At 35.1% G+C, this 72,089-nt stretch overlaps 2 long non-coding RNA genes across 2 annotated transcripts in view; both read right to left on the bottom strand.

Annotated features, from left to right (window-relative positions):
- Nucleotides 1-27,664: 27,664 nt before the first annotated feature.
- On the bottom strand, nt 27,665-57,195 carry LOC115421302 (uncharacterized). Its single transcript, XR_003935664.1, has 4 exons — nt 57,106-57,195; nt 47,208-47,214; nt 34,723-34,732; nt 27,665-27,688 (listed from the first exon to the last, which is right to left on the bottom strand). It is a non-coding gene; the product is annotated as an uncharacterized LOC115421302 (long non-coding RNA).
- An 11,435-nt stretch (nt 57,196-68,630) lies between these two features.
- The window catches only part of LOC115420570 (uncharacterized), an 11,178-nt gene continuing 7,719 nt past the window's right edge, over nt 68,631-72,089 (bottom strand). Inside the window, exon 3 of the long non-coding RNA XR_003935558.1 lies at nt 68,631-68,641. This is a non-coding gene — a long non-coding RNA (uncharacterized LOC115420570). The remainder of the gene's footprint in view (nt 68,642-72,089) is intronic.

Below are 72,089 nucleotides of genomic sequence, written 5' to 3'. Positions count from 1 at the left end.
ACTTCTCCTTTGTCCTTTGCTGAGATAATCCATCCACCTCACAGGTGTGGCATATCAAGATGCTGATTAGACAGCAGGATTATTGCACAGGTGTGACTTAGGCTGGCCACAATAAAAGGCCACTCTAAAATGTGCACATTTACTGTATTGGGTGGTCCAGGGGGGTCAGAAAACCAGTCAGTATTTGGTGTGACCACCATTTTCCTCGAACAGTCTTCTTCATGAATTCTCTGAAACAGCTTTGGAGATGGCTTATGGTAGAGAAATGAACATTCAGTTCACAGGCAAAAGCTCTGGTGGAGATTCCTGAAGTCAGCATGACCATTGCATATTCCCTCAAAACTTGTGACATCTGTGGTATTGTGCTGTGTGATAAAACTGCACATTTTAGAGAGGCTTTTTTATTGTGGCCAGCCTAAGTCACACCTGTGCAAAAATCATGCTGTCTAATCAGCATCTTGATATGCCACACCTGTGAGGTGGATGGATTATCTCAGCAAAGGAGAAGTGTTCACTAACACAAATTTAGACAGATTTGTGAACAATATTTGAGAAATAAACCTTGTGTGTACACAGAAAAAGTTTTAGATCTTTGAGTTCAGCTCATGAAAAATGGGAGCAAAAACAAAAGTCGTGCGTTTATATTTTTGTTCAGTATATAAATAGAGCTCCTTTGAATATAATTGTGAAGTTTGACTGTCACCAGCTGAATACACCCCACCTCACCCTCCCCTATGGTCACCACTGAAAACTCAAAGCTACTTGTTCAAGCTGACATTTGTTTTTTCTATTGCTTTTTGGTAAAGGGGGGATGGTGCTAATTGTGAAGAACTTGGAACACAGATTTTGAAGAAGGCATTTTCAAAGAGTTTAACAATAGACAGACATGAAAAACAAGAATTGTGTGTGGAACCAAATCTCAAACTTGAAGGATATGAAAACCCCTAATTTAAGGAAGACTGTACTATGTGGAAGTGAAACCCCTGAGCTTATGACTAAGATGACTCAGATGAGTGAGTCAGGTCCGTAAGTATTTGGATAGTGACACAAATGTAATTTTGCCTCTGCACAGCAACAAACTGGATTTAACATGAAAGTTGAAGTAGTTAAAGTGTGGGCTTTTATGGAGATGATTTTGTGTCTTTATTATGTAAGAAAAGGAAAAAAAGGCAAACAAAATATATAGTTTTGAAATGAAAAATCAAGATTTGAAAACAAAAATGAAGGTTTAAACATTTTTTTTGTGTTCTTGTTTTCTTTCATTTCAAATCTGAAACTTCAGCTTGCAGGCCAAAATGTTTTATCATTTTAAAAGTTTTGTTTGCAAGTCCAAAGGTTTTGCACCTCTAAATTTTTTGCAAATCAAAAAGTTTTGGTTTCAACTTCAAGTGGTACTTACTAAGTGGGTGGGAGGACCAGGCACCAGGTACACTGTCAATCCAAACCTAGCTACCAATAGAAATCCACCGCTTCTGCTTGTGTAGATCCCACCCATTACACTCAGTTGAACTTTCGAGCAAAAATTTTTGCTTCGTAAAAGATTTTGACACGCAAAACTTTTCCACAAAATGATTTCGACCCGGAAGTAAATACCACTTGAATTTGCAAGCAAAACTTTTTGATTTGCAAAAGATTTAGAGGTGCAGAACCTTTGTATTAGCAAACAAAACTTTTAAAATGACAAAATATTTTGGCCTGCAAGCAGAAGTTTCAGATTTGAAATGAAAGAAAAGGAGAACACAATCGATTTTGTTAAGCTTAAAAATTTTAAAACCTTCATTTTTGTTGTCAAATCTTGATTTTTTTGTTTACCTTTTATTCCATTTGCTTGCACAATAAAGACACAAAATTGTCTTCACAGACTTAAGCTTTCATTTAAATAGGAATTACAACCATTTAAATGTAGTTCCTTCATTTTCAGAGGCTCAAATCACATCTGGACATCAACTTCATGTCCAGATGTGTCCTGTTCCCTGGTTATTCTACAACAAATCAATCAGATAGAAGGTCTAGAGTTGATTCCAAATGTTGAATTTGCATTTGCTGTCTGCTGTAGCTGTTCACTGGGATTCTCAATATGAGGTACAAACAGGTGTCAATGAAAAAAAAAAAAAAAAAAAAAAGTTCATGAAAACATTAGGAGTAGCAAAAGCAACAATTTGGCTCATTAAAAAAATTAAATCCACTGGTGAGCTCAGCAACAGCAGAGGGCCCACAAGACCATGAAAGACAGAAAAACCCCTTTACAACATCTAGCCAAGTCCAGAACACACTTTAGGCCACAGGTATCAAACTCATTTTAGTTCAGGGGCCACATTCAGCTAAATTTGATCTGAAATGGGCTGAACCAGTAAAATAATAACATAATAAAATATTAATAATGTCAACTCCAAACTTTTCTCTATGTTTTAGGGCAAAAAAACAGTAAATTTACATTATGAACAGGTTTACATCTACAAACTATCCTGTCAAAAGATGTGAGAACTAGAAGCACTCGGAGAGCGCAGACCTCCGCCAAGGCTGATCAGTGGCCCCCCCCGTGGGCCCCCCTACCCCCGATCACCACCAAAATTTAATCATTTCTTCCTTATCCCATTTCCAACAAACCCTGAAAATTTCATCCAAATCTGTCCATAACTTTTTGAATTATGTTGCACACTAACGGACAGACAAACAGACAGACAGACAAACAAACCCAGGCAAAAACATAACCTCCTTGGCGGAGGTAAACATGAACAAATTGAAAAAATAAGTGTAATTTTAACAATATTCTGCCTCAGTTTGTCATTTACACATCACAGTGATCACAGTGGATCTACAAACACACAAACTAGAAGCACTCGGAGAGCGCAGAGCTCCGCCAAGGCTGATCAGTGGCCCCCCCTTGTGGGCCCCCCCACCCCCGATCACCACCAAAATTTAATCATTTCTTCCTTATCCCATTTCCAACAAACCCTGAAAATTTCATCCAAATCTGTCCATAACTTTTTGAGTTATGTTGCACACTAACTGACAGACAAACAAACAAACAAACAAACCCTGGCAAAAACATAACCTCCTTGGCGGAGGTAAATATTGCGTAACAGGCAGAATATTGTTAAAATTGTATTTGCTTGTCTTAAATCATTTCAGGTTATTTGCTTTTTTTTTTTTTTTTTTTTTTTTTTTTTTTTTGCAAAATTATGCTTTGTTTTAGCGTAAATACACTAAAATATTTACATTTACAAAGCGAAACATTTGGAGTTCTCATTATTTATATGTTATTATGATAGTATTTTACTGGTCCTGCCCATTTGAGATAGAATTGGTTTGAATGTGGAACCTGAACTAAAAGGATTGTTAATATCTTAGTGTCATTTTTGCATTTCACAAATTCATCCCAAGGGCCGGACTGGACCCTTTGGCGGGCCGGATTTGGCCCCCGGGCCGCATGTTTGACACCTGTGCTTTAGGAGGTAGGTGTGTCATTGTCAAAGTCCACAATCAAACAATGCCTTCATGAATGTAAAACAGAGGCAAAATTACAAGATCTGTGTGACTGTCCACATACTTATGGACCTGACTGTATAGACTCTGGTCCACACACACACACAGATATAATCATAGACTATTGCTGGATTCCAAAATGTGGGGTAAAAAAGAACAATTCTGAGCCACACACAGTAAATTTTAACAGCTCTTCCTGAGGTAAATGAAAACATGTGATGTGATTAGTGATGATATAATAATTAAAACATAATCATGAAAACCACTTAATTTCTGCAATTACGTTTCTGTAAATATCGAGCGTTCACTTGAGTCTGCTTAAATCCACGCTTTTTGCTTTCACCATATGATAACAGCTCTGCATAGCAACAAGCAAAACACAACCAATTGCGATTGCACCTGTATTTCAATATGCAGCAGTATTAGTCAACCCTACCTAAGTGCCGTGTTGGAGAAGAATTAGAAATGAAACTGGAGGAGGAGGGTCTGCCCACATGTTAGGGTAATTTGATTTATCTTTTATTATTTTTCCATCGTCCGGTGTTATCTCGCTTTCTTTTCTGAAATGGGAAATGTGATAAATATTGATGTCTTACACAGGAAATGCGGGCAGGCGTGTGTGTGAGATGCAGGCCTTGGCCGATCTATCATATGTTTTTTTTGTTTTTTTTTTTTCATTTTCAGAGCATGGTTTTGTGTGTAAACTGACCCCTTTCCAAAACCTTGGCTCTCAGATGAGGTTTGCCTGCCTAAAAGCTCTTTCTGAGGATTGTTAGCAAACACTCTCTCCTTCCCAGTCCCTCTTCGTCCTGTCGTCTCTGGCTCTGTCTTTCATTCCTATGTTCTTTTTTTTTTTTCCCCCCTTTGTAACGTACCTCCTATTCTCTCTCTCTCTCTCTCTCTCTCTCTCTCTTTCTCTATCTCTGTCTTTCTTCAGCATTCCAACATCTCATACTCTCTTTTCTAACAATCTCCCTTTTACTCTTCTCCCTGAAGGGTTCATCGAGACAAGAGAGAGAAATGAACAAGGAATTAATAACAACACACCAGTAAAAAGATAAAAGGAGAGAAGCTCATCTAGCATGCAGAGAGGACCAAAATAGCAATGTCAACTTTGCTTCAAGATAAACCTTTAGACTTTAACGTGAGTGAAAAAACGCTTTATAAATACACCTGACATTTTCATCAATTTGTGATTTGTAATATATAATAAATAATCTGAAATCGAAATTTTAAAAATCAAAATCAGCCATTTCTAATTCATGTCTGATCTGATTTGATGTTGGAATAAAACCAGTTATAAAGACACAAAATGACATGATTATGATACATAATTTTACATGTCTATATGTGTGCAGACAACCATTTAAAGATCACACATTGACACATTCCATAAGTCCCCCTCCCCTCATGTAAACACACTCATGCATTTTACATTAAGTCATCCCCAATAACTTTCAGAATTTGGCTTCTTATTATAACAAAGTACTGTACACACACACACACACATATATATATATATATATATATATATATATATATATATAAATCCCATGTCAGTTTTCACAAATAGCCACAACCAATGCTATCACTGTCAGGTAGACCATGCAAAGTTGTCTCTAAGGGATAGGAGCTGAAAATAACAGCAGATCAATAGCAAGTACCAAGTGGAGCATTTTTCCCTCCAGACTCTGACAGCATGAGCAACACTGCTGGTGTCGGCACACATTTCTGTTCCTCTACCTCTTCCTTCTACAGAACGCTCACACTCTTTCCCAGCCAGCCCATCCTCATTTTCTCCCTCTCTCCATGTCCTAAATAGCTTGCTCTGCTTCATTTAACTACTCCCCCTGTCCTATAATGTATCGGCTTGGACCTGTCAATATGTTATGAGAGGTAAATCTGGTAGGAAGTGCCAGAAAAGAAGACAGATATACAGAGAGGGAGAGAGAGAGAGAGAGAGAGAGGGAAAGAGCGAGAGAGAGAGAGATATGCTTACCAGAGCTGTAACGAAGAGAGTCAAGAAATTGCTTGCTTCCTTCCACGGTGGCTGCTCATTAAATCCAAGATACTGGGGAAAGGACTGAAGATTCCATCGAGATGCTGACCCGAGAGGAGGGAAAATGAGATTCTTTAATAGGAGGATTTTTTTTTTTGGAGTATTGTTAAAAAAAAATGTGGTAAATATGCATAAGGAGAAGGATGTGATATCCAGGTCCAGAGCACTTCATGAGTCCTTCCCGAGCTGCGTGCCACATGTGTACACACACTGGCACATGCAGCTCATACGGCAAACCACACACATATACCAGACACACACACATACATATACACACACATACACAGAGGGAGGGTGGATCCTCTCCTAGTCTCAGCCAGGCTGAAAGACTGAGAGGAAAAACGAAAGGAGGGATGGTGACGGAGAGAAACAGAGACACGCTGATGTGGAGGGAGGCAAGGTGGAGGGAGGAGCTGCAGTATGTGATGGGAGACAGGGTGGAAGGGAGGGAGGGAGGGAGGGAGGGGGTAGGTGCTCCGTCCCTTCTTATTTCTTCCACAATCTGAACTGCAGAAATGTAATAGTGGGACTTAATGAAATTATTTTTACCGTATCTCCGTCTGAAAAGACTGCAGGTGATGTTTGAGGAGCGAAACGCCCGGGATGAAAGCAAAAAAAAAAAAAAAAGCAACGGAAGCTCTCTTCAGATCAGATCGTCTTGTTTGTGTATCCGAACGGCTGAGTAATGTCCCCCTGCTCTTGCACAAAGACAAACAGATAAACAAGCTGGAAAGATGGCTGAGAAAGATGAGAAAGGGAGGAGGTTGAAGTAACGGGCAGATAGCCAGCGTCGGAACACACCCTGCGTACGATCCTATATCAGCTGGGTACATATCAACTAACTTTGCAAACAGCTATCACATCACCTTATCTGACTGTGGGATCCACTGACTCTCACTAGTGTCTCCCTTTTATCACTTTCACACAGCTGTACAAACTTATTAGACAACCACACACCACAACAGTCACATTTAGGAAAAACACAGATAGTATTTTATATCAGTGTTTTAACACATTTAGTGCTGCAATAATTAATTATTCACTTCTCCATTCGTAAATGAACCAGTTATTATATTACATATTATATTTCCTTATTTTCCAATATGCTCTAAATGCATTCATTTCATTCATTCATTCTAGGGATGCACCAATACCGATACAGATACCAGAATTAGGTATCGGGTCCGATACTCAGCGTGTGTACTTGTACTTGTACTCGTAAAAGTACTCTGATACATGGACGTGTCCTAAGATCGGACCTGTCTGGGATGATATATTTGTCACTGTGAACAGAGTTTTCAACCAAACATTTTCTAAAGATTTAAAGTTTGCTATGAATGTATGTTTGTATGTATATATTATTGTTTTTTTTTTTTTGTTTTGTTTTTTTGGCATTCACGTTTCATTTGTGATTAATTGTAATCAGTATCTACTGTAGATATAGATTTGTTGTTGTTGTTTTCTTTTCTTTTTTCTTTTTTTTCAGGTATGCCATATGGGATGTGTGATTATACTGTATATGTCAATGTATGTAAAGTGTCTTATATATTTGGATGAGCAAAACCAAATACAAATTAAGTTAAAAAAAAAAAAAAAAAAAAAAAGTACTCTGATACGACTGCACCGATACCACTTACGGCAGTGTGACATTGACAGTTAAGTGCAGCAGGTACGCGACGGAGGAGTAATGTCAGCAGTGTGGAGATTTTTTAAAATAAATGACGGATACCGATACCACTATCAGGTATCGGGTATGATACTCAGCGTGTGTACTTGTACTTGTATTCATAAAAGTACTCTGATACCTGGACGTGTCCTAAGATCGGACCTTTCTGGGATGATATATTTGTGGCTGTGAACACAGTTTTCAACCAAACATTTTCTAAAGATTTAAAGTTTGCTATTTTAGGTGTAATCCCAGAAAGTTTAGAGGGAAATAACCAAAAATACCTCTTGCGAATTTTACTAACAGCAGCTATTAAATGCATCACTATCAAGTGGTTGAAACCTGAACCTCCAACATATAACATTTGGATTGAGAAAGTGAGGGAAATCTATCAGATGGAGCAAATTACATACGTACTTAGAATTCAGGGAGAACTGTTTACAAAGAGATGGAGGCCCATGATTAAGCTTTTAATGCAATGAGCATTCAGAAGTGGTTGTATACATGTATGTTATTGATATGTATGTATGTATTATTATTATTTTATTTTATTTTTTTTAATTTATTTTATTTTTTGGTGTTCACGTTTCATTTGTGATTAATTGTAATCAATATCTACTATAGATATAGATTTGTTGTTGTTGTTTTGGTTTTTTTTTTTTCTTTCTTTTTTTTCAGGTATGCCATATGGGACAGCAGGTACGCGGTGGAGGAGTAATGTCGGCAGTGTGGAGATTTTTCAAAATAAATGACGGATACCAATACCAGTATCAGGTATCAGGTCCGATACTCAGCATGTGTACTTGTATTCGTACTCGTAAAAGTAATCCGATACAACCGCACCAATACCACTTACAGCAGCGTGACATTCGCAGTTGTGTGTGGGAAGTGTGAAGAGTGTGGAGATTTTTTCAAAATACATGACGGTGATAAAAGTAACGCTGACTGACACTAACAGACAGATACAGACGCAGCGTTCTAGCCGTCCTCTGCGTACATTCCATCTGTTTTCCAGGTGCTGGCGGATGCGTACCCAGACGGAGAATACCACCTAGAACCGTGGAGGTAGAGGATCTGTTCAAAGAGCGACTGTGTGAGTTAGAGAAAAACTACTGACATTTATGACAAATACCCAGGGCTGGACCGGTTTCCATCCTACTTATAACACTATGGGGGTAAGGAGCGGTGTGGACCTCCACCAGCAGAAGTGAAAGCGAAACTTATTGCTCATTTATGTTTTTCCTACCTGCTGAAGCTTCACTTTTAACCCTTTCATGCATGAATTATTAGAACCTTTGTCAAAATCTTTTCTTGAGTGGTTTTATTCCTCATTAGGCATGAAAAAAACAATTGCAAACAAATGCAATTGAGTTTTTTTTTTCCACGGATTTACAAAAATGTCCACTTGGCTACACCATGCATTTTATTCTTGAAGCACAGAAACATGTATTTAAAACCCAACATCAGAAAGTGATAAGAAAACAGTGACATAAAAACATTTTTAATGCTGCTAATCTGATGTTTTCTCACATTTTAACATACTCTAATACTAGCTATGATTCACTTGATTGATTTGATTGACTGATGTATTTATTTCGAATATGAATATCAAAACAGAAGAAAATAAATAAACAAAACACTTAAACATAAGACATATAATACATATTCGAAAAGGAGTGAGAAGAAGCATAACTTATAAAATCCCATCCCTTCTCCTTAAATAATTAATAACAGTAATAATCTTCCTAGTTCATGGAGATAATATGCAAAAGAAAAAAAAAACAAAAAACTTTTTGTTTAAAAACAAAACAAAAAAAAAAAAAAAAACCCGTTAATTACTGTCTAACAAATAACAATTGATTTACACTTAAACATATTAGTGCAGATCAGGTTTATCAAGAACAGTAAAGTTACAGTAATGGTATGAATGTCAGTGTATGGGATGGTGCATAAGTGTCCACTGTGTCGGCTGATTATGCAACTAAAACAACAAAACCTGTGAATATACAAGAGAACATCTGTAGAATAACTGTCCACTGGAGTGAACACATGTTATGTTCTGACGCACCTTTATTTTTGCCCCCTTTGTCTTTTGTGGGTTTTTTGTTATAATTCTTACTTCACACTTTTGGGTGATTATTGCTCTCTCTGTTATGTTTTTTTTTTTTTTTTTTTTTACATTTTTGTGATCATATTACGTATTTAGTGTGTTTTTTTAATAGGTGGCCAATTGGTTTTCCCACCGGCACAACAGAATAGAATAGAATAGAATAGAATAGAATAGAATAGAATAGAATAGAATAGAATAGAATAGAATAGAATGCTCTTTATTGTCATTATACATTGTACAATGAAATTGGGGGAGCTTCTTCATATCAGTGCAGCAATATTAAAAGAGACAAAGTAGAAATAGTGCAATTGAAAAAAGTACAATAAGATTAAAGTGCAAAATGCTCTATATACAAATGTGCAATAAGGCGTCTGAGGTAGAGGTATTAAGAAATTTAAAGAATGTAAGGGTATGAATATGAGGAGTGAGGAGTTAGGAGTGAGGAGTCACAAAGCCTATAAATTGGACCGGCGCTGGGCTCTCGCTCTCTCTGCCTCACCTCCTGCTCCACCTGCGACGCCATACGATGCCACTCCAGAATGCACACAGCCGGACGTGCGCACCCAGTGGTTTGAACCGTGTTCTGAAGCGGCATGTGGTCTGCGCCGTAGCTTTTTTTGTTAGCAGTTGTTTTTTGTTTAACCAGGTGAGTCCGGACATCCTGTTTTCGTTTTTTTTCTTTTTGACAGGCTTTAGTTGCGGGGTTGTGTTTATTAGGGTAGGGGTAGCGGTACGTGGCCAGGTCCGACAATCCTGTACAGGGTTAGTCTGAGCCACATACCGTCCTTTTGTTTAGCCTCCGGTATCCGGGTGCGCCTTTTAGGCACACTTTGCACTTCATGTTAAAAAACCTCATATTATTTTTCACAGTTTAAATAAGGTTAGAATTCAAAAGTTGTTCATTTTTACATGATCTTTAAAATTCTGGCCACCGACTAAAATTTACACATTGTAAACAAAAGAAAATTACAAGACTAGCCTCTGTCTCCCAAGTGTGCCTAAAACGCACTATTTCTTCCATTTGATATGTATGATTAGGGCTGACCTTAATTTACAAAAATAAAATCAAAATCAAGCAGAAAAATAAATCAACATATAATACTTAATAGTTTGATTTATAGGTGTGCATTTTATGCACACTTGGTGGCAGATGTTAGTATTTTTGAACATTTGACCTAGCGCCAAAAATAATAATGCAAATTAACCAGTGTTGGAGTTAATCATTGACAAATGCCATAAATCAAATAATATGTGATCCACTTTTTATGTAGCATATTGAAAAAAAAAAATTTTTTCTGTGTTTTCTACATCCAAAAAAATGGTTTGTTTACATTACAAACACGGCATTTAAAAGCCTAAAAAAGTGTGACAATTATTGAGTATTTGGTATTTTTATTTACGGCTCAAGTTGATTCAATAGAAAGAAGTGTAAAAGAATTAAAAACAAACTGGATGAAAAAAATTTTTTGACATTATTCCACAAGTGTGCCAAAAAGGCACACTTGGTGCTTAGTAAGGGCCATGCTGGACAGGATACTAGAGGGTTAAGTTTGCCAGCTCACCTTGGTCCTTAATTTCCTTTTGAAAATTTGTTGGTTTTTTTGTTTTTTTTTTGTTTAGGGCATGGAAGGGGTTAACTAGGATAAACCTATATTTACTGTTCAGTAAAAATAAAAAACTTTGTAAGTTGAATCCTTTCACCTCCTGTGTCCTGTGTTTAACCCTCCGGTATCCTGTCCAGCGAGGCCCTTACTAAGCACCAAGTGTGCCTTTTTGGCACACTTATGAAATAATGTAAAAAAAAAAAAAATGTCATACAGTTTGTTTTTAATTGTTTTTACGCTTTTTTCTATTTCATCAACTTGAGCCGTAAATAAAAATACCAAATACTCAATAATTGTCACATTTTTTAACCCTTTAAATGCCGTGTTTGTAATGTAAACAAGCTATTTTTTTGGATGAAAAAAACACACAAAAATATTTTTTTTCAATATACTACATAAAAAGTGGATCACATATTATTAGATTTTTGCAGCCTGGCATATGTCAATGATTAACTCCAACACTGGTTAATTTGCATTATTATTTTTGGTGCTAGGTCAAATGTTCAAAAATACTAGCATCTGTCACCAAGTGTGCGTAAAATGCACACCTATAAATCAAACTATTAAATATTATATATTGATTTATTTTTCTGCTCTAATTTGATTTTATTTTTGTAAATCCAGGTCAGCCCTAATCATACATATCAAATGGAAGAAATAGTGCGTTTTAGGCACACTTGGGAGACAGATGCTAGTCTGGTAATTTTCTTTTGTTTATAATGTGCACATTTTAGTTGGTGGACAGAATTTTAAAGATCGTGCAAAAATGAAGAACTTTTGAATTCTAACCTTATTTAAATTGTAAAAAATAAAATGAAGTTATTTAAAATGAAGTGCAAAGTGTGCTTAAAAGGCGCACCCGGATACCGGAGGGTTAATATGTTTAAACCTTCGGGTCATAACAACACTATGCATGAAAGGGTTAAACCTTACCTGCGAAAATGCAGCAACATTAACATCCCCATTACTGTTACCTCTGTCATCTCCATATTTGTTATTACTGACTTTCTTCTTCTTCTCAAAAAACATAACTTTTCTCTGTGGTATCTGTCCAGTATTGTTAATTCAGAGCAGCGCCCCCTGGTGGATTGATTGAAAAAGGCTTATTCCAATGCATTAAATGTCAGTAGCAGCACTAATGACGATGACAATAAAGCACATTTATAAAAGGAACTAAGAACTGGAATGGGATTATTAAGTACTCGTATCAGTACTCGGTATCGGCAAGTACTCAAATGTAAGTACTTGTACTTGTACTCGGTCTGGAAAAAAGTGGTATCGGTGCATCCCTAATTCATTCATTTATTTGTTTTGAGCAGAAGAAAAAAAATTAACTTTTTTTTGTGTGAGGAACTAATATCAGAGCAAATACATTAATAAATAAAGGTGATCAAGACAATATAGCAATTACCATCTACACTAGTAATAACAAAATAAATTCAATATGTACTGCTCAAAAAGGAGTGGGAAGAAGAAAAGTTATTAAATCCCACCTCCATCTCACATTTACACAGCGTAACACAACACTTTTGCTTCCTTAATGATAATCTGTTCAGAGTCCTAAGAATGTAAATAACTGATAGAAAACAGATTATGAAAACTGATGTATATTATGTTGATTAGCAAATAATTAATAAAATCACTGAGATGTTAATGAACAATAACAGTAACAGCCCTAAACAGATTAATTTCTCACAAAAATTGTATTTGTATGTAATTTTAGTAGTTTTTATGGTTATGTTTAGGCACTGAAGTCAGTACGGGTTAAGAAATGTTGAGTTTACTAAAGAAAAAAACGGCAACACTTTATAATAAGTACACACTATGAAGCATTAGTTAAGCATTAATAAATACTGAATTATTCATTTATAAAGCATATTTCTGACATGAATACTCATTAATATATGGTTTATAAGCACAGTTACAATGGTTTTACTCATCATTAATAAGCTCATCCACATTGTGCTTCATCATTGTATTTTCATACTTTACAAATTATGGATTCAGCATTTAAACATTTAGTTTTGCATCACTTACAAACCAGTTATGACGTGCATTTATGCTCGCACACACACTATTCAGACATGTACTAATGGTTAGTGAATATTTTAGTCGGTATTTTAAACTCACTCACACATTCATTTTCCAATACATGTCCTATAAACAGTTATTAATACAGGAATTCATTATTTCAGGTAGTTATAAAGCACTTACTACTCATTAATTAAGTCTATGGTGTGAGCTCATCTAAAGTGTGCACTATCTATGACATCTAAAGCATTTACAAATGAGATTTAAAGGTTGGAAATGCCTAAAAACTCATAAAAGTGTCAGTTATTCTAACAAAGGAAAGACACAGCACATGAGATTATCAAACAAACTGCATGATTGAATGATGAATGATTATTAATGATGAGTAAAACATTTATAACTGTGCTTGTAAACCATATACTAATGAGTATTCATGTCAGAAATATGCTTTATAAATGATGAATTCAGTATTTGTTAATGCTTAACTAATGCTTCATAATGTGTACTTATTATAAAGTGTTACCGAAAAAACCTAAGAACTGTAATGGGATTATTAAGTACTCGTATCAGTACTCAAATGTAAGTACTTGTACTTGTACTCGGACTATAAAAAAATGGTATCGGTTCATCCCTACCAGCCCCCATTACCTTTTTTATCATTGATCCTACTATGCAAACCAACCATCAACTGCCCAGTTTCAAGTATGTAAAAAAAAGTGACATTTTAAATCATCATTCTGACATTGTACATACAATATACAACTGCAGGATTTTTTTTTTCCCTTGTAGCTGCTTCAAGTGGCTTTGAACAGAACATGTTGACAGATTTCACTGCTTTTTATAACAGCACACTTTACTCACGGAAACTATATCCTCTATTTTTGGTGGTGACAGTGTAACAAAGGCTTACAAGACAGCTAACACAAAGCTAAATTGGACCCGATGTATTTATCCCTGTGTCTTTGCCCTTACAACAGCCTATCCTGCTGTATTGTCCATCTGAGCACATACATTGCGAAATACGTCCACCAACACACTCTTAGAAAAGAGCAGCAGGCAACCCCTGGCTGACATGACTCAGTCTATATAATCCTACACTGATGATTCATGCTCTAAATCAGCGTACACTTTGAGGCAGGGGTTAAGAGTATGGGTGGCAAAAGAAGTCAGGACACCCCACTGAGCCCAGCTTACAGACAGGATTAAGAGTCGGCGGTGGATGGATGGGAGGCTAGTGGGTAGAGCTCTCAGGATATTTCTTTCCTCAGTGGAGGCATGGTTATCAACAGAAACCCTTGTATTGGTCGTGACTCCTGGTTGGTCTTTGACAATAAAGACAGCTGCTGTCCTTTCGGCAGGTGGTCACCTCAAATGTGAAAGCTGCCAGGAGAGGAAGTCTGATATGAACTTTATTTTTATCTTATATTAGACAGGTATGGTCTTATTATCTGACTTTTCCCAATAGAAAATATATACGGCTCCAGATAATATGTCATACACCGTTTTCATGCATGACTACAGCTCTTTACTTCCCAGTTAAATCTAACTAAAAAAAAAAAAAAAAAGCAAAAAAAAAAAAGTATTATTCTGGTGCCAAAATAATACTGTTAAATAATGGAAAATTACCATCTCAAAAAAATATGGTAATATTCCATAATTAAAACAGTGTTTTGCCCTAACTTTACATGAGATTTTGCTTCTTTTTTTTTTTAAACCTTTTAAAGTTTAATAAAGAATATTTGGATGTATTAAAACAATCAAATTCCCTACATATATATGTATATATATATATATATATATATATATATATGTACAGGGTGGGGAAGCAAAATTTACAATATTTTGAGGCAGGGATTGAAAGACAGTGTATGAACAATTAGTTTATCGAAAGTCATGAGGATTTATTTGCCACAAGAAAATGTACATAATAGAAAATGTTTTTATTCTATGTGTCCTCCTTCTTTCTCAGTAACTGCCTTCACATGCTTCCTGAAACTTGCGCAAGTGTTCCTCAAATATTCGGGTGACAACTTCTCCCATTCTTCTTTAATAGTGTCTTCTAGACTTTCTCGTAATAGTTTTGCTCATAGTCATTCTCTTCTTTACATTATAAACAGTCTTTATGGACACTCCAACTGTTTTTGAAATCTCCTTTGGTGTGACGAGTGCATTCCGCAAATCACACACTCTTTGACATTTGCTTTCCTGATTACTCATATGGGCAAAAGTTTCTGAAAAGGTATGGATAATAGTGTTAGGCATGATTATGACATCAATATATGTTTGGTTTCAAAACAATTGACGTAGTGCCTGCTGAGAAAAAACAACTAAATGTTCATTGTAAATTTTGCTTCCCCACCCTATATAAATATATATATATACATATATATATATATATATATATATATATATATATATATATATATATATATATATATATATATGTATATATATATATATATATATATATAATTTTCAATAAGACTAAGTTGTACAATCCACTGATAAAAACTGTATTTGGACAGTTTATCAGTGCTTATACATGTTATACATTCACAAAAATACATTTATTCAACATTTTTGTTGTGAAACCTCCCGTAATTACACAAGATATTTGTCAATTAACAAACAAGTCTTGTTAAAACTTACAGAACAAATAATTCTTTTACAGTTAATTGTCAGTTATTTTATCTGGTTTTATTTATTTATTTATTTATTTTTTCACCATGTTAAACTTTAAATTAACAGTTTAATCTCATAAATAGAAAACAAATATTTCTGAAATTACAATACATTTGTAAATGTATTTTAACTGTATTTTTCTGTGAAAAAAGACAAAAAAAATTATTTTAGCAAATGGAAATTTTATGGTTATTCACAGTTACAGTTTTTTCATATTATTTTACATTTGACATGTAAAATCACAGTCTGTTTTTGTCATACATTGATATTTTCCTGTATCTGAAAAATACAGGAAAATTCTGTTAAATTACAGATTTTTTTACAGTGTAGAAGAGCTTTCAACTAAAATTGACCAGTGGCTGTTTTGCGTTCTAATAACATACAGTTATACCTTGATTTACGAGGTTAATTCGTTCCATGGTTGCGCTCGTAATTCACTTTGCTTGTAATTCTCACCCCAGACATATCAAAACCAATTTAGCTCAACCAAGATTCCTAATAAACAGTGTTGTTTACATTCACTGCAGAGATGATATAAGTAAATTACACAGGGTTACAAAAAAATGTTTTTTGCAAGTTGTCTAGGTTTTTTCAACTGAATTAGGACCATTTTGCACCGCTAAACCCAAAAATGACATCAGGTCAGGTTTTTTTGCAAATTTGATTTTGAAAAATTTGATCTTCTCATAAAATATAATAATTAATACCAAAATAAGATTGGTAAGCACACTTTGTGAAACTTGTGACTTGATTCCTGTTAGGTACAATGGTGTATTCACCGCAGATGTAGCAGAATACGTCAGGCTTATTTTTGAAAGATCTTCTAGTCGAAGCCATTTCATTCACCTGTAATATTAAAAATAACATTAATCATAAATTGGCAAAAGTAAAATCTTCAGAACTCGTTTATTGCAAGAAATATGAAAGAATTTTGTATCATATGATGTGAAAATGCCCATAAATGTAAGCAAAAATGTTAAAAAGCCAATATGTAGCATAGTTCAGAAAGTTGACCTGATTGAGCAAAATTAATGTGATTTTTGGATTCAGCACACCAAAATTATCCTAAATCAGCTCAAAAAACTTAACCAATAAATTTGTTGTTGACCAGTGTTATACATCGGCTAAAATTTACTTAGGGGGTCAAATGAGTGGCCATTTTTGTCAAAAAAAAAAAAAAAAAAAGTTGTAAGAAATGCATAGAACTGTGTTGAAATAATGCTAATCCATTTGTGCACAGACTACTGATATTATTTGACAGTGGAAGCTCTATTTTCAGAAATATTGGATTTTGAATAGCACGTGTATGTGAAAACTTTTGCTGGTGGATGGATGTGACATTACCCATGATGCTCTGGTCAGTACCAGTACTTTATTAGTAATAAACTTCTATACTTACTATTGCTAATTCTCCTCTTATTCATAAATGTTAGTATTGTGGATCTAAAACAATAACAGCTGACACATAAACACAAAATGTGGCAGTGGACGGATGTGACATGGTTGTTACAGATCCCATCATACTGATGCTCGGCAGCCATGTCACCGTTTACACTAATGATCCCTGTGCAAAAACTAGGATCAGAATTATTTATTGTATAGTTTATCATCATACTAAAGAGTAAAGAACAATATAGAATTGTTATTTCTTTATAAAAATGCTTATTATTAGAAAACTGTTGATTTAAAAAGTGACGTGTGACATTCTTAATGTATGTATTGGCGTAACATAAGCAGGATGGATCAGCACCATACTCCATATAGCAGGGGTGTCAAACTCCGTTTAGTTCAGGGGCCACATTCAATATGATCTCAAGTGGGCCGAACCAGTAAAAAAATAACAGTGAAAAAATAAAATTACATTATGATAATGTTTACATCTACAACATTTCCTTAAAAATCTGAATAACGTGAACAACTTGAAATGTCTTAAGAAAAACAAGTGCAGTTTTAACAATATTCTGCCTCAGATTATCAGTTTATCATTTACATATGTGCATTACAACTTACATAACAATTACAAATACACAAAACATTTAGTAACAGGTATAATATTGATAAAATTGCTTTTACTTTTCTCAAGACATTTCACGTTGTTCATATTTGTTCAGGTTATTCACATTTTTTTTTATCAAAGGATAGTTTGGTAATGTAAACATTTTCATGTAATTTTACTTTTTTACAGTAAAACAAAGTTAAAATCTACAGTTGTTATTATTTCTAGGTTATAATGATAGTATTTTCTGGTCTGACCCAATTGAGATCTAATTGGTTTATATGTGTATGTATGGAACCTGAATTAAAATGATTTTGACACCATTGATTGTTAATATCTTCAGTGTAATTTTTGCATTTCACAAATTCATCCTGCGGGCTGGACTGGAACCTTTATGTTTGACACCTGTGCCATATTGAAACCTGTAAAAATAAAACAGAATATGTAGTATATGATCTTGTAAGAAAAACTGGGGAATCTAAAAGAATAGAATATTTGTTTTTCAGGTAAATTCAGTTCAAATATAACTTGGCCATTTGTGACATGAAAATATAGCATAAATTGTGATGAAATTGGACATTTTTGAGCTGAAAACATAGTTCATATGACCATCAACATGTTGCAACAGAACTGAAATCTTGTAATTTACATAACTCCATTTACCAACACAAAGTTCCTTTGGGGATTCACTTATATTGATTTCTTATGCACAAAGACAGAAATAAGACCTCTAAGCAAATTTTAGCCGATATAAATGGATCAAAATAGTCACAGACACCAGTCTGTTTGGATTTCATGGGTTAAATCTATTGCTCCTTAGCAGCATAGGTATATTGGAATTCTTGTGTGTTTCCCTGAGTTACGGAATCCACAGAAAAAAAAGACTTGAACAAAAACAGAAACCAAACATAAACACAGCTAAAACATATAAACACAGTTCTTGAATAGACAAACACAAATACATACTTGTAAAATAGAGTACTATATCAGAAGAAATAAATACATAAATAAAAGTACTGGAAGGTAAAAACAAGTTATTGCACATTTGAGTCAAAAGCACAGTATGAGTTAAGTGTGTGTAAGAGTGTAATTTGTGTATCATTTGTTCATTCATTTTTCCATTTAAAACCAAAAAACAAAAAAACGACTCATTTTTTTTTGTTTTTCATTTTCAAAACCTGAATGAAAAATGGATAACAGTTCGTTTTTCCATTTCCCGATTTTGTGCTCAAATGAAAAATGGAAAAAACAGATAACGACCGTTTTATCCGATTTTGTATGTATGGAACATGAATTAAAATGATTTTGACACCATTGATTGTTAATATCTTCAGTGTAATTTTTGCATTTCATAAATTCATCTCACGGGTCGGACTGGAACCTTTGGCGGGCTGGATTTGACACCTGTGCCATATTGCAACCTGTAAAAATAAAACATGTGATATGTAGTATATAATCTTGCAAGAAAAATTGGGGAATCTAAAAGAATAGAATATTTGTTTTTCAGGTAAATTCAGTTCAAATATAACTTGGCCATTTGTGACATGAAAATATAGCATTAATTGTGATGAAATTGACCATCAACATGTTGAACAGAACTGAAATCCTGTAAATTTGCAGAACTTGCATTTACCAACACAAAGTTCCTTTGGGGATTCACTTATATTGATTTCTTATGCACAAAGACATAAATAAGACCTCTAAGCAAATTTTAGCCGATATAAATGCATCAAAATAGTCACAGACACCAGTCTGTTTGGATTTCATGGGTTAAATCTATTGCTCCTTAGCAGCATAGGTATATTGGAATTCTTGTGTGTTTCCCTGAGTTACAGAATCCAAAGAAAAAAAAAGATGTGACCAAAAACAGAAACAAAACATAAACACAGGTAAAACATATAAACACAGTTCTTGCACAGACAAACACAAATACACAATTGTAAAATAGAGTACTATATCAGAAGAAATAAATACATAAATAAAAGTACTGGAAGGTAAAAACAAGTTATTGCACATTTGAGTCAAAAGCACAGTATTAGTTAAGTGTGTGTAAGAGTGTAATTTGTGTATCATTTGTTCATTCATTTTTCCATTTAAAACCAAAAATCAAAAAACAAAAAAACGACTCATTTTTTTTTTGCTTTTCATTTTCAAAACCCGAATGAAAAACAGATAACGGTTCGTTTTTCCATTTCCTGATTTTGTGCTCAAATGAAAAATGGAAAAAACAGATAACGACCGTTTCATCCAATTTTGTATGTATGTGTCACAGTAGAGATTGAAATCCAGTAGGACTCATAATCCTACTAGGACAGACTGAAATTTTAGTTTGTCCTAGGACAAACTGAAATCCTACGAGAAATTAGGATCTGAAGATTAACCCTAACCCTAACCCCTAACCCTAACCCTAGGACAGATAGGAATTGTAGTTTGTCCTAGGACGAACTACAATTCCTATCTGTCCTAGTAGGATTACGAATCCTACTGGATTTCAATCTCTACTGTGATATATGGAACATGAATTAAAATGATTTTGACACCATTGATTGTTAATATCTTCAGTGTAATTTTTGTATTTCATAAATTCATCTCGCAGGCCGGACTGGAACCTTTGGCAGGCCACGTGTTTGACACCTGTGCCATATTGCAACCTGTAAAAATAAAACATGTGATATGTAGTATATAAGAAAAATTGGGAAATCTAAAAGAATAGAATATTTGTTTTTCAGGTAAATTCAGTTCAAATATAACTTGGCCATTTGTGACATGAAACTATAGCATTAATTGTGATGAAATTGGACATTTTGGACCTGAAAACATAGTTCATATGACCATCAACATGTTGCAACAGAACTGAAATCCTGTACATTTGCAGAACTTGCATTTACCAACACAAAGTTCCTTATGCACAAAGACAGAAATAAGACCTCTAAGCAAATTTTAGCCGATATAAATGCATCAAAATAGTCACAGACACCAGTCTGTTTGGATTTCATGGGTTAAATCTATTGCTCCTTAAAGAACCCTGTTATGTACAGAAGAGGCAATAAGCATCATTTCATTGTTTAGTTGCCAAACTGTGCTTGTGGCATTTATCTGAGTGTTTTTTTTTCTCCCCGACTGTGTGTTACTTGAGACATTTCATCCTGTATGCCCTTCATTTCTCAGTGGAAGCCTGGGGTTATTCAGATGCTGCTTACCTGCTGTTACATAGCGACACTTTAACCTTTTGTTCTGCCCACGCTGTCCAAAACTAACACAATATATTTTTCTAGTACAATATTTATAATCTTTACCTTTCAGAGGTGCAAATGTAAACATGTTGTAACAGAATGTTGAAGAGCAGACCTGACATAGTATCCATCTGACTGTCTTTGAAAAAATAAATAAAGATTCAAAGGCTTTTATTTGGTCAGTAGATGCACAGGACATACAGAGAACTGAGATATTGTTCGTCTCTAACCTTGTAAATAAAAAAAGCCATGCAAATGTTTTTTTAAAGTGGTAAAAATAGATTAAGAATAAATAGGCGGTATAAAGAATACACTATAATAGAATATGAAGTGTTTATGTAAGTCTTTTTACAATAGCAGCGGCAGTGGAAAAAAGCAACGGTTATGAAATAAAAATTCAGTTCAGTTTTATTTGTAGAGTTCAATATCACAACAAGGTCGCCTCACAGGGCTTCAGAGAATCTGGTGAATGGATAAAAAAAAAAAACACAATGAAAATGAGCAAACAGTCAAATAATAAGGTAAGTAGGTAAGGTAACGTAAGGTAGGGTAAGGTGAGGAGGGGTAAGGTAAGTAGATAAGGTAAGCTAAGGTAAGGTAAGGTAAGGCAAAGTAAGGAGGGGTAAGGTAAGGTCAGTAGGTAAGGTAAGGAGGGGTAAGGTAAGGTAAGGTAGGGTGAGGTAAGGTAAGGAGGGGTAAGGTAGGGTGAGGTAAGGTAAGGTATGCTAAGGTAAGATAAGGTAAGGTAAGGAGGGGAAAGGTAGGGTGAGGTAAGGTATGGTAAGATAAGGTAAGGTAGGGTACGGTAAGATAGGGTAAGGTAAGGTAAGGAGGGGTAAGGTAGGGTGAGGTAAGGTGAGGGGTAAGGTAGGGTGAGGTAAGGTAAGGTATGCTAAGGTAAGGTAAGGAGGGGTAAGGAAGGGTGAGGTAAGGTAAGGTATGGTAAGGTAAGGTAAGGTAGGGTAAGGTAAGGGGGGTAAGGTATGGTGAGGTAAGGTAAGGTAGGGTGAGGTTAAGGTAGGGTAAGGTAAGATAAGGTAGCAAACAGTCAAATAATAAGGTAAGAAGGTAAGGTAAGGGGGTCTAAGGTAGGGTGAGCTAAGGAGAGGTAAGGTAAGATAAGGTAAGGTGGGGTAAGGTAAGATAGGGTAGGGTAAGGTAAGGAGGGGTAAGGTAGGGTTAGGTAAGGTATGGTAAGGTAAGGTAGGGTGAGGTAAATTAAGGTAGGGTAAGGTGAGGTAGGATGAGGTAAGGTAGGGAAAGGTAGGGTGAGGTGAGGTAAGGCAAGGTAGGGGAAGGTAAGGTAGGGTGAGGTAAAGTAGGGTAAGGTAGGGTGAGGTTAGGCAACATAGGATAAGGTATGGTGTGGTAAGGTAAGGTAGGGTGAGGTAAGGCAAGGTAGGGTAGGGTAAGGTAGGGTGAGGTAAGGTAAGGTAGGGTGAGATAAGGCAAGGTAAGGTAGGGTAGGGTGAGGTAAGGTAAGGTAGGGTAAGGTAAGGTAGGGTGAGGTAAGGTAAAGTAGGGTAAGGTAACGTAGGGTGAGATAAGTTTTGGTAAGGTAGGGTGAGGTAATGTAAGGTGAGGAGCGGTAAGGTAAGGTAACATAAGGTAAGGTAGGGTGAGCTAAAGAAAGGTAAGGTAAGGTAGGGTAAGGTAGGGAGGGGTAAGGTAGGGTAAGGCAAGGTAAGGTAGGGTGAGGTAAGGTAGGGTGAGGTAAGGTAAGGTAGTGTAAGTTAAGGTAAGGTAAAATAAAAAGGTTATTATTATTCATTCCTGTTAATTCCACTAAAACCTTTTGTCCATATCAGTGTATTAAGCAGACCTGCAGTGTAGAACTGGACCTGAGACTTTTACACTTGCTTTTGTTAACCCATAAAGACCCAGCGCTACTTTTATAGCAGTTCCCAAATGGCTTTTTTTCTCCCTATTGAACCTTTCTGAAGTGATTTATCACCATTTATTATTATATTATCCTCTGAATTTTGCATTTTTTCGGTGAAAATCGTGTATTGTCCTCACACAACAGCCATGTTGTATTCACATGGATTCAGATCACACACACGTTTTGGAAATGTATAAATATTCAACCCTTCTGGGAGAAGGTTCACTCAGTTTTCTGTGATGCATTGGGATATGCAACCCCAAATTCTTGCCTTGTTCTGCACCTCGAACATTTGGAAGAAACGGTGCTTAAAAGGAGACGATATCTTGTCAAGATCGTCCTGGTGGGCAGAAAGAAGATCATAACAAAGAACTGGTTTAAGTCTGATGCTCCCACTTACAAACAATGGCTTTCAATCATAGATGATAGACTTGTCATGGAACATCTTACATATAAACTGAAGTTAAATAAAAATCTCTTCATAAGATACTGGGGAAAATGGCTGACATTCAGGGAAAAATGTGTCTATGAAGGGACTTAAACACATTCTGATACAAACACAGGCTCTTCTTTTCATTCGTTTGTTTTCTGTTCTTGTGTTTCTTTTCTTGCTCCTCAACCTGAGGAGATCTGGTTGTATTACACTGATAAAAATGAGAAATGAATAAAAATCGTAAAATAAAAGATTTTAAAAAATCACGTATTTTCCCACATATTTAATTCACTAATCATGTAGATGTTCATAAAATTCAGATTAAAGTTGAGGGTTATTATATCAGAAACAGAGAAAACTGAAGAAAAAGTGACTTTTTCATCAAATACATCATTAATTAAACATAAAATAAGCGCCTCCATCCACTGTCATTGATCCAACTCCATTGGTTTTACTGGTGAATTAATGTTGTAGAGGATGACAGTGTTTCCACGGTAACTACGGAGCCTCTGAACGTCCAAATGGGTCATATTTGATGACCATGAAAAGATGACAAACTATATTTTTCACCAATTATTTACATGGATTGATAGGGTTAGTGGATCAACAGGTATTGCACTGCAAAAATCTAAATCATACCAAGTGTATTTTTTTCATTTCTAGTCAAACTATCTCATCACACTTAAAATAAGACATAATCACCTAAAGAGTAACTTTACAGTGAGATATAAGAACTTATTTTTAGACAATAGCTCTGGAAAATCTTATTTCAAAAAATCTTACCAAGATAATTTTCACTTGTTCCATTAGCAGATTTTCTTTTTTGCTTCAATCAAGATTTTTTTTTTTTTGCTTAAATCAAGATTTTATTTATTTATTTATTTATTCATTCATTCATTCATTCATTCATTCATTTATTTATTTATTTTTTTTATTTATTTATTTTTTGCTTAATTCCAGCAAAGAAAATTTGTCAATAGAACAAGTGAAAATTGTCTTGGTAAGATTTCTTGAAATAACATTTTCCAGATCTATTGTTTGAAAATAAGGTAATAATTTTCACTTGTTCCATTGACAAATTTTCTTTGCTTAAATTAAGAAGAAAAAAAAAAAAATCTTGAATTAAGCAAAAAAAAAAAAAAAAAAATCTGCTAATGGAACAACTGAAAATTATCTTGGTACGGTTTCTTGAAAAAAAGACTTTCCAGGTCTATAGGGTGGGGAAGCAAAATTTACAATGAACATTTAGTTGTTTTTTCTCAGCAGGCACTACGTCAATTGTTTTGAAACCAAACATATATTGATGTCATAATCATACCTAACACTATTATCCATACCTTTTCAGAAACTTTTGCCCATATGAGTAATCAGGAAAGCAAATGTCAAAGAGTGTGTGATTTGCTGAATGCACTCGTCACACCAAAGGAGATTTCAAAAATAGTTGGAGTGTCCATAAAGACTGTTTATAATGGAAAGAAGAGAATGACTATGAGCAAAACTATTACCAGAAAGTCTGGAAGATACTATTAAAGAAGAATGGGAGAAGTTGTCACCCACTGTCGTAGCCTCCGCTCTCCCTCCCCCCAGCACTTTTTCCTCCTTAGAGGTTAATGATGCCACTGAGTCTCTGTGCTCTACACTTAGCTCCTGTCTGGATAATCTGTGCCCTCTATCTACTAGACCCGCTCGATCCTCCCAGTCCCACCCATGGCTCAATGATAACCTCCGGTCGCTGCGTACCAACCTCAGAGCCGCAGAGAGAAAATGGCACAAAACAAAAAGCTCTTCTGACCTGATCACATTCCAGTCACTATTGGTATCCTTCTCATCCAGTGTCACTGCTGCGAAGAAGGCTTACTATAATAACAAAATTCATTCTGCCACCGACACCAAGAAACTATTCTCAACCTTTAAAACACTACTCAACCCTCCACCTCCACTGCCCACTACTAATCTGACAGCAGACAATTTTGCTTCATTTTTCACAAATAAAGTGTCTACTATCAGCAGTCAGTTCACTGATCCACCCATAGACTGCACGCCTCCTTCTTCAACATCATCATCATCACACACTGCTTCTTCTCCCCTGACTATGGCTACTACTAACTCAACTGATAAAAGCCCAACTGCGTCATTCCCCTCATTTACTCCCCTCACAGAGAACGAGGTGTCTAAACTCCTTTCCTCTAGCCGTCCTACAACATGCCTGTTGGACCCTATTCCATCCAACCTCTTACAGTCTGTTGCCCCTACTATCACAGCACCAATCACACATGTGATTAATGCTTCACTGACTTCAGGAACATTTCCTACAGTATTTAAACAAGCGCAGGTAACACCACTACTCAAAAAACCTTCCCTCACCCCCACTCAAGTGGAGAATTATCGACCAGTCTCACTCCTCCCATACCTTTCTAAGATCATCGAAAGGGCTGTTTTCAAACAGGTCACAGAATTTCTCTCCCAAAATAACCTCCTTGACATCAACCAATCTGGCTTCAAAATCGGCCACTCCACTGAAACGGCTCTGTTGTCTGTGACAGAAGCCTTGAAAGAGGCTAGAGCAGCAGCCAAGTCTTCAGTACTTATTCTACTGGACTTATCAGCAGCATTTGACACTGTCAATCATGATATCCTGTTATCCATACTCTGGAACATGGGCATCACAGGCCACGCACACTCCTGGTTTCAATCTTACCTTACTGGTCGGTCCTTCAGTGTGTCCTGGCTAGGGCACACATCAGCAGTTCACCGCCTCACCACGGGGGTCCCCCAAGGCTCTGTGTTGGGCCCCCTCCTTTTTGCCATATACACCACCTCACTCGGTCAGATCATCCACTCACACGGCTTCTCATATCATTGCTATGCTGATGATACCCAGCTCTATCTGTCATTCCCACCTGATGACTCCACAGTCTCAGTGCGGATCTCAGATTGTCTCTCTGACATATCTGCATGGATGAAAGCCCATCACCTTCAGCTGAACCTGTCCAAAACTGAACTGCTGGTCTTCCCAGCTAAGCCAACCATACAGCAGGACATCTCCATCACTATTGACTCCATACCTCTGGCTCCTACCAGTGTAGTACGTAACTTGGGAGTCATGATTGATAATCAGTTGACCTTCACGGATCACGTTGCCTCTGTCACCCGATCATGCCGTTTCACTCTGTTCAACCTAAGAAAGATCAGGCCATACCTAACCGAACAGGCCACCCAGCTCCTGGTGCAGACTATGGTTATCTCCCGTCTTGACTACTGCAATGCTCTTCTAACGGGCCTCCCAGCTTGTGTTGTCAAACCACTACAGATGGTCCAGAATGCAGCAGCACGTCTGGTCTTCAATCAGCCTAAAAGGGCACATGTCACCCCCTTACTCATTGAGTTACACTGGCTACCCATAGCTGCCCGCATCAAATTCAAATCTTTAATCCTAGCCTACAAAATTCTCCGTGGGTCTGCTCCTGTCTACTTAGGTGCACTAATAAAAGCTTATGTCGCCCCACGACCACTCCGCTCGTCTGGGGAACGTAGTCTGGTGGTCCCCAGACCTTGTACAAGACAATCCAGGCTCTTTTCATGGGTCGTTCCACGTTGGTGGAACGCTCTACCAAGTGCTACAAGAACAGAGTCATCCCTGCCTATCTTCAAGAAGCTCCTGAAGACCCAGCTCTTCCGAGAGCACCTCCTGTCCTAGCACTTTCAAACATTCCATTTTAAATATTCTAATAAGGTTTTTCCCAGGACAACCACAGATTCTTTCACGATTATCTCTGGACCTGCTGCGGTGGTCCGGCCTCTTCCCTGCCCTCATCATCACCACTCACTTATCCTCAACCGCCTCCATGTGTCTCCCCCTACTCCCCCCTTCTCCCCCTCTCCCCCAGTCCCTATCTCTATCGCTCTCTCTTTTTCCCCTTCTCTACTCTCTCTCTTTAACCCCAACTGGTCAAGGCAGACGGCCATCCTCCAGGAGTCTGGGTCTGCTCGAGGTTTCTGCTGTTAAAGGGAAGTTTTTCCTCGCCACTGTCACCAGTCACAAGTGTTTGCTCCAGGAGGATTCTGTTGGGTTTCTGTAGAATTGACTTAGAGTCTGGTTTTGACCAACTCTATATATAAAATGTCAAGAGATAACTTTTTTTGTGATCTGGCGCTATATAAATAAAATTTGATTGATTGAGTGATTTAATTGGTTTTCCCCTGTAAGTCGCTTTGGAAAAAAGCGTCTGCCAAATGCGTAAACATAAACATAAACATAAATATTTGAGGAACACTTGCGCAAGTTTCAGGAAGCGTGTGAAGGCAGTTATTGAGAAAGAAGGAGGACACATAGAATAAAAACATTTTCTATTATGTACATTTTCTTGTGGCAAATAAATTCTCATGACTTTCAATAAACTAATTGGTCATACACTGTCTTTCAATCCCTGCCTCAAAATATTGTAAATTTTGCTTCCCCACCCTGTATTGTCGAAAAATAAGTTCTTATATCTCACTGAAAAGTTACTCTTTAGGTGATTGTCTTATTTTAAGTGTGATGAGATATTTGGACTAGAAATGAGAAAAATACACTTGGTAAGATTTAGATTTTTGCAGTGTATACAGTTTAGATCAGTAGATGCTTTTGTTCGATGGTGGATGTTTGGGTCTTTATGGGTTAAACATCTTTAAGACTCTCCCTGTACTTTGCAGATTTACCTCAGAACAAAATTACAGTCAGAGACAGTGTTTTGTGTGAACGGTAATGGCTAATAAACAGCAGGACAAACAGTGATTGCCTATCTGTGTGTGGAGTCAATATTTATTTATAGGCCTAAGCCTGGGTGGTGGATTGATGGCTAACTGCTGTTTCATGGTCTGCATATATACTGCCACCCAGAGACCTGCAATGCACAGTGACTCTTTTTTTTCTGACTCTTTTCCTGTCCTCTTTTCTTTCCAGAACTTAAAGTAAATAACCACAAATGTACACCTATGGTTTCTCTCTGTGAGGCAAACAGATGCTCCTGCACGGCTGCAGAAAAAGTTCATGCTTGCAGCCAATCATACACAACCATGAATTATAAAACGATACCTCCAGCAAACCTGGACTTTTTGTCCACCCAGACAGAAGACAGTCCTAGCTTTCATTGCAGTCCAGGCATTTGCTCTTGTCCTTGTTTAGCATTTGCAGTGCAGTCCCTAGGGTTGAAAAAAAAAAAAAAAAAGCACAAAATCGCACTCCAATGCGTGACAGTATTTCTCCCTTCTCAAGAAGTGTGACCCCAAGATGTGTTCAGCCCCTGTATTTCTGCATTTCCCTATGGATCACCCATACACAGCCTGTGTTTTATATGCATGTGTGCATAAAGGAACACTGTGGAACTGATGGGAATGTGTGCACGCCAATTACTTCAACACCACCGCTAACTTACTACAGTGAATTCCTTTAGATCCATTAAGGTACAGTACATTAAGTACAGTATTTTAAATTACCTTATACATTTGCATTTTCAAATTCATTTTTGCTTACATGGCAGATCACAAAAGAAATATAATTAACCAGCAAATGACTGACCTCATTATCTGAAATGTTCATTTTATAACCACTACCACACCAGCAACACCACTGTCTCAGGATCACAATGAATGAATGCATTAATACATGAATAAATAAATAAACTAGAAGAACTCGGAGAGCGCAGACCTCTGCCAAAGCGGATCAGTGCCCCGGATTTGGATGAAAATTTCAGGAAATGTTGATACTGGCACAAGGAAAAAATGATTAAATTTTGGTGGTGATTGGGGGTGGGGGTGGGGGGGCACTGATCTGCTTTGGTGGAGGTCTGCACTGTCTTTTCTAGAAAAGCACTCATACAGCGCAGACCTCCGCCAAGGTTATTTGGTTATTGGATGAGCCGTTCTACCAACTCTACCAACCCATTAATGTACAAGTTTAAAATGTTACATTGTTAAATGTGTACTTTTTTTAAATAACTTTTTTATAAAATCAAAAAAAAAAAAAAAAAAGCAAATAGGCCGTTATTTCAACATAATGGTCTTTACAATTTAAACGGCACCACAATGTTTCATACTTTTATTTTCTAAAAACAATAGAAATACATCATTTCTTCATACAAATCTGGTTTAGTTCACAAACTCTTCCTGTAAAAACTACAGCTGTATTTGATTTAATCGTTAACACAAAAATCTTTTCAAATAAACAACTTTGCATTGTATTGTCACTTACAGTTTTTTTTATGTTGTAATTTTACAACTTTTTGGTGTTAATTCTACAGTCATTTTTAGCTTACCGGCCGACAGGTTGTAAGCTATTGTCGTCATGCGGCGTCTGTCGTCTGTTACAAAAATTTTAATCGTCTTCTTCTCCGAAACTACAACTCCGATTGACTTCAAACTTGGTATACAGCTTCTTTATGATGATGTCAGTGAAAGTTAGTGAAATTATTTGGATCCAGATCTGATTCTGGATTTGGTGCCACTTTGAAAAATTTCCCCATTATAAGAGATAGGAAGTGGATGGATGCAATAACTCAGTAAATATAAATGATATCCAGTGTAAATTTCTACAGTCCAGCCCTGATGGGGAGATGACCAAAACATAATGTCCACATGCTGATCAGGATCTTCTTCTGGATCTGGGAACTTATGGAAAATTTAACATGGGCTCTTATGGGGAAAAAGATTTCAATCGTCTTTTTCTCCCAAACTCCAGTTCTGATTGACTTCAAACTTGGTATACAGCTTCTGTATGATGATGTCAACACAAGGTATTTAAATTATTTCGATCTGGATCTGATTCTGGATTTGGTGCGACTTTGACAAATTTTCCCATTATAACAGATAGGAAGTGGATTGATCCAATAAATCAGTATCAATGATATCAAGTTGGAATTGGAATTTTTTACAGATCGGATTAGAATATGACCAAAACATGGACTATTTCTGTAATAGAATAAATACATACAGGGTGGGGAAGCAAAATTTACAATGAACGTTGTTTTACAACGAATGTTGTTTTTCTCAGCAGGCACTACGTCAATTGTTTTGAAACCAAACATATATTGATGTCATAATCATACCTAACACTATTATCCATACCTTTTCAGAAACTTTTGCCCATATGAGTAATCAGGAAAGCAAACGTCAAAGAGTGTGTGATTTGCTGAATGCACTCGTCACACCAAAGGACATTTCAAAAATAGTTGGAGTGCCCATAAAGACTGTTTATAATGGAAAGAAGAGAATGACTATGAGCAAAACTATTACGAGAAAGTCTGGAAGATACTATTAAAGAAGAATGGGAGAAGTTGTCATCCGAATATTTGAGGAACACTTGCACAAGTTTCAGGAAGCGTGTGAAGGCAGTTATTGAGAAAGAAGGAGGACACATAGAATAAAAAAAATTTCTATTATGTAAATTTTCTTGTGGCAAATAAATTCTCATGACTTTAAATAAACTAATTGGTCATACACTGTCTTTCAATCCTTGCCTCAAAATATTGTAAATTTTGCTTCCCCACCCTGTATAACTGGGTGATAACACTGGGTTACAAAAAAATGTTTTTTGCAAGTTGTCTAGGTTTTTTCAACTGAATTAGGACCATTTTAAATCCAAAAATGACATCTGTTTTTTTCAATCAGGCCAGGTTTTTTTGCTAATTTGATTTTGAAAAATTTGATCTTCTCACAAAATTGATTACATTTTTGTGACTTTATCAGTTGATTTTTGTATATAGTTCTCACACAAAATAGGTTTTAAGAGAAAAAAAATCATTTTCTAACAGGATTCCTGTTAGGTACAATGGTGTATTCACCGCAGATGTAGCAGAATACGTCAGGCTTATTTCTGCAAGATCTTCTAGTCGAAGCCATTTCATTCACTTGTAATATTAAAAGAAAAACATTAATCATAAATTGGCAAAAGTAAAATCTTCAGAACTCATTTATTGCAAGAAATATGAAAGAATTTTGTATCATATGATGTGAAAATACCCATAAATGTAAGCAAAAATGTTAAAAAGCCAATATGTACGAGGGCTGTTCAATAAGTTCATGGCCTCACCCAGAAATACTGGTTATTATAATACAGGATGTTACATTCTTTCGTGATGGGATAGTGATGCTTGAACATCGATGGACCAAGTGCATTGCTGTAAATGGAGATTATGTTGAAAAATAAAATATAAATTATCAGTCTGTGTTGTTCTGTTCTGGGTGAGGCCATGAACTTATTGAACGGTCCTTGTAGCATAGTTCAGAAAGTTGACCTGATTGAGCAAAATTAGTGTGATTTTTGGATTCAGCACACCAAAATTATCCTAAATCAGCTCAAAAAACTTAAACAATAAATTTGTTGTTGACCAGTGTAATAAATGGCATCTGAATACATTTCCCAAAGCTTTTAATGTGGCCGGTAAGCTACAGGGCCATTGGTCCTATTTTTTACAGCGCAGGCCTCTGGTAGAGGACTCGAGTCTGAAGGAGACACCACCCAGATGGGCGAGAAAAAAATTATTATATACATATATGTATCCAACAGATTTCTAAATGTTCCAGTATAAAGAACCTGTAAAGTGAATGTATTCTAAAGTGCAGACAGCGTTTTGAAGTAGACCTTGTAGCTCTGAGACAAACATTCCTTTTGAGTCAAACCCATTCCCTCATTAATTCTCAGATTTTCACATTTTGACCCAAGACTGTATCTTGAAAACTACAGCCAAACAGCATTCACGAACAATTTTCCTTTATTACTGATTCAAACCTGGTAAAGTTTCATTACTTTTATTGCTGTAGACCAGTGTAATGAATCCAAAGGACAAAAACTTTTCTAAAAATCTTAATACACTGTTGCCCATTAAGCTGGAATAAGTATTTTTTACCTCTTCTCATGAAAGGATTGTGACAATGTGATTTATTCTTGATCAATATGTGTAACTGGGACTCAGCATGTAATCATTATAAAAGTGATTACCGATCAGTAGAAGTAGGAGAAATCCATCTGAAAACAATTAATTTTAACTTTAAATACAACAGTGTCTATTTATCATGTCATCATTTCCATCTTAAATGGTAAATTGGTGTAAAAAAAAATATTAACAAACACATTCTTACACATTTGCATAATCAAATCTTGATTGGAAATGTGATGGAATAATGTAATGATACAAACTGATATTAAGTACTTGATGCATATAATGAATATAAATTAATAAAATGTCTTAATAAGACAATTACACAACAAATCATCCATCGTACATTCAGCTGTCTGGCTTTTACAACAACATGCAAAAAAGGACATTTATGATTTTTAACATTCATGACAAACCAGTTTTAAAGCCACTGATGAGCTAATGATTTGATGACATTTGCCGTGATGATGCTACTATTCCAACCATTATTTCCAGTTTAAGGACAATGTCACAGCTGTTTTAAAGGTTTCAGCAGCAGCCATGTAAGTTTACAAGAGCTGAATTTGTCCCATCTGCTGCCATTTCTAAAAAAAAATAGGACCAATGACCCTGTATCTTACCGGCGTGTTCTATCAAGAATCAATAACGAGTTGAATTAGCGAGGTTGTCAGGTTCTGCCGCTATGTTCGAGTCCTGTGGTCTCGATGCGGCAGATCAATCTCCCGATAGAAGTAGGTGGAACTTTCACTGGAGGAGAACTCAACTAATTAAAAAAAAAGCCCATATATGACTTCCTATCAGTGCTCAGTAGTAACTATATTTTTTATCTGTAACCATTTCTATGTTAAAAGCAATTAAAATATGAACCATTACGAGTATTTGCACTGGCTTTTAATTCAAGTGTGTGATGTTGATTTGTTTTGTCTTCTGGTTGTATTTTTAGACACTATTTATCCTATTCCTGTGTACCCATTTTTGCAGTTTTAGTATATCTTGTATCCTATATTATAAAAGGGACGTGGACTCTATGTGTGTGTCTCAGGCATCACACAAAATCCGTAAAGAGCTGACTGCTGCAGTTTGGCATGCTAATGTATTTTTGGTCAAGAAAGAGACTAGTGAAAATGGCAAGTTGATAGGACCAATATGTTGGGAGATATTAGTAATAGCCTTACAATAGCAATCACGTAGCTATGCCCAGAATCATAGAATCATCACTGAAGTGGATTACCTAGCAACAGATAAACATTAGGACAATGTTGCCATGGTGTCAGATTTCATGTACAAAAACAGACATGCCAGCTGAGAGGTTATTCAACTGAAAATACCAGTGGGATTTACCAAGAAAGTAAAAAGAAATAGGAATGAAGTGGATCAGAGGTTTTAGAACGCACTAGTTTATTCTTATTTTACTAGTTTTAGTATATCTTGCATTTGAATCTGCAGATTTCTACAGTTTGCGTTATTTTGAATGTGTTATATAAATAAACTTGACCTTGTTTAACCCTGTAAAGCCTGAACCATTAAATTACTGACTGAAAATTCCAGTTCTTTGAAACTGGAGCCTTTATTGATCCTTCTGAACAACCAAAAAATGTTTGTTCAAATATGAATTTGCATGTATGAGTTTCAATTTTGTATCATATTTAATACCTCGGGTCTCAATGCTCAAATATTATCATTTTTGAACAAACAAAAGCATAATATAACACAAACATGTCTAACAAATTGGTAATTCCTTTTCAAAATTGGCAAAGTTCTGCCTCTTGACAATCTTGTAGTGTCACTGGAAAGGCCTCTGGTGAATAAATTCCTGCCCCCTGGTGGATTATCTGTGTATTGTTTGTATCTAAATGTATACATCAGGTTTTTCAAGAAAAAAAAAAAAATCACACTGATCATGTAAAGCAGTGGTCCCCACCTTTTTTGTACTATGGACCGGTTTCATGCATGAAAATTTTCTGCAGACCAGGTAGAGGTGCGGGTATTCCAATAACAAAAACCTTTGTCAGTTCAGAGCATGTGATCTGAAACACTTACACTGTAGATCAGGCAATTCCACTGATTCTACAGTAGAATATCAACTCACCCTAATGCAGAATCAGTCGGAACCCTGGATTTGTTTCCCTACAACTAGACGGTCCCATCTGGAGCTGATGGGAGACACACACTCTGATTGTGTTCCGTAGATCCAGTTGCTCTGGGTTCCACTGGAAACAGAAGAAGGACTTTCAGGGCTTTTGTGGCGATATTTGCATATTCTGCTTTGACTTTAATCCAGAATAGACAGAGGTTTGAAGTTGTCTAAAACATGGATTGATGTGCCGGAGCAGTTTGGAGGTGCTTGTGTGTCACCTGTTGCGATGAACCTGTAACTTCGGCAGGAATCCTGATATTTCCTTCTAAATGCAACTTTCTGTTTACAGGCAGTCTGCGACCCTTCTGCAGCCTCATTGTTTCCTCGTTTCTTCCCAAAAAAGTTCTCCAGTGAATTTTGTTTTTGGCTCATTTCTTTAGCTTGTGTTACGACTGATTCATGAGCGGTTGTGAGGCGAGGGCAGAAACGGACACTTTTCAAAATAAAATCTCCGCAAGACTAATAAAAAAAATTGCTTTAGTATTAACCACAATTTTTTTTCTTTGTGGCCCGGTACCAAATGATCCACGGGCCGGTACCTGACCGGGGGTTGGGGAGGGCTTCAAAACTCATGTATCAAATATGATACATTTGGCGTTATAGGGTTAATATTTCAAAAATGTGTAAAAAAAAAAAAAAAAAAAAATGTAAATCAAAGTATCTCAAAACTTTGAACAAACTTTGTAGACATTGTCCCAAGGAAGGTACATAAAAAAACCTGAAATTAATCCGACCAGTAGTTTTGTCGGAGATTATGAATGAAGAAATTGCCAATGAAGACAACGAAGATGATACCGGACGCAACACCTTCACAATAGCTCATGTCCTATCGACGTGTTATAGAAAACACGGCCCGGACAAATGTATTTATTACTACTGACATCCAACACAAACAACACCAAAATATCCACCGATTTAAGCTGTTATCCAAAAATATGATCTGGTCCCAGTATAAAGATGGAGGGTCTTAAAACAGATGTTCTATAAATATTAAGTCGTATATGTTAATGTGTGCTTGTTGTTCCTCATCTAGTTGGTCTGTGTTGTCCTTTACCATCTGCTATTGTTCTTACCATCGCTGGTATGTGCTGCCCTTTACCATTAGTGCTGTTGTATTTTTTTTATTTTTTATTTTTTTAATTTCTTACCATTGTTGGTATGTGCTGCTCTTTACCATTAGTGCTGTTGTTTTTTTTTGTTTTTGTTTTTTTAATTTCTTACCATTGTTGGTATTGTACCTGTGGTAACACCACCATGAATGTACTTTGTTTCTTTTTTTTTTTTTTTTTTTTTTTACACACATTTTGGTTCTGCAATGTGAATACTGTCAAATGAGTTCATTCTAATTTGGTATAGGCCTATTTTGTTCATTGTTCTGGTTTGAAGTCAAAGGACAGGAGTGAGTATTTAACCCATAAAGACCCAAACATCCACAGTCAACCAAAATCATCTACTGTTATAAACTCTTCATCCACTAATCCTATCAATATATGTAAATAATTTGTATAAAATACAGTTTATCGTCTTTTCATGGTCATCCGATTTGACCCATTAGGACGTTCAGAGGCTCCGTAGTTACCATGGAAATATGTCATCTTCTACAACATTGAGTCACCAGTAAAACCCATGGAATTGGATCAATGCCAGTGGATGGACACACTTGATTTATGTTCAATTGATCATATATTTTACTCAAAGTCAGTTTTTCTTCAGTTTTTGTGTTTTTATACAATAACCTTGTCTTTACTCTGAGCTTTTATGAACATCTACATGATTAGTCAAATTTAACACTGGGAAAAAAAAAAATGTTTTACCCAGAAAAAATGCAAAATTCAGAGGATAATATTATTATAAATAGTGATAAATCACTTAGGAAAGGTTAAATGGAGAGAAAAATTAATTTGTAAAATGCCACAAAAGTCACACTGGGTCTTTATGGGTTAAAATGTTATTATGTTAAGTTATTTGATGATGAGAATGGGGGTGGGATTAAATAAGTTTTTCTTCTTCCCACTCCTTTTCGAGTATAGGTGAATGATTTTTTTTTTTGGAATCTTGAATTTGCATGTATTCTGTAAATGCTCGAAATAAACAAACAAATGAAATGAATGAATAAATGAAATGGAAAAACTATATGTGAGTACTTTGCATTTGACCACTTTCAGAATGAATAAATGAATGAATGAATGAATGAATGAATGTTTATTTCAGTTAAATACAAAATACAAAACATATACATATTAAAAAAAAACAACAAAACAAAACGCATACATATTAAAAAAAACAAACAAACATAAAATTAACACATTTTGTAACTGAAAAAGGCAGAAGCTGAAGCCGGAGGTTCATTTCTGCTTCTCCTATTCACATCCTTAATTCACGTCCACACCCGTAGTTGCAGCAGGTAAATACTTAAACACAAATTATACTACATTCAGTGTTATAAATCATTTTGTAATCATATTACTTTCATAGCCCTTCAGAATTTAACAAATTAAATTCTTTTTGAAACTCAACAGTGAGCTACACAATTTCACTTCATCCTTCAGTTCGTTCCATAGTTTGACACCAATAACTGAAGCACTGTGATATTTAACGTTTGTTCTTACTTTACATTTTTCAAACACAAACATCCCTCTTAGATTATAATGTCCTTCTCTTAACTTAAAAATTTTCTGAATACAAAAAGGAAGGTTTTTACTTTTAACGCGAAACATAAATTCCATTGTTTTTAAATATACAATGTCAAGAAATTTTAGTAAACCAGATTCTACAAAAAGTGGATTACTTGATTGGAGATAACCAGCTTTGTTCATGACTCTAATAGCTTTTTTTTGGAGTTTAATTATTGGGTCTAAATTAGTTTTATACACATTGCCCCATATTTCCACACAGTATGACATATATGGCATTACAAGTGAACAGTACAACATATGCAAACATTTTTTGCTTAACAAGTCGCAAGTTTTATAAAGAATCGCAACAGCCTTGGACATTTTGCGTTTGATATATTCTATTTGTGGTTTCCAACAGAGTTTATGGTTAATAATCACTCCCAAAAATTTTGTTTCATACACCCTTTCAATTTCAATTTCATTAATTTTCAGTTTTATATCATAATTTCCCCTAGCACCACCAAAAACCATACATTTTGTTTTATCTTCATTAAGTGACAACTTATTTACATCAAACCATTTTTTTTAACTTGATCAATTCCTTTTCCACAGTTTCTAATTTTTGTTTCATATTTGCTCACGAATAAAGCGTTCTTCGGTTGTTTACTGGATGGTATCACTGAATCAGCTGATGATGTGTTACTGTAAACTTCTGCTGTTCGCTCAGCTGAGCAAAGGTAACTGATGTGAAAAGACCTACTGTACAGAAAACCCCAAAACTCCAAGCAGTTTAAAGGCAATTTATATGTAATATTTCTCTCTTGAGTTTTTAAGCTCAACTTTTCTCCAGCCGCCTTTTCCGTTCAATGAATGAGAGAGAGAGTAGCACTGGTCTAGGGAGCGAGAAAAAAGTAGTAAAATAGAAATATAAAATGTTATTTTCCGATTGTTTTTACAGTGATTTTACTCCGCTCCACAGGTAATCTTCCCCACACCATCATAAAACTCAGTGGGTATGTTATATGTCCTGTTTCCTGCTCTGTGTGTCTGGTGGACAGGAGTCGAACACTGTGGTGTCACTGTGTGTACTCTGTGTGCCCTGAGTTTTGTCTGTCAGACTGAACTGCAGTATATCTGTGTGTGAAATGCAGTTCCTCTACAGCTCAGCGCTTGAAAGGTTGACACCCAGAAATGTTCCAAAGACAGGAAACAAGAGGAAAAGAGAAAACACTGGCACAGAGTAAAAGTCTCAGCAGGTAAACATACTGACAGAGGGTCACAAGTGATGATGGGAAGGATTAGGACCCGAAACCATCTACTGATCTAAACTGTTTAATACCTGTTGGTCCATTAATCCTATCAATACATGCAAATAATTGGTGTAAAATACAGTTTGTCATCTTTTTATGGTCATCAGATATGACACATTTGGACGTTCAGAAGCTTTGTAGTTACCGTGGAAACACCGTCATCTTCTGCAACATTGATCCGCCAGTAAAAGCCATGGAGTTGGATCAATGACAGTAAACGAACACACTTGTTTTGACATTATTAGCAATATCTTTGCTGAAAAAGTAATTTTTCTTTCATTTTTCTCTGTTTTGATATAATTATTTTGAATTTACTGTGGCTTTTCATGAACATCTGCATGATCTGTGAATTAAATATAGGAAAATACACGATTTACGCCAAAAAAAAAAAAAAAAAAAAAAAAAAAAGCAAAATACAGAGATTAACCCTTTCATGCACAAATTATGAGAACCTTAATCAAAAATTTTTCCTGAGTGTTTTTTTTTTTATTCCTCTTTAGGCATGAAAAAAACAATGCGATTGAAAATTTTCTTCTGAAAAAAAAAGAAAAAAAATTAAAATAATTTTTAAAATTTAAAAAATGCATAGATAAAATAATAATGAAAAAAAAAAAAATTCTTATGAACCTATTTTTCAAGAAGTTGCAAAAAAGTCCACTCAGCTGGACACCACACGTTTAATTTTTGATGCACAGAAACATGTATTTACTGATAAATTGTGTGAAAACTACAGGGAGGGCTTGTAATTCTGGGGGTTTATGCTCAGTAGAGATCTACATAATGTTACCAATTCATGCCAGAAAAGATATGTAGTGTCTTAAAACTTTAATAAAGATATGTGTAAAAAACAAACAAACAAATAAAACAACGAAAAGAACAACAAAATCCATGAATACACAAGAGAGCAGCTGTAGAATAATAGCTGTCCACTGTAGTGACCAGTATGCATGAAAGGGTTAATATTATTTTAAAAATAAAAAAAATAGTGATAAATCAGTTAAGAACGGTAGAAACAGAGAAAAATTCATTTGGGAATGGCCACAAAAGTAGCACTGGGTTAAAATCACTCTATACCTTATTTTTTTTACAATTCTTATTTCACACATTGTCCTCTCTTCACTACATTTCAACCTGTGAATGACTTCGTAGAAAAAAAAAAAAATAGTAATATAAGAACAAAATGTTTTGACGGATAAGACACACTGGCTAAATCTTTGCAGTGAATACTTAGATATTTGTTCTCCCATGCCCTCTTTTCTTTTTTTATAGCTTTAATTTTCTAAAGTCTAAATAGCTGTTACCGTGGAAACTCCGTCATCTTCTACAACAGGGGTGTCAAACTCATTTTAGTCCAGGGGCCACATTCAGCTAAATTTGATCTGCAGTGGGCCGAACCAGTAAAATAATAACATAATGATATATAAATAATGTCAACTCCAAACTTTTCTCTGTTTTAGAGCGAAAAAAGCAAATTTATATTATGAAAAAGGTTTACATCTCCAAACTATCCTTTCAAAAGGTGTAAATAACATGAATAAACTGAAAAAATAAGTGTAATTTTAACAATATTCTTCCTCAGTTTATCATTTACACTTGCTCATTATAACTTATGGATACAGTGGATCTGCAAAACATTTAATAACGGGCAAAATATTGCTAAAATTGCACTTACTTCTCTTAAGACATTTCAGGTTGTTCATATTTGTTCAGGTTATTCACTTTTTTTTTTTGCAAAATTATACTTTGTTTTCGTATAAATACATGAAAATATTTATATTTACAAAGAGAAAAATTTGGATTTATATGTTATTATGGTAGTATTTTACTGGTTCCACTCACTTGAAATTGAATTGGTCTGAAAGTGAAAGCTAAACTAAAAGGATTGTTAATATATTGGTGTAATTTTTGCATTTCACAAATTTATCCCAAGGGCCGGACTGGACCTTTTGACGAGCCACATGTTTGACACCTTTGTTCTACAACAAATATACAATCTACAATAAATATATTAACAATCCATTTAGTTCAGGTTCCACATTCAGACCAATTCAATCTCAAGTTAGCAGAACCAGTCAAATACTCTCATAATAACATATAAATCCAAATTTTTCTCTTTGTAAATGTAAATATTTTTATGTATTTACACTAAAACAAAGTATAATTTTGCAAAAAATATGAATACCCTGAAGAAATATGAACAACCTGAAATGTCTTAAGAGAAGTAAGTACAATTTTAACAATATTCTGCCGGTTATTTTAAATGTTTTGTGTGTTTGTAGATCCACTGTGAGATGTAAGTTATAATGTACATGTGTAAATGATAAACTGAGGCAGAATACTGTTAAAATTACACTTATTTTTTCAGTTTATTCATGTTATTCACACCTTTTGAAAGGATAGTCTGTAGATGTAAACCTTTTTCATAATGTAAATTTGCTTTTTTCGCTCTAAAACAGAGAAAAGTTTGGAGTTATTATTATTATTTATATATTATTATGTTATTATTTTACTTTTTCTGCCCACTTCAGATCAAATTTAGCTGAATGTGGCCCCTGAACTAAAATGAGTTTGACACCCCTGATCTACAACATTGATTCACCAGTAAAACCCATGGAGTTTAATCAATGACAGTGGATGGAAACACTTAGTTTATGTTCAGTTAATGATAGATAAGACTGAAAAAGTCCCTTTTTCTTCACTTTTCAGCCAAAAATAAAAGTTGCACATGCCATATTTAACCGCACCACCTTTGGTTTTGATTACACGAGACATTCACTGCGACATCTTTTTTGCCACATAATGCTTATGTAATGTCACAATAAGATTTGTAAGATTTCTTCCATCCATAGTTGCATTAATTTTTGATTATTGAAGATGGAGAATCGGACTGCTGCATCAAGTCTTCATCACATCCCAAATTACAGTCTGAACTTTATGGAGGCTAATCCATGTGTGTAAATGATATCTCATTTTCCCTGAACTATTCTGTCACAAACCCGATGACCCTGACCAATCCTGGCATTGTCCAATCATTGTCCCAAATTTTGTTACACGTAATGTTAAAATGCTTATAAATACCTACTCAAATATGTATAATACACACATATAAGTCACTAGTTACTTGTTTTTGATCATGTAATAGTTTGCTATACTATGTTGCAAATAAATTTTAATTTTAGATGACATTTAGTCTATATAATGTATATTCTTATGGACGGAGGCAGAAAAGCCAGGTGTAGATTACTGCACAAAGTGAGAATTTGATTTTCCTTGGTCAGGATATGTACAGTCAGTCCAGCTGTGATTTACAAGGCTGACAATTAATACTGAACAAACAAGAACTCAAACTATGAATTATGAAAGAGCTGCAGCATCTGAAACTGACCACAATGAACATTTGACAGATAAACAGAACCACAGTGCTTCAGTTTCAGCTTCACAGTTTGTCATGTCTATACCTCCACCAGGAGGTATTCTGATCATTTTACTTTGTGTGTTTGTGTGTTTGTTTGTCAGCAACTTTACAGGAAAGCTATACAACCATCTTCACCAATTTTTTCCCACAGATAGGTCTAGGCTCCAGGATGAACCCATTCAATTTTGGGCCAAGTAGGCCAAAGTTCAAGGTCACAGCAAGGTCACAAAATCTACAATTTTCCTATCTCTCATCATTGAGCAATTTTCGAAAATTCATAAAAAAAATTCAAAACGACTCCGATTAGCCTCCAATTTGATACACCCATAACTTATAACAATATCTTGTATCTGGCACAAAATTGTCCACATCCACTATGGAATGTGGACTCTGTGGATATTTCAATTTAACATTGAAAATCCCATTTACCACACATTTTTCGTTATAACTTAACAAATATTGACTGGAATTTAACATAATTGGACATACACATGACTGGTACCAAGCTTCAACTTTTTCTGCTGTATGGAACAACACTGTAAGCCCGGAATTTGTATTTACTAAAATGCTTTAATTACAATGCACTTAAATGATTTAAGTTTTATGATGTTACTATAAAATGTTAAGTATATTCTACTACTGATATAGAAATGGACCCCATGTCCTTGATCCTGGGTCTTCCAAGTAAAAATGTGAAAACAACAGTTGGTAAAAGACTGTATAATGTTCTAACATTTGCAGCAAGGAAAAATATTCTCTTGCAGTGGGTCAGTGACAAGATTCCTTCTGTCTGTGGTTGGCGTAAAATAATTTTGGAACTGATCCCCCTAGAATATTTGACCAACATCATACATAACAGCGCAGATCAGTTCTACAGAGTATGGCGCCAATTTTTGGACTATATTGGACCAGACTGTTCATCTACCCTCTTAAAAGGTCTGTTGTGAACTTCAGTTATATTTACAAATATGACTCCCGTACATTGTAAGTCTGACCTACCACCTACTGTATCAAGCTATGTTTTTGTGTTTTGTTTTTGTTTTTTTTTTTTTATGCAAGAGCTGTAGTGTATGTTATGTTTTGTTTTGTGTCTAGTATTTGGAAGACACTGTTTTGTTGAATGGACAACAAAAAAAAACTGCAATAAAAACAATGAAAAAAAAAAAGTATATTCTACTAATTTGTAGACATAGTCAAAGGTACGAAAAAGTTTAAGTTGAATGGAATTAAATCACTAAGTTTTAGTCATTACCACACCTTTTTATCTTCGCATTGCATTGTGGGTATTGGGCATGTTGTTGAAAATGTGTTATTTTTCTGTGCAGGGGTTCAGCGGGGTTGTGGTGTTAGTGTTAATTTGGATTTAATGTGTGTATGGCAGTGTTTACTGGCCTTTTTGTGTTTGTTTTTGTATTTTTGTAGAGCTGCACCATGAGTCAGAGCCAGAGGAAGAACAATAGCTTTACTCTGCATCTAAGACTTCTTATACAATGGGAATATTAATGTCTTATCAAATAAAAGCACTTCCTGTACTGGCAAATGACATTGAGCTAACTTCCATTCATGCCACAATATATTAAGTTGAGTAATTTTATAAGTATTTTAGTCTGGAATAGGATTTTGATTTTTGATTATCTTAAAAAAAAGTTGTTTAATCAATGATAAATTAATCTGGCTGCAATTGAGAAAATTAGTCAGTGTAACCTAAAATGCTGAGTTGAATGGTTGGATAGTGGGGTTGGTTTTACAACAGATTTAAAGTACAAATAACTTTTCTTTTAGTGTTTTCTACTTATAGTTTAAGTTCAATACTTTTAGCATTAAAGTTGAACCTACTTAAACCAACTGATTAGTCGATCATTACTCAAATCATTTAAGTGCAATCACTTGCCTCAAATTGTTTGAGTAAACTCTACTTATCCGGGCTTACAGAGAACCTTGAAACTGTTTAATTTAAAAAGAAACAGTCGACCCACACATGCACACCGTTCGAGGTGCTTAGCGTTCTCTGAACACTTGTTTACGGATTGGGATTGTCTCTGTCAACTCACCATATATTTTTTATTAGTAAGTTTATTTTTCATCAATTACTAGAAATCAGTGGCGGTTGCTCGTCTTTCAGACAGGGGAAGCTCATTGTCGGCTTACATCCAAAAAAAAAAAAAAAAAAAAATTGTCAAGTTATTTAAACATACATTCGGCCCTCCGTTCCTTTTTAAGAAAACGCTCAGTGACCTTATCGTACCAAGTAGACATCTTTTCCAGGGACTGGACCAGTGTCCTCTGAATGTCCAGCAGAGCTGGGCTGCTTAGATTGCCTTGGCCCAGTGTGTTGTGGGTGTAAGACTTCAGCCTTTTTAAACAAGAGATGCTCCTTTCACTCCGACCTAGCCGACAGTTTGATTTAACTATCTACAAAACGATATTAAACTTGAACAAGAAATGACTAAATTATGGAACTGAAACAAGAAAACGCTGAAATTATGTTAAATTGAAACAAGGAAGTCCAATGAGTGTGTTTTATTTACAGTGCAAGAAATGAACGAGTAATTTTGTAGTAGTTTCTCTCTTGATTTCACAGCAGAATGTGCGACGGTATTAAACTGAACTGTGTCAGTGAAGGAGGAGATCTGAAAACAGCTGTCAATCAAACAGGATTCAGCCTTTCGACCGATCCTCCAATCAGCACGTGGGATTCTGGCATCCAGCCCGGCCGAGCTCCGCCCACAGCTCCATTCACCCACAGAGACTCCCGGCGTCCGGGGGCGGGACAACATTGTGGCATTTATCCAATTACCATCCAGTTTTGAGGCAATGAAAAAAACGGTTCCACTCAGTCCCATTGAAGTGCATAGACACCCGCAGTCTATGGACAAATCCACTGAGCAGAGATCGAATGAGAAAACAGCGCAACAGGAATGTATGAGAAGTGAACATCTAGTCTGTTGGTTTGTGATAAAGCTGATTCTGAACGAACTCATCTGTGAGATGAACGTGTTCTAACACATTTGTAGTCAATGAAATGTCAACACAACCGAACATATTTAACCATTTAATCTGAGTCATTTTAGGGGCTTCCCTTGCAGTCTACAGGGTGGAGAAGTAAAATTTACAATATTTTGAGGCAGGGATTGAAAGACAGTGTATGACCAATTAGTTTATCGAAAGTCATGAGAATTTATTTGCCACAAGAAAATGTACATAATAGAAAATGTTTTTATTCTATGTGTCCTCCTTCTTTCTCAATAACTGCCTTCACACGCTTCCTGAAACTTGTGCAAGTGTTCCTCAAATATTCGGGTGACAACTTCTCCCATTCTTCTTTAATAGTATCTTCCAGACTTTCTCGTAATAGTTTTGCTCATAGTCATTCTCTTCTTTCCATTATAAACAGTCTTTATGGACACTCCAACTATTTTTGAAATCTCCTTTGGTGTGACGAGTGCATTCAGCAAATCACACACTCTTTGACGTTCGCTTTCCTGATTACTCATATGGGCAAAAGTTTCTGAAAAGGTATGGATAATAGTGTTAGGTATGATTATGACATGAATATATGTTTGGTTCCAAAACAACTGACGTAGTGCCTGCTGAGAAAAAACAACTAAATGTTCATTGTAAATTTTGCTTCCCCACCCTGTATGAGAAATCGCCACTGCTAGAAATTCCAGGAAACCCCAAGGTTGAAAAACACTGGGTTAAATGCACCAAATCTAGAGGGAAACTCTTGCATCTTGCCTGTTTTGATCTAATCTTCATGTTTTGACAGGAGGTATATTTTCCTGTCAATGTCTCTCATAACTGTCATTACCATAAAAACCGTCTCCTGAAATGGTTCATCTTCAAATAACAGAAACTAAAGCTTCGGCTGATTTACGGCTGCTTTGGTTTACTTTTCAAAACAGTCTACGTTCCAGACATGCGGCCTGAGTAATTCTTGTGTCAGTGGCTACGCCCCAACCTCTCAGCTCCCCTCTCATTAGCTTGACCTTTTACCCTGCAGTTTTAATAATCCACAGTATTACTACCCCTGGTGACCCATGCATATTTATAAAGCCCTCATTATGCCATCACTCAAAGTAATCATTATCCTGGGGCCTATTATAGCAGATTTTTGGCACTATCCACCGCGGGACTGTTTTTCAACACACACACGGCACAACAAGTGTGCTTGGCAGACTTTACACCTTGGGGGGGGGGGGGGCACGGGGATCACAGGTGGCACTGAACGGTGACAGAGAATAAACCTTACACATATTGTTCAACATATTATGTTAAGATTATCTGGCCAGAAGAGCAAAAGAGGATAAAACCATGATGCTCATAGCGGTTTTGGCTATAAACCTAGGTAATTTCTTCTCTCATTGCCTTCAAGGTCTTTTGCATAGTTGTTCTTACTTTCCAGCTCAGTAACTACACTAACAATCCCCTCTCTGGGTTGCGATTCTGCTTCTTTTATTTGCTTTTAGCTGGGTATTGATTGCCCCTGTTCCTGCTGTTGTCTGTGAATCAAAGATACAATGTCTATTGTTGTTTTCCAGATGTATCGCGGTGCTCATATTGCTCGTATTTGGATTGTGTGCATTGTCTGATTATACTCTGTGTATTACTGTGTTGCTTGCAGCTGTGCTACTGATGGCCTGCTGTTAATAGTTCTGCCTTCCCTTGTCCTTCGCTGTGTTGTTGTATACTTTGTTTTGTTTGTTTGCTTTCTTCTTCTGGCTTTTGATATTTTTTTTCTTTGGACACTGCTGCTTTACACCACAAGATATCACAACACCACAACACCAAATCCCTGAGAATAATCTCTAAGATTTCAAACCGGTCTATTGATCAGATGCAGTTAATCGTATTAAAAGTGCCGTGTCAAATGTTGTAGTAAACACGTAAAAGTTATGCTGATAATTAGTGTTTATAAGAAAAGAACAAAACAAAAAGAACAGCATGAGGGTTTGAAGCTTATGAAGGATGTGGAATCTGTAGTCTTTCACACTCTACATCTCAACTCATTTTAGTTCAGGGGCCGTATTTAGCCCAATTTGATCTTAAGCGGGCCAGACCAGTAAAATAATGACTTAATAACCTATAAATAATGACAAATCCAAGTTTTTCTTTTTGTTTTACTACAAAAAAACCCCAATTAAATTATGAAAATATTTACATTTTACAAAAAAGATGTGAATAACCTGAAAAAACAGAAATTTCATATAAAAAACTAGAAGCACTCAGAGAGCGCAGACCTCCGCCAAGGCTGATCAGTGCCCCCCCCCCCGATCACCACCAAAATTTAATCATTTCTTCCTTATCCCATTTCCAACAAACCCTGAAAAGTTCATACAAATCTGTCCATAACTTTTTGAGTTATGTTGCACACTAACGGACAGACAAACAAACAAACAGACAAACAAACAAACAAACAAACCCTGGCAAAAACATAACCTCCTTGGCGGAGGTAATTAGTGCAATTTTAACAATATTAAGCCTGGACTTATTATTTATACATGTACATTTATACACAATGTTCCATAAACATTTAGTAACAGGCAGCATATTGTTAAAATTTTGGAGTTTGGAACTAAAATTTAAACAATTTCTACAATATTCCATCTCTTATTATTAACACAACTCCAGATCACAGTGGATCTATAAATGCACAAAAAAAATTTAGTAACAATTAACAATTTAGTAACATCATTTGTTTTTATTTATGTATTTATTTGCATTTTATTGTGAAAGAATAGTTTTGTAAATGTAAATATTTTCACAGTGTAATGTTATTTTTTTCACTTAAATTTTTTCCACATAATTTTTCACAAAGAAAATCTGTAGTTGTCATTATTTATGGGTTATTGTGTTGTTATTTTTACTGTAGATCACATTGGTCTGTATGTGAAACCTGAACTAAAATGATTCGGACAACCTGGACTGTTCAGGTTCATTTTTGCACTTTCATCCTGCGGGGCCGGAATGGAACCTTTGGCGGGCCAGATTTGGCCCCCGGGCCGCATGTTTGACACCTGTGTTATACAACAGTGACTGTAACCCGTAAAGACCCAAACCATCTACTGATCTGAACTGTTTAATACCTGTTGATCCATTAACTCTATAAATACATGTAAATAATTGGTGTAAAATGTAGTTTTTCATCTTTTCATAGTCATCAAATATGACCCATTTGGACGTTCAGAGGCTCCGTAGTTACCATGGAAACACCGTCATCGTCGACAACATTAATTCATCAGTAAAACCCATGGAGTTGGATCAATGACAGTGGATGGACACACTTGGTTTATGTTCAGTTAATGATAGATTTGATGAAAAAGTCACTTTTTCTTTAGTTTTCTCTATTTCTGATATAATAACCTTCAACTTTAATCACAGCTTTAAAGAACATCTACATCAGGGGCAAGGTTATTATCGTTAACGAAAACGAACGAAATGACGAAAACTAAAATTGAAAAAACATTTTCGTTAACTGAAATTAATAAAAACTCTAATTAAAAGAAAAAGACGATAACTAACTGAAACTGTATCGTGAGCTTACAAAACTAACTAAAACGTATAAAAATTATGGATACAATTCCCTTCGTTTTCGTCTTTGTCAATGTCGGATTGATTTCAAATTGATTTATTTGGCTCCAGCAGTTTTAGCTGGTGACACCATACAACACTACACAGTCTGTCATGTGTGGTCACTGGTGGTTTCCAGTTGTCTTCTGGTCCCCACTCTACCTGGAACATACAGACTAAAGCTGGGACAAAGCAGCACAGTCCTGTCTGGGGTTTACTGTAGTGATGAATGGGTCGGGTTTTTTTTTTTTTTTTTGGCGTACCGTGTGTGTGCGCGTGAGTGACAGAGACAGAGCAGAGCTAAAGGACAGAGTCAGTGTTGAACTAGCATCCAGGTTAAAACTGGAGAGTTTATCACCATGAAAAGGCCTTCCAAGCCCTGAACTGCACAGTTTAGAAGAGGAGAAAAGAGGAGGATGAAAACTAATCCAATTACAGAGGTATGGAACCTGTTAGAATGTTCAAAAACGTTTGATGTTACTAGCTACAGCTAGCTGAACTGAACTGAAGCAAAGTTGGCTAATAATGGAACTGGAGATGATTAAGAGATGAGAGATCTGCTAAGGTGTGGTTTACTGATGATGGACTGGGTTATATATGTTTATAAGTGGTTTATATATGTTCCTATCTGCTTTAACTGCTGGTTAGCTGGTTTATAATAGGTTCCTATCTGCTTTAACTGCTGGTTAGCTGGTTTATATATGTTTCTATCTGCTTTAACTGCTGGTTAGCTGGTTTATATATGTTTCTATCTGCTTTAACTGCTGGTTAGCTGGTTTATATATGTTCCTATCTGCTTTAACTGCTGGTTAGCTGGTTTATATATGTTCCTATCTGCTTTAACTGCTGGTTAGCTGGTTTATAATAGGTTCCTATCTGCTTTAACTGCTGGTTAGCTGGTTTATATATGTTTCTGTCTGCTTTAACTGCTGGTTAGCTGGTTTATATATGTTTCTATCTGCTTTAACTGCTGGTTAGCTGGTTTATAATAGGTTCCTATCTGCTTTAACTGCTGGTTAGCTGGTTTGTATATGTTTCTATCTGCTTTAACTGCTGGTTAGCTGGTTATATATGTTTCTATCTGCTTTAACTGCTGGTTAGCTGGTTATATATGTTTCTATCTGCTTTAACTGCTGGTTAGCTGGTTTATAATAGGTTCCTATCTGCTTTAACTGCTGGTTAGCTGGTTTATATATGTTTCTATCTGCTTTAACTGCTGGTTAGCTGGTTTATATATGTTTCTATCTGCTTTAACTGCTGGTTAGCTGGTTTATATATGTTTCTATCTGCTTTAACTGCTGGTTAGCTGGTTATATATGTTTGTATCTGGTTTAACTGCTGGTTAGCTGGTTATATATGTTTGTATCTGGTTTAACTGCTGGCTGCTTTGTGCATCTCCTCTCATGCTTTGCACATCTTCGCATTGTTTCACGTAAGTGACGTTGTGTATGGATTGTACCCCCCCTCAACCTGTTATAGGGAATTTATACATTGTACGGTACATTGTGTCTCTGCTCAGGCCATGAGCCGCCCTAACCCGACCCCCAAATAAAGTGTCCAGGGTAACCCATATCCGCGCCTCACTAATTTCTTTGAATAGGATGATGAGGAAGATAAAATATATGAAATAACTAAAACTAATACTAAAACTAAACTAAACTAAACTAAAACTAAGCATTCAGAAAAAAACGATAACTAATAAAAACTAACAAACCTGCTCTAAAAACTAATTAAAACTAACTGAATAAGAGAAAAAAAAGTCAAAACTAATTAAAACTAAACTATAATTAAAAATCCAAAACTAGTATAACCTTGATCAGGGGTGTCAAACTCATTTTAGTTCAGAGGCCACATTCACCCCAATTTGATCTCCAGTGGGCCGGACCAGTAAAATAATAACAGTGAAAAAAGTAAAATTCTATTATGATCAGGTTTACATCTACAAAGTTTCTTTAAAAATCTGAATAAAATGAAAAACTTGAATTGTCTTAAGAAAAAAAAAAAGTAATTTTACCAATATTCTGCCTCGGTTTATCAGTTTATCACTTACACATGTGCGTTACAATTGCATAAAACTTTAAGTAACAGGCAGAATATTGGTCAAATTGCATTTATTTTTCTTAAGACATTTCCATTTGTTCATATTTGTTCAGGTTATTCACATTTTTTGTAAAAGTATAGATTGGTAATCTAAAAATTTTCATGTAATTTTACTTTTTCACACCAAAAAAAAAAAAGAGAAAATTTGGTGTTGTCATTATTTATAGGTTATTATGATAATATTTTACAGGTTCTGACCCACTTGAAATCTAATCGGACTGTATGTGTCTGTATGTGGAACCTGAATTAAAATGATTTTGACAACATTGATTGTTACAGTTAGTAACAGGCAGAATATTGGTACAATTCCACATAATTCTCGTAAGACATTTCAGGTTTTTCATATTTGTTTTACACTTAAAATACAGAGGAAAATGAGCTTTTTTCATTATTTATTAGTTATTATGATAGTATTTTACTGGTCTGACCCGCTTCAGATCGATGTGACCTAAAACGATTTTTACATCCTTTACTGTTAATATTTTCAATGTAATTTTTGCATTTCACAAATTCAGTCATTTGGCCCCCGGGTCTTATGTTTGACACCTGTGATCTACATGATCAGTGAATTAAAGGAGTGATATTTAGCTTCTTTTTTTTTTTTTTTTTTTTTTTTATGGAATTATGCATTTTAAAACATTTTCCTGTGTTCTACATAAACTGTAAATGCTATGCTTGGGTCTGAATTCTTCATTAATTCAACTCCACCGGTCCATCTTCAACCCTATTTCTGAGTAATGACACAAGAAAGGTCGTTTTGAGCGCTGGCCCTTTAAATGCGAATGAGTCACTTCATGCCCCACCCCCTCCTGGTTGCTGGCTGTGCTGCTCTTTCCTGTTCAACCAACAACTGAACATTTTAGGTAATTGGCTCAAAATTCGGACATATTTTCAGTTTCAGTTTCACTTTCTAACTATTAGGGTCCAAATACACAAATAAATGAACCAAAGACTAATAAACGTGGGTTTGGTAAAATATGACCCCTTTAAGACACATTTACTATAATGTAATAATATAAGTACACAATTCAATAGAGTATTACATAGGGATGGTCATTTATAGATATTTCTAGAACAATATATAAATATTTTGGGTCTGAAAATATATTATTCGTTGTATAAATTAAAAATACAGTTGCCAAGAGTCAAAATGATTGTTTCTGTTACAAACATGAAATGAATTTTGTTATTTCTATATTATTTCTACTGTGCTGGTCTGTCCCTTTCAGCCACTTATGTTCGTTAATACAACCAACAACTGAACATTTTAAGTAATCGGCTAAAAATTCGGACATATTTTCAGTTTTTACTACAACCGCTGCTGCTGATAAACAATTATGTCGTACTCGGAGAAATGTTCATCAGAAGTCTTGACCTTATATGTGCAAATGTCGTGATGTAGCTAGTTATAAAACATAACAAATTAAGAAGGAATTAAAACAGGTTGTAGAAATCCACTCGATTTTTGCCAAAATGAATATAAAGATAGCTTTGCAGCACCTAGAGGGTTCAAATTCTAACTTTATGAACTATTAGGGTCCAAATACACCAATAAATGAACCAAAGACTAATAAAAGTGAGTTTAGCAAAATATGACCCCTTTAAGACACATTTACTATAATGTAATAATATAAGTACACAATTCAATAGAGTATTACATAGGGATGGTCATTTATAGATATTTCTAGAACAATATATAATGAATATTTTGGGTCTGAAAATATATTATTTGTTGTATAAATTAAAAATACAGTTGCCAAGAGTCAAAATGATTGTTTCTGTTACAAACATGAAATGAATTTTGTTATTTCTACATTATTTCTACTTTGCTGGTCTGTCCCTTTCAGCCACTTATGTTCGTTAATACAACCAACAACTGAACATTTTAGGTAATTGGCTCAAAATTTGGACATATTTTCAGTTTTTACTACAACCGCTGCTGCTGACAAACAATTATGTCGTACTCGGAGAAATGTTCTTGACCTTATATGTGCAAATGTCGTGATGTAGCTAGTTATAAAACATAACAAATTAAGAAGGAATTAAAACAGGTTGTAGAAATCCACTCGATTTTTGCCAAAATGAATATAAAGATAGTTTTGCAGCACCTGGAGGGTTCAAATTCAAACTTTATGAACTATTAGGGTCCAAATACACCAATAAATGAACCAAAGACTAATAAAAGTGGGTTTAGCAAAATATGACCCCTTTAATTGTAGAAAAAATACATTATTTTCACAAAAAATGCTAAATTCAGAGGATAATATTATGATTATAAATGATGATGAATGACTTAAGAGTGATCATTTGGGAGCTGACACAAATGTAACACTAGGTCTTTCTGCGTTAAAGACTCATCTATGACAGTAGTAGTTTGACTCTTAATGGTATTTTCGAGTCTTCTTTGAAAACTCTGATGACTCATCGTGTACTTGGGGGGATATTGTCATGTTGCCTCCACTTAAATGTTTTCTTGAATATCCCATCCCTGTGAGTCAGGTTTGGGCTTAGCTGGTAGATATGTGTAATCGTTGGATTGTTGCTCCTCAGGGGGAGTTGGTAGGTTTGGGGGGGTTTTTTTGGAGAGGGAACAGCCTCCTGAGGTTCATGTTTTTACAGGACACATAAATATGCATCCTCCATGACCCCACCCTGCACATCAACTAATGCTGTAATCCTTTTTCTTTGCCTGTATGTAACTTGTTTTAAGACTGTTGGTGACTAGACCACTTGGATGTTGTTAGGAGTAGGGCTTAGATTAGTTTTAGGTTAGGGGAATTAACATTATTATTAACCCTTTCATGCATAGTGGTCACTACAGTGGACAGGTATTCTACAGCTGTTCTCTTGTATATACATGGATTTTGTTGTTCTTTTTGTTGTTTTTTTTTTTTTTACACATATCTTTATTAAATTTTTAAGACACTACATATCTTTTCTGACATGAATTGGTAACATTACGTGCATCTCGCCTGAGGATAAACCCCCTGTAACACAAGCCCTCCCCATAGTTTTCACACAATTTATCAGTAAATACATGTTTCTGTGCATCAAAAATTAAACGTGTGGTGTTCAGCTGATGTCATAATCATACCTAACACTATTATCCATGCCTTTTCAGAAACTTTTGCCCATATGAGTAATCAGGAAAGCAAACGTCAAAGAGTGTGTGATTTGCTGAATGCACTCGTCACACCAAAGGAGATTTCAAAAATAGTTGGAGTGCCCATAAAGACTGTTTATAATGGAAAGAAGAGAATGACTATGAGCAAAACTATTACGAGGAAGTCTGGAAGATACTATTAAAGAAGAATGGGAGAAGTTGTCACCCGGATATTTGAGGAACACTTGTGCAAGTTTCAGGAAGCGTGTGAAGGCAGTTATTGAGAAAGAAGGAGGACACATAGAATAAAAACATTTTCTATTATGTACATTTTCTTGTGGTTAATAAATTCTCATGACTTTCAACAAACTAATTTGTCATACACTGTCTTTCAATCCCTGCCTCAAAATATTGTAAATTTTGCTTCCCCACCCTGTATATAAATTAGAATATAATCAAGAAATGAGAGGAAAAAATTCATAAACAAATAATTACTCATCATTTTTCTTTTAATATAAAATGAAAACAGGTCCAACAGACCCAAACACCATAAAAGGGTTAAAGCACAACACCCTGTTCACAGAGTGGGAACAGTGTTATCTGTGTTCAAATATGAGCTGGAGCTGGATTTGGATCATCACTCACACTCTCAAAATCTGGTTCTGAAAAAAAAAAAGAAAAAAAAAAAAAAAAAAGAAGAAATAAGTGCCTTGAACTGAACAGCTAAATTCTGGGTAAAGGTAGCCCATGTGCCAAAACAAGTGTCTTCAGAGTAGGGATTCAATTTTTCATTAATTTGCTCAGAAGTATGAAGGTTTTGTCAGAGAGGCTCTTGAGGCTATTACCTGCCTGACAATGGAGAGGCTGATGAAATGAGAAGTGACAGTGTCACATACAATAGTCCATTGTACATTCAGTGACACAGTGCAGTTATTATGGCTGTTTTGGAGATCCAACCTTCAGTCAGCTGAACCAAGGTTGTGTTCATGTGCTTCAGTCCACAAGGACAGAGCCTTGGACACAAGCACACTGTGAACGCACACCAGTGAATAAGAACAACTGTGGGAGTGGATTCAACTGATGAGAGTGGACCACAGGTTTAAGGGGGGGACTGCTGTACTCATACTACTACTGGTACTACTACTACTACTACTACTACTACTACTACTACTGGTACTACTACTACTACTACTACTACTACTACTACTACTGGTACTACTACTACTACTACTACTACTACTACTACTACTACTAGTACTACTACTACTACTACTGGTACTACTACTACTACTACTACTACTACTACTACTACTACTACTACTACTGTTACTACTATTACTACTAGTACTACTACTACTACTACTGTTACTACTACTACTGTTACTACTACTACTACTACTACTACTGTTACTACTATTACTACTAGTACTACTACTACTGTTACTACTACTACTACTACTACTACTGTTACTACTACTGTTACTACTACTACTACTACTACTACTGTTACTACTACTACTACTACTACTACTACTACTGTTACTGTTACTACTACTACTACTACTACTACTACTAGTACTACTACTACTACTACTACTACTGTTACTACTAATACTGCTTGTACTAATACTACTACTGTTACTACTACTACTACTACTACTACTGTTACTACTAATACTGCTACTACTACTGTTACTACTACTGCTACTACTGTTACTACTACTACTACTACTACTACTGTTACTACTACTACTACTACTACTACTACTGTTACTACTACTACGACTACTACTAATACTACTACTGTTACTACTACTACTACTACTACTACTACTACTACTACTAGTACTACTACTACTACTAGTACTAATACTACTACTGTTACTACTACTACTAGTACTAATACTACTACTGTTACTACTACTACTACTACTACTACTACTACTACTGTTACTACTAATACTACTACTACTACTACTAGTACTGCTACTACTACTACTGCTACTACTACTACTATTACTAGTACTACTACTGTTACTACTACTACTACTACTACTACTACTATACTACTACTACTACTACTATTACAACTACTACTATGAAAAATGATTGTTTGTAGCAGAGACGATTTCTCATAGACTGCAAGGGAAGCTCGGCTTCCCCTAAAATTACTCAAATTAAATGGTTAAATATGTTCGGTTGTGTTGACATTTCATTGACTACAAATGTGTTAGAACACGTTCATCTCACAGACGAGTTCGTTCAGAATCAGCTTTATCACAAACCAACAGACTCGATGTTGTTCACTTCTCATACATTCCCGTTGTTCTGTTTTCTCATTCGATCTCTGCTCAGTGCATTTGTCCGTAGACGCTCAGCGTCCATGCACTTCAATGGGACTGAGCGGAACAGTTTTTTTCATTGCCTCAAAACTGGACGGTAATTGGATAAATGCCACAATGTTGCCCCGCCCCCAGATGCTCAGCGTCTCTGGGGGTGAATGGAGCTGTGGGCGGAGCTCGGCTGGGCTGGACGTTGAGATTCCACGTGCTGATTGGACGATCAGTTGAAAGGCTGAATCCCATTTGATTGACAGCTGTTTTCAGATCTACTCCTTCACTGACACAGTTCAGTTTAATACCGTCGCACATTCTGCTGTGAAATCGAGAGAGAAACCACTACGAAATTACTTGTTCATTTCTTGCACTGTAAATAAAACACACTCATTGGGCTTCCTTGTTTCAATTTAACATAATTCCAGTGTTTTCTTGTTTCAGTTACATAATTTAATCATTTCTTGTTTGAGTTTAATATTGTTTTGTAGATAGTTAAATCAATCAAACTGTTGGCTAGGTCGGAGTGAACTAGCTCTCAAGTCCCTGGAAAGGACGCCTCCTTGGTACAATAAGGTCACTGACCATTTTCTTAAAAAGGAACGGAGGGCCGAATTTATGTTTAAATAACTTGACAATTTTTTTGATGTAACCCGAGAATGAGCTTCCCCTGTCTGAAAGAAGAGCAGCCACCACTGGTTTGTAATAGCCAACTGTTTTTATGTTTGTGCGCAAGTTATTACATTTGTGGGATCATTATTATGTTTTTTATTACGTTTGTGGGGTTAACAGGCTCTCTATTTGGAGTTCTACCCCACTTCTCTATAGAACTAAACATGTTTTCCTGGAGGTGTGACTTATAGAGGGCAGTGAAGCTGTCTGAAGAAAAGAAGCATGGCCCATAAAGCAAAAGAATTTCATCACTGAAGTGAAAGAAACAATAGCGTCCGAGGTGGAAAACACACACATCGGCAGAGGATGAGGACCAGCTGATCTGTCAGCTCAACTAAAGAGATTTGCTGCAATTGTTGGAAAAGGATTGGACAGCAGGGGTCCGCTATAGTAGCTCAGCTCCCCCTCCCTTTATCTTCCTCTGCTCTGTATACAGGGTTCCCACAGGTTTCTACAAGTTCCATTTAAGACCTTTTTAAGACTACTAAGACAGAACTGAATGTCCATTTCACAGCCGATTTCACAGCCATACTGGAAAAAAATTGTGACTCCTAGAATTTAGGAAAATGTATTTATTTATTCCCACCGTTCCGAGTCATTTCTCAGCGGGGGTTGCAAATTTAGCAATAATTGGTTCCTAATTTCAATATAAATTGTCGAGTTGGAACGACTGGAACTGAGTCGACTAACGTTACTTTCTTTGCAGCTTTGATATTTAACAGACACATATAAACACAAAACGGCCAACACATTTACAGCAACATATCTGAAGACCTACCATACCACATTTAATACCTTTTAAAGACTTTCTTAAGGTATTAAATGCAGATTTGTACATTCAAAACTGTGTAGATTTTTTAGGACGCAGCAGGAACTCTGCTATATCTATATCAGGGGTCTCAAACATGCGGCCCGGGGACCAAATGCGGCCCGCCAAAGGTTCCAATCTGGCCCCTGGGATGAATTTGCAAAGTACAAAAATTCCACAGTCTTGAATTGAATTAAGCAAAAAATAAAATTAAATAAAATAAAAAAAATAGCTTGAATTAAGGAAAAAATCTTGAATTAAGCACACACAAAAAAAATCTTCAGTTTAGTAGAAAAATCTTGAATTATGCCAAAAAAAAAAATCTCAAATTTAGCAAAAAAATCTTTAATTAAGCCAAAAAATCTTGAATTAACAACTTCAAATTTTTGTCTTTGTTTTAGTGCAAAAAATAACATTAAATTATGAAAATATTTACATTTACGAACTATCCTGAAACAATTAAATGTGAACAACCTGAAATGTAGAAAGAAAATTAAGCAGGTTTTTAACAATTTTCTGCCTGTTACTAAGTGTTTAGTATCTTTGTAGAATTAATCCATAATGCACATGTAGAAATGATAAGTTGAGGAAGAATATTTTTAAAATTGCACTTATTTTTCTGAAGAAATTTCAGTTTTTTCAGGTTTGGATAGTTTATAAAAGAAAGTATTTTCAGAATTTAATGGGGGTTTTGGCACTAAAACAAAGACAAAAATCTGGAGTTGTCATTTCTTATAGGTTATTATGCTACACTGTAAAAAAAAAAAAAAAACTTAAAAAATGGTATTATTCCGGCAGCTAGGGTGCCGTTTGTTGTCATTTTTTACAGGTTATTATGCTATTATTTTACTGGTCCGGCCCACTGGAGATCAAATTGAGCTGAATGTGGCCCCTGAAAGAAAATGAGTTTGAGAGCCCTGATCTATATTATAAAGCAGGAAAAAAAATCGATAGTGAGATGTTGCCAAGAAATGAGAGTGATTATATTAAAGGATAGCTTGTAAATATACATATTTTCATGTAATTTTACTTTTTACACTAAAACATAGAGAAACATTTGTTGTTATTATTTATAATAATAATAATAATAATAATAATAATAATAATAATAATAATAATAATACTTTATATCTATGATAATATTGGTTACCAATTCTGACCCACTTCAGATCATATTGGTCTGAATGTGGAACCTGAACTAAAATGATTTTAACACCTTTGATTGTTAATATCTTCAGTGTAATTTTTTTTTTTTTTTTTTTTTTTTTAAATGTCCTTATTGACATTTTTTTGTTGAACACATACAAATCACAAATTCAGTAAATGTACACAGTAGATCCCCTTGCCTCATCCACACCTCATGATCCCACATCCTCTAAAGGAAAAGACAACACAAATTACAAAGTAAATAGGTAAATAAATAAATATAAATACAATTTAAAAAGAAAGAAATGTTAAAAGAAAGAAAAAAAGAAATGAAATAAATAAACACAGCTTTGGTTTAAAGGTCCCATATTATGCAAATCTCACTTTGTGAAAGTTTTCTTATAGTAGTGTGTGTTACAGTAGCCTCATTATGAGGTTGGAATTTGAAAACTGTCTGTTTCCTCCCTGCCTTGCTACACCACATTTAGTGAAAATGCCTGCTCAAACGGCCGAGTTTGAGTTGGGTCCGCTTATGATGACATAAGAGGATTTAACTCCTCCCCCTGACTGTGCCCCCACCCTGCATGAAAAGGTGAGCCCCACCCTGGCAAAGCGAGCCCCACCCTGGCAAAGTACTTCTTGGACAACAAACATGGCGAAGGCGAGACACGCAAGTTGTGGTGTTGTTGGCTGCACACACCAGCACGATAGTTTATTTTTGCTCCCCACTTCCGAGCCTCTCCGTAAAAAGTGGCTGGATTATATCTTTGATGGTCATGTACCAAACAACATTCCCAAACGCTTGTATGTGTGTGCCCGGCATTTCACGGACGAGTGTTTTTTTAACATGGGCCCATACAGCTCCGGCTTAGCACAAAGACTCCGAATCAAGAAGGACGCAGTACCAACGCTTCGTGACCCACATACAAGTGTGGGAGATGTAAGTTCTTCTCATTTTTTTTGTATCTTTACTGCATAACCCTACATTACGGATAAGCTGGTGGTTGTTGATGTGTACGTCTAACGTTAGCATGGCAGCTAACATAGCTCGGTTACTGCTGCTAACGTTTGCATCCCTGTTAACATGCAAGAGCTGATAATATCAAGAGACATTCAACAGAACTACTTTGAACACGGGCCTTTTGTGGTTGGCATCAGTATAGTTAGCATCAAGCTTGTTAGTACCTGCCTGCATTAGTGGCGGCAGGCGTCTTTCCGTGTCAGGTCCACGAACCCGACACAACACCGCCGTTTTCCGTCAGGGCTCAATCACGCCTCAAGGCAAAGAAAGCCAGTGTTTGGAAAGACGTTCTGTCTGAGACATGTGTATTGTAGACGAGAGAGGGGCATTTCAGACAGCGCGTAGTACCGCTAGTGTAAGCCCCGTCCTCTCCCAGAGAGGGGAGGGGAAGTGGGCGTGGACAGATGCGTTCATTTGCATACCCGGAAGCAGGCCCAGAAACAGCCTGTTTTGAGGAGGGCTGGTGAGAGTGACTTTTTTGACCGCTGAAACTCCGAAAAAAGGATGATTTTGGGGCGAACAAACTTAAATACTATGTTTTTGGGCTTCTGAGACCTATATGACATGACTGAAAAATAGCATAATATGGGACCTTTAAGTTGCCAATCTTCATCTAAATACGTAAAAATAACCAAATATTCTCTACTAGTCCCACTTTATCAGATCAGTAATGTTGTCGAAATAAGTCAGAAAAGGCGTCCAAACCTTGGTAAAATTGTCTTTATTTCCTCTCACAGTGAATTTGATCTTCTCCAACTGTAGGTGAAACATAAAGTCCCTGATCCACCTGACACCTGGATCTTCAGTCTAATTTCTAGGGCCGGATTAGACCCTTTGGCGAGCCGGTTTTGGCCCCCGAGCCTCAGGTTTGACACCATGTGGTCTACACATTTATTTGTAGACAACAAACAATTCCAGGTAAGAACATTCTGATAAAATTCAGATTTATGCATGAAACATTCAGATTTGTGCACATATATTTTGTGAATGAGCCTTATCGTCACCCCCCCCCCACCCCCCCACCATCAGCCTGATGCTCCATTTGTTTGGTGTTGTGATACTCATGAGTCTGGACTACCTGCACAGGAAACTTTTTTCCTAGTTTTCAGTTTAGCTGCCAACACTGTTGCAATATGTGACCTTCCGTGCCCTTCCATGAATATTTTAAATGAAAATGCATAAATGTTGAAAAGATTATAAAAAACTTAAGACCCTGTTCCACTGTTAGCGGCTCAAAAGTTTAACTGAACTCTGCATAAAAACCAAGCTTTGCATTCTTTTTCTGTCTTCCTATTTCATGAAAGTCACGCTTTGTTATTTACTTTAGTCTAAATTAAATTAGAGAGCGGCACTTCATAGAATAACTTGCAGCAGAATGGAAACAGGTACCAAATGTGAAATATGTGAAATAAACAAAAAAACAAAACAAAACAAAAAAAACAAAAAAATAAATTCTAATCTTACACTGTAATAAATGATTCTGTGGTCATTTAGATTTTAATTAATGTATTTGGTAGAATACATGTCTTTGGTTTTGTGGCAATTATTTAATTAAATTAAATTTCAAATAAAAATGTTTGAAATAAAATCTGCTCATTGCAGTTAAATAAAACATGAGCATTCTGTTTATTTCATTCCAAACACAGAGAATATTGAGTGAATTCAAATCAATGTAATGAGGCCATTTTTAATTGAAAAGCACTTCCTGCCAAAGTGCTTTTTTTTTTTTTTTTTTAAATGCAGGTGGCTATCATCACATGACATTTGAAAAGAGTCCAGAAAGCCCATCTTCTTCCCCATTACTCATCTTGCATAATTCCTGGTTGGCTAAAATAAGGAAACTTATTTTGTTTTGACTGGGCTAGTACACTCTAAAAAATAACTCAGGGTCTTAGTAAATATTACAATAATACAAAGGTGTCAAACTCATGTTAGTTCAGGGGCCACATTCAGCCTAATATGATCTAAAGTGGGCAGGACCAGTAAAATAATATAAATAATAGGATAAGAACTTTTGAGTGTAAAATGTAAATTCTGTAATGAAAATGTTTACATCTACAAATTGTACTTGAACATAACATGAACAAATATGAACAACCTGAAAATGATTTAGTAAAATAAGTGCAATTTTAACAATATTACGCTTTAGTTTATCATTTATACATGTGAATTACAACTTACAGATCACAGTGGATCTACAAATACACAAAACATCAAATAACAGGAAGAATATGGTTAAAATTCCACATACCTCTCTTAAGAGATTTCAGGTTATTCACTATATATATATATATATATATATATATATATATATATATATATATATATATATATATATATAAAAGGCTAGTCTGTAAAGGTCAACATTTTTGTGCAATTTTACTTTTTTTTTTTTTACCAAAACAATGACAAAAATTTCCAGTTTTCATTATTTACTTACAGCTTTCCAATTAACTCAATAAATACAAGTGTAAACATATTTGAGTAAACTGAGTAGCATAATTCAATTTCTTAGAGTGCAGTCATTCCTATGATAAAAGAATGTTTAGATCTAATTAATTACTTCGATTACATTCAAATTAATGTGCTGATCAATGTATACGATTATTGCTCAGTTATGTATCATTGAAATGTAAAATTAAAGAAATTTTTACAAGTACTATTTATACATTTAAGAAGTTTATCTTTTTCGTATCAAATCAATATTTTTGTTTAGTTTTTAATTAATTCCATTTTGTTTAGCATTCAAATCTACTCATATAAAGTGGACAGCTATTAAGGGTCTCATTTAATTAACATTTACTCAATACCAAACAGAGTGAAAATGAATTAATAATATTGCTTGTAATGTGTTGCCTTAATTTTCTTGACTAGATAGGGGGTATCTTTTTTTTACAGTGTAGGTTCAAAGTCAAACACATGATATTATCTTATTAAAATGACCAGCATGAATAATCACACCATTTTATTCGAACATTTGTTACATTATTTATGATACTATATACTGCAGAGTCTCGTAAACAGAGTTTCTCTTTAAATTTGTCAGCACCTGTAAGTCCCACTATTAGTATTCATGAGTGGAGGCAAGTGCATAAACAAACAGTCCCCGTTTCACAATACGCTGAAGCACTGATGTAATTTTTTCATTGCATAACAGTGGAGAACCTTTTTGTTTCTGACAAATAATGTACATCCCATAAACACTGAAACTCTCCAGGGGATCAATTAGTACCTGTTAATTACTGCAGATGCACCTTGTGTTTATATCTATTATTGTACTAAATAGTTGTAAGTTTGCTTTTGTAATGATCATAGTTTTTATTTATTTTCTTCTTTTTTTTTAAATAATGAAATTCATGGGTTGGGCTTAGCCAATATGGCCACCACTATGTTTACTCCCCAGTCACTTACTACTATTACAACTACTACTATGAAAAAACATTTGTGGGACGTAATACCTCATTTCCCACAAACATAATAATTATTATATTTGTAGCAGCCAAATGTTTTTACATTTGTGTGTAAGTTATTACATTTGTGGGATATATATATATATATATATATATATATATATATATATATATATATATATATATATATAATTTTTTTTTTTTTTTTTTTTTTTTAACGTTTGTGGTTTATTACATTTGTGGGGTTAACAGGCTCTCTATTTGGAGTTCTACCCCCACTTCTCTATAGAACTGAACATTTTTTCCTGGAGGTGTGACTTACAAAAACTAAAATTTTAAACTTAGGTTCAAAGTCAAACCCATGATATTATCTTATTAAAATGACCAGCATGAATAATCACACCACTTTATTCTAACATTTGTGACATTATTCATGATACTATAATGCAGCGTCTCGTAAACAAAGAGTTTCTCTTTAACCCTCCGGTATCCGGGTGCACCTTTTAGTCACACTTTGCACTTCGTGTTAAAAAACTTCATTTTATTTTTCACAATTCAAATAAGGTTAGAATTCAAAAGTTGTTCATTTTTGCATGATCTTAAAAATTCTGGCCACCAACTAAAATGTGCACATTGTAAACAAAAGAAAATTACAAGACTAGCCTCTGTCTCCCAAGTGTGCCTAAAATACACTATTTCTTCCATTTGATATGTATGATTAGGGCTGACCTTGATTGACAAAAATAAAATCAAATTAGAGCAGAAAAATAAATCAATATATAATATTTAACAGTTTGATTTATAGGTGTGCATTTTACGCACACTTGGTGACAGATGCTAGTATTTTTGAACATTTAACCTAGCGCCAAAAATAATAATGTAAATTAACCGATGTTGGAGTTAATCATTGACATATGCCAGGATGAAAAAATCAAATAATATGTGATCCAATTTTTATGTAGTATATTGAAAAAAAAAAATTTTTTTGTGTTTTTTGCACCCAAAAAAATGGTTTGTTTACATTACAAACACGGCATTTAAAGGGTTAAAAAAAAATTTTGACAATTATTGAGTAGTTGGTATTTTTATTTACGGCTCAAGTTGATGAAAAAAGTGTAAAAGAATTAAAAACAAACTGTAGGAAACTTTTTTTTTTACATTATTCCACAAGTGTGTCAAAAAGGCACACTTGGTGCTTAGTTAGGGCCTTGCTGAACAGGATACCAGAGGGTTAAATTTGTCAGCACCTGTAAGTCCCACTATTAGTATTCATGAGTGGAGGCTAGTGAATAAACAAACAGTCCCTGTTTCACAATACGGTGAAGCACTGATGTAATTTTTTCATTGCATAACAGTGGAGAACCTTTTGTTTCTGACAAATAATGTACATCCCATAAACAATGAAACTCTCCAGGGGATCAATTATTACCTGTTAATTACTGCAGATGCACCTTGTGTTTATGTCTGTTATTGTACTAAATAGTTTTAAGTTTGCTTTTGTAATGATCATAGTTTTTATTTCTTTTCTTTTTTTTTTTTAATAATGAAATTCACGGGTTGGGCTTAGACAATATGGCCACCACTATGTTTACTCCCCGGTGTCTTTTCTTTTGTTTAATGCATGCACAGGATGAAGTTTCTAATGAGAACTCTAGGTGCTCTTATATGACAGTGCATGGTTTTCCTTCATTTGCATGAGGATGCTTTTTTCATGATAATGATGATATACTGTATATAATAATATGTATCTAGGACACATCAACATCTATGTTTGTAGCTGTGGTTATTAGATGGAAGCTGTCGATCTTAATATTGTGGAGTATATACTATAAAACCTAACCTTAACAAGGATGAGTTCATTTTATCACTATCTGGTTTTGCCTTTGTTTTGGCCAAAAATATTCCATGATAAAACTCTAGTATACATCGTGAATCATACATTGTTCCCCCTTGTTTGGCCGAAACAAATATTACATGGTATGTGTGCTGCAAGGCAGAGAAAAAAACATAACAAAACATAAACGTCAACCACAACCGGAAGACAACCTGGATGATAAGGAAATATTGTATAAGATCTGGCGAAGATAGAAAAACAACATGTATATACTCAATATAATCAATACATTTTCAATTACATATATTAACCCTTTCATGCATAGTGGTCACTCCAGTGGACAGTTATTCTACAGCTGTTCTCTTGTATATTCATGGGTTTTGTTGTTTTAGTTCCATATCAGCCAACACAGGACACTAATGCATCATTCCATAGACTGACATTCATACCATTACTGCAACTTCCCTGTTCTTTTGTACAAACAATTGTTTATTGTTATTAGACTGTAATTAACAGAGTTTTTTTTTTTTTTGCATATTATCTGAGTGAGTTATAACTAGTATTAAAGTATGTTCAGATATGAGAAAACATCAGATTACCAGCATTAAACTCCTGAGACCCAGGAAAATGACAATTTTTAGCTTTTTTCCATTAAACAATTGTCTTGATTGGAAACCGCATAATGCAACATTTTTGTTGTTGTTGTTTTTTTTTTTTTTCATAGACATTTTTTTAAATTATTATTATTATTATTATTATTATTTTTTTTTAATGGAATGTTCTTTGCAATGGACAGCATTTTTTAAGTGAAACTGTCAAATTTTTGTCCCCTACAGAGGACAAAAATGCACTGCTGGGTCTCAGTAGGTTAAAAATGTTTTTATTTCAGTTTTCACACAGTATGTCAGTAAATGCATGTTTCTGAGCTTCAAAAATTAAACGCATGGTGTTCAGCTGAGTGGACTTTTTTGCAACTTCATGAAAAATAGGTTCATAAAAAAAAAAAAAAAATCAGTCACATCGTTTTTTTCATGCCTAAAGAGGATAAACACACTCAGGAAAAAAAAAAATCTTGATTAAGGTTCTCATGATTCATGCATGAAAGGGTTAATTTATCACACTTAACCCATCAGAACCCAGTGTGACTTTTGTAGCAGCTCCCAATTTTTTTTTCTCTTTATTTAACCTTTCCTATGTGATTTATCACCATTTATTATAACATTATGTTCTGAATTTAGCATTTATCCAGTGTAAATCATCTATTTTCCGATGTTTAATTCATTGATCATGTAAATGTTCATAAAAGTTCAGAGTAAAGGCGTAGGATATTGTATCAAAACAGAAAAAAATTGACTTTTTCAGTAAAATGTAGCATTAAATGGACACAAACCGAGTGTTTCCATCCACTGTTATTAATCCAACTCCATGGGTTTTACTGGTGAATCAATGTTGTAGAAGATGACGGTGTTTCCATGGTAACTACAGAGCCTATGAACGTCCAAATGGATCATTCTGTCTCTATTTAACCTTTCCTCAGTGATTTGTCACTTAGGACATGATTATTAACATTTATTATGGTATTATTCTCTGCATTTTGCATTTTTTTTCTGTGAAAATCAGCTGTTTTCCTACAAACTGATTGCACTTTATGTATTTATCATATTTTAGTTGTATTTTAATTGTATTTTATTGTGTTTTACTGGTATTTTAACTGTATTTTATCTGTACTGTTTATTTGTATTTTGCACTGTAAAGCACTTTGTGACCGTCTGTGAAAAGTGCTCTATAAATAAAATTTACTTACTTACTTACTTGTTTAATTCACTGATCGTGTAGATGTTCATAAAAGTTCAGAGTAAATTCAAAGGTTATTTTATCAAAACAGAAAAAAATGGAAGTAAAGGTGACTTTTTTAGTAAAATGCAGCATTAACTGAACACAAACCAAGTGTTTCCATCCACTGTTATTAATCCAACTCCATGGGTTTTACTAGTGAATCAATGTTGTAGAAGATGACGGTGTTTCCATGGTAACTACAGAGCCTATGGACGTCCAAATGGATCATTCTTTCTCTATTGAACCTTTCCTCAGTGATTTGTCATTTCAGACATGATTATTAACATTTATTATGGTATTATTCTCTGCATTTTGCATTTTTTTTCTGTGAAAATCAGCTGTTTTCCTACAAACTGATTGCACTTTATGTATTTATCATATTTTAGCTGTATTTTAATTGTATTTTATTGTGTGTTACTGGTATTTTAACTGTATTTTATCTGTACTGTTTATTTGTATTTTGCACAGTAAAGCACTTTGTGACTCTGTGAAAAGTGCTCTATAAATAAAATTTACTTACTGACTTGTTTAATTCACTGATCATGTAGATGTTCATAAAAGTTCAGAGTAAATTCAAAGGTTATTTTATCAAAACAGAAAAAAATGGAAGTAAAGGTGACTTTTTTAGTAAAATGCAGCATTAACTGAACACAAACCAAGTGTTTCCATCCACTGTTATTAATCCAACTCCATGGGTTTTACTGGTGAATCAATGTTGTAGAAGATGACGGTGTTTCCACGGTAACTACAGAGCCTCTGAACGTCCAAATGGGTCATATCTGATGACCATGAAAAGCTGAAAAACTGCATTTTACATCAATTATTTACACGTATCGATAGAATTAGTGGATCAGCAGTCTAGATCAGTAGATGTTTTTTGTCAACGGTGGATGTTCGGGTCTTTTTGAGTTAACAGTTGTACATTATGTTGAATGTAGTAAAGTGAAGTGTCCTTTTGTTGTAATTGGTGTAAACTGCACAGTTCCTCCCAGTGAAACCAACAATTAAAGACATAATAGGAGAATACATAATGAAGTAGCATGGCATCATGGGAGTTGTTGTTGTTTATACCACAATTGCCATGAAACTCTATTTGATTAGATTCTTTATTGTCAGTGTATAGTGTTTTTGTTGTTGTTATTGTTTTTTTTAACCCATCTTTAGAACATGCAGGAACACACCACACACTATGAGCAGTAAGCTTGCCATAGCAGGTGCCCAGGGAGCCAATGGGGGGTTAAGTGCCTTGCTCAAGGGCATATCAGCCAAAAAATTTTTCCTGGAGTTTGAGGAATCGAACCGGCAACCCTTCAGTCACAAGCCGTTTCTCCAGCCATCTCTGCAGCCCTCTAGGCCACAGCTATAGGGAGTTCAGGGCCATCAATGTGATATCAAAATTATAACATGATAAACTATTTATAATGATAACTCCAAAATTTCTCATTGGTCTAAGGCAGGGGTGTCAAACTCATTTTAGTTCAGGGGCCACATTCAACCAAATTTGATCAAAAGTGGGCCGAACCAGTAAAATATTAACATAATATATGAATAATGTTAACTTTTCTCGATGTTTTAGAGTGAAAAAAGTAAAAATATGTTATGAAATTGTTTACATCTACGTACAAACTATCCTTTAAAACAATGTGAATCACATGAACAAACTGAAGAAATAAGTGTAATTTTAACAATATTATACTTCAGTTTATCATTTACATAGGTACATTACAAGTTGCAGATCACAGTGGATCTACAAAATACACAAAATATTTAGTAACAGACAATATTGTTAAAATTGCACTTCTCTTAAGACATTTCAGGTTATTCACATTTTTTGCGAAATTATACTTTGTTTTGGTGTAAATACATGAAAATGTTAACATTTACAGAGAAAAAAATTTGGAATTGTGAGTATTTATTTGACATTATGGTTTATTTACTGATCTGACCCACTTGAAATGGAACTGGTCTGTATGTGGCCCCTGAACTAAAATGACTGTTAATATCTTGTGTAATTTTACAATTTCACAAATTCATCCCAATGGCCGGACTGGGCCCTTTGGCGGGCCAGATTTGGCCCCCGGGCCACATGTTTGACACCACTGGTCTAAGGTGAAAAAAGTAAAATTACATTATGAAAATATTTACATTTATGATAAAATATGAATAACCTGAGCCAATATGAGGAACCTGAAATTTCTCAAGAAAAAAAGTGCAATTTTAACGATATTCTACCTACTCTAAATGTTTTCTGCTTTTGTAGATCCACTGATCTGTAAATTGTGTTAATAATAAGCTGCAACATAATATTGTTGAATTTGCACCTATTTTTTGTTTAAATGATATTTCAGGGTTTACATGGATGTTCAGGTTATTCACATTTTTATAAAGTAATTTAACTTTCGCACTAAAACAAAGAGAAAATTTTGGATTATTATTTATAGGTTATCATGCCTGTTATTTTACTGGTCCAGCCCACATGAGATCAGGTTGGGTTGTATGTGACCTCTGAACTAAAATGAGTTTGACAACCCTGGTCTCTTCATGTTATTTCTTTGCAGTGAAATAAAGGTTAATTAAATTTATTAGCGTTTGTTTGTGTGTATTTCCCCTCTTAAAACACACGGCAGTGAGTTTCTCTTGAGTCCAACTCCAGATGTTCATCAGCACTTCAGACAAAGGCACTGACAGAAGAATTAACCAACCTCTGAATACATGTGACATTAACATTAATAAAGTGGATTTGAACAAATTAAACCATTTTTCTGACTTTGGTGTAAGTACAGAACTTAACAAAATAATGTGAGCCTAATAATTTGTAGATGTTTTCATTAAACACATTATAATTTGGAACCCAGCAGGTGGGGAGCAAATGGAGGGTTAAAGTGCCTTGCCCAAGGGCATATCAGCCAACAATCTTTTCTCGCAGCCTGTGGAATTTAACCGGCGATCCTTCGGTTACAAGCCAAATTTCCAACCCTCTAGGCCACAGCCAATTAGTCAAATCTGGATAAATTTCAAGAGTGAAAATATTACACAGACAATATTAATAGTCAAGGGTGTTCAGTGTGATATCAAGTAAAATATCAAGTAAATAATAACGTAAAAACCTACTTATAATGACAACTCCAAATGTTCTCATTGGTCTAAGGCAGGGGTCTCAAACATGCGGCCCGGGGGCCAAATGCGGCCCACCAAAGGTTCCAATGCGGCCCGTGGGATGAATTTGCAAAGTGCAAAAATTCCACTGTCAAGGCTGTCGAAATAATTTTAGTTCAGGTTCCACATACAGACCAATATGATCTCAAGTAAAATAATAGCATAATAACCTACAAAAAATAATGACTCCATATTTTCTTCTTGGTTTGATGTGAAAAAAATATTACACTATGCCTATAAATAATGACAACTTCCAATTTTTGACTTTGTTTTAGTGCAAAAAATAACTTTAAATTATGAAAATACTTACATTTACAAACTACCTTGAAACAATAAAATATGAATAATCTGAACAAATTTGAACAACCTGAAATGTCTAAAGAAAATTGAGCACAATTTTGGACGAACAACAGTGTCTTTGTAGATCCGATCCATAATGCACATGTATAAATGATAAGTTGAGGCATAATGTTGTTAAAATTGCACTTATTGTTCTTAAGAAATTTCTTTTTTTTTTCCAAGTTATTCACATCTTTTTTGTTTGGATAGTTTATAAAAGTAAGTATTTTCATCATTTAATGGGGTGTTTTTGCACTAAAACAAAGACAAAAATTTGGAGTGGTCATTATTTATAGGTTATTATGCAATTATTTTACTGGTCTGGCCCAGTTGGAATCCAATTGGGCTGAATGTGGCCCCTGAAAGAACATGAGTTTGAGACCCCTGGTCTAAGGTGAAAAAGTGAAATTACATTATGAAAATATTTTCATTTACTATAAAATATGAATAACCTGAGCAAATATGAGAAACCTGAAATTTCTCAAGAAAAATAAGTGCAATTTTAACAACATTCTGTCTGTTCTAAATGTTTTCAGTATTTCAGGGTTTACATGAATGTTCAGGTTATTCACATTTTTATAAAACAATTTAACTTTCCCACTAAAAAATTAAAAAAGAGAAAGTTTTGGATTATTATTTATAGGTTATCATGCCTGTTATTTTACTGGTCCGGCCCACATGAGATCAGGTTGGGTTGTATGTGACCTCTGAACTAAAATGAGTTTGACACCCCTGGTCTCTTCATGTTATTACTTTGCAGTAAAATAAAGGTTAATTAAATTTATTAGCGTTTGTTTGTGTGTATTTCCCCTCTTAAAACACACGGCAGTGAGTTTCTCTTGAGTCCAACTCCAGATGTTCATCAGCACTTCAGACAAAGGCACTGACAGAAGAATTAACCAACCTCTGAATACATGTGACATTAACATTAATAAAGTGGATTTGAACAAATTAAACCATTTTTCTGACTTTGGTGTAAGTACAGAACTTAACAAAATAATGTGAGCCTAATAATTTGCAAGGTTATTATTGTTAATGAAAACTAATGAAATGACGAAAACTAGAATTGAAAAAACATTTTCGTTAACTGAAAAAAAATAAAAACTATAATTAAAAGAAAAAAAAAAAAACGATAACTAACTGAAACTGTATTGCATGCTTATGTGTTCTATATGTAAAGTGTCATGAGATAACTTTTGTTATGATTTGGCGTTACATAAATAAAATTTGATTTGTATGAGAAATCTCCCATAATTTTGTTCAAATCATCGGTAAGATGGAGGTAAACACAGCAAAAAAGCGCAGCAGTGTGATGAAAGAAACACACAAATTTACGTGTTCTGTTCATAAATAACTTCATCATTTGATCAACTGTTTAATGCCATTTCAGTGTATTATAGATCGCATTTCTGCAGCAAGGTTATTATCGTTAATGAAAAGTAACGAAATGATGAAAACTAGAATTGTAAAAACATTTTTGTTAACTGAAATAAATAAAAACTATAATTAAAAGAAAAAAACAATAACTAACTGAAACTGTATTGTGTGCTTACAAAACTAACTAAAGCGGATAAAAATTATGAATAAAATTCACTTCGTTTTCATCTTTGTCAATGTCGGATTGATACGAAAGCGATTTATTTTGGTCTAGCAATTTTAGCTAGCAGCACCATATGATACTTCATGGTCCGTCACTTCTCGTCACTTGTCGTTTAGAGTCATCTCCTCGTCCCCACTCTACCTGGAAACATGGAGACTAAAGTTGGGAGAAAGCAGCAGAGTCCTATCTGGAATTTATTTGAATACGATGGCGAAGAAGAGAAAAGCTATGAAAAAATTTAAATTAATACTAAAATTAAACTAAAAAATAAGCATTTAGAAAAAAAAAAAATCTAATAAAAACTAGCAAACCTGCTCTTAAAACTAATTAAAACTAACTGAATTAGAGGGAAAAAAAGTCAAAACTAAATAAGATAAAACTATAATGAAAAATCCAAAACTATTATGACCTTGATAATTTGTAGATGTTTTAATTAAACACATTCTAGTTTGGAACCCAAGAAATATATTCAGAACTTTTTTTGCATGGATAAATACCAACAATCTGAAATATGTTCAGTGTAACCTTGTTGAAGTGATCTGAAATAAATTCACTGCTGCGGTTGCAGTCAAAGCGAGAAGAGTTCATCT

This window comes from Sphaeramia orbicularis, chromosome 6 (genome assembly GCF_902148855.1).
Source record: "Sphaeramia orbicularis chromosome 6, fSphaOr1.1, whole genome shotgun sequence".
Classification (NCBI taxonomy): Eukaryota; Metazoa; Chordata; class Actinopteri; order Kurtiformes; family Apogonidae; genus Sphaeramia; species Sphaeramia orbicularis.
This window is presented reverse-complemented; position numbering and strand designations above follow the sequence as displayed.